The 72,089-nt window shown below is 46.2% G+C and overlaps 1 protein-coding gene across 1 annotated transcript; it reads right to left on the minus strand.

Annotated features, from left to right (window-relative positions):
• Window positions 1–25,732: 25,732 nt before the first annotated feature.
• Window positions 25,733–55,253, minus strand: LOC141197747 (uncharacterized). The gene is made up of 7 exons (XM_073662833.1): window positions 55,201–55,253; window positions 34,950–35,099; window positions 34,641–34,820; window positions 34,434–34,557; window positions 34,253–34,350; window positions 33,964–34,054; window positions 25,733–27,327 (listed from the first exon to the last, which is right to left on the minus strand). The coding sequence occupies exons 2-7, from the start codon at window positions 35,040–35,042 to the stop codon at window positions 26,138–26,140; spliced, it is 1,776 nt and encodes a 591-aa protein (XP_073518934.1). The 5' UTR covers window positions 35,043–35,099; window positions 55,201–55,253; the 3' UTR covers window positions 25,733–26,137.
• Window positions 55,254–72,089: the final 16,836 nt, after the last annotated feature.

Raw genomic sequence — 72,089 nt, forward strand, 5'->3', positions numbered from 1 at the left:
GTGCATTATATTGTGTGGAGGACCATGGGGGTGCATTATACTGTATGCAGGATCATGGTGGGCGCATTATATTGTGTGGGGGACCATGGGGGTGCATTAAACTATATGGAGGTCTATGGGGGTACATTATGCTTGTATAGAGGACCATGGGGGGTGCATTATATTGTGTGGAGGACCATGGGGAGTGCATTATACTTGTATAGAGGACCATGGGGGATGCATTATATTGTGTGGAGGACCATGGGGAGTACATTATACTGGGTGGAGGATCATGGTGGGCGCATTATATTGTGTGGGGGACCATGGCGGTGCATTATACTGTATAGAGGATCTTGGGGGTCACATTATACTGGTATAGGGGACCATAAAGGGGTGCATTATATTGTGAGGAGGACCATAGGGAGGTAGGTTTTTTTGGGGTGCGGCGGCCCAATTAGAACTTTTGTTATTGGGCCACATGATTTCTATGTACGCCCTTGCATACACATTATTGGTGGCCCCTCCTCCACCAATGTATTCCCCACGGTCTGCATCACCTGTCCGCCATAATAAGGAGGTCCCACAATGATCTCCAACTCTGTTACCTCCGGGTGGTGTGGTGAGCGGTGACATGAGTAATGCAACTGCTCACCACGCCAGCTGGAACACAATGAGAGTACCATGAGAACCCGGCTGCAGTGCCGAGCGGTGACGTCATCAAGGTCACCGCCAGGCACAGGCATCGGTTCCCACGGTAACCTCTGTTTGAGTCAGCCTATGAACTGCGGTAATCTTACTGACGTCACCGCTCACAGTGAGGCAGGTGAATATAACTTTGGGCCCTCTTTATTATGGAAATAAGGTGGACAAGTGAGCATATCTTTCATTTCTATGGTACTAAATAGGAAAATGAGGGGAATTGTAGGGGATTTTTTTTTCAATTAAAGGACTTTTCTCTGTGTGTTTATTTGTGTTTGTATTTTAACTACGGGGTTAGTAATAGGGGTGGCTAATAGACACCTCTCCATTACTAACCCCTGGGCTTGATGTCAGCAGACAGTAAACAGCTGACATCAACCCCAAAACTATTACCCCACTTGCCAACACACCAGGTCAAGTGTGAAGAGCCGCAGCTAAGCGTCAGAATTGGTGCATCTAATGGATGCGCTTTTTCTGGGGTGGCTGAGGGCTGATGTTATTAGTCTGGGAGGGGGCCAATATCCATTACCCCTTCCCAGCCTATTAATATAAGCCCACAGCTGTCTGTTTTAGCCTTTGGTGATTATTAAAATTAGGGGGAGCCCAAGTCTTTTTTTGGGTGGTACCCCCTTTTTAATAACCAGTAAAGGCTAAACAGACAGCTGTGAGCTGTTATTAATAGTCTGGAAACCTTTAATGCTATTGGCCTTTAACCAGAATAATAACACCAGCCCCCGTCTGTAGGCTTTCTCTCAGCTGGTTGGCATCTGGTTTCAGCTGGTTTTGGCAGTGTGGACAGGTGCCAAGTTTGCTGGAGAAAGAAATTTCCATTTCCAAAAAGCTTGTCGGCAGAGGGAAGCATGAAGTGCTCTAAAATGTCCTGGTAGACGGCTGCGCTGACTTTGGTCTTGATAAAACACAGTGGACCTCCACCAGCAGATGACATGGCTCCCCAAACCATCACTGATTGTGGAAACTTTACACTAGACCTCAAGCAGCTTGGATTGTGGCCTCTCCATTCTTCCTCCAGACTCTGGGACCTTGATTTCCAAATGAAATGCAGAATTTACTTTCATCTGAAAACAACACTTTGGACCACTGAGCATCAGTCCAGGTCTTTTACTCCTTGGCCCAGGTAAGATGCTTCTGGCGTTGTCTATTAGTCATGATTGGCTTGACACAAGGAATGTGACACTTGTAACCCATGTCCTGGATACGTCTGTGTGTGGTGGCTCTTGAAGCAATGACTCCAGCAGCAGTCCATTCCTTGTGAATCTCCCCCAAATTTTTGAATGGCGTTTTGTTAACAATCCTTTCAAAGCTGCGGTTATCCCTGTTGCTTGTGCACCTTTTTCTACCACACTTTTTTCTTCCACTCAACTTTCCATTAATATTCTTGGATACAGCACTCTGTGAACAGCTGCTTCTTTAGCAATGACCTTTTGTGGCTTACCCTCCTTGTGGAGTGTGTCAATGACTGCCTTCTGGACATCTGTCAAGTCAGCAGTCTTCCCCATGATTGTTAAGCCTACTGAAACAGACTAAGGGACCTTTTTAAACGCTTAGGAAGCCTTTGCAGGTATTTTTTGTTAATTATTCTAATTTACTGAGATAATGACTTTTGTGTTTTCATTGGCTGTAAGCCATAATCATCAACATTAACAGAAATAAACACTTGAAATAGATCACTCTGTTTGTAATAACTCTATATAATATGAGTTTCACTTTTTGTATTGAAGAACTGAAATAAATGAACTTTTTGATGATATTCTAATTTAGTGAGATGCACCTGTATGTCCCGCTGTACACAAATTGCTGCTGCCCTCTGTGTGCATGCTATAGTCAGCACAAAGTATAATAGTCAGCGGGCGGTTATAGGCCACGTTACAAAGAAGCTGAGGGACAATGGGGGGATTACTAGAAATTAATAGGATATTATTGATGCTCCCACTAATCTTTAGTATGAACCAGTTTTGCTATCAGTAAAAGTGGCGCCCCTGAGGGTTCAGTCGCCACAGAGGTACTGCATCTCACCCAGAGGTGTGGTATCTCACTCTCGGGTAAGGATAGATTGCTGCCCGGGACACTAACACCTGCATCCAACATGTCCACTTCAGTAGGGCAGGGCGAGATTGCTCCTACGGGAGAGCACAGTCCCTGGTCCCTGGCTGGAGTGGAGGGGAATCTAGTGAGGGGGAACCATGTAGTGGGTGTGGGTGGAGGACGTAGATCAGGGGAGCACATGAAAGGAAGCTGTATAAAAAGGGGAGCCATCTTAGAAGGACAAGCCAGTCAGAGGAGGAAAGTGAGGGGAGCAGAGGCTCTGCAGGAGCTCTGCTCGGGAGGCGGGCCTAGCCAGAGAGGCCCAGGACTGAGAGAGGAGCGGGAGCAGGAGAAAGGCTCCAGGAACAGAAGGGATCCCAGGGGTGCGGGCAGTGCTGGAGGCCACCCGTACGCCCGAATCTGCCAGGCAGTGGAGGAATCGAGCCGCAGAGGGGACCGGCCTCTAAACTAGTGGAGAACTACAAGGCTCAGCTTGGAACCGGAGGCTGCTGTACTTGCAAGGTGCAGTGGCCACATCTGCAACTATATCTCCGAAAAGGCGGCCACAGAGGGTCCAGGGGACTGCAGGTCGCCCGACAAGACCCGAGGCTACAGGATTGGGACACTGGTTGCGAGGCGCAGGGCAGGAGGGCGAGAGCCAGCGCAGGAAGACGACTGAGGAAGGCACATAGAAAGGGGTCCTGTCAGGCACTCTTGAATTACCTGAGGGATTGCTGAACCCCTGCCTGGTGAACGCAGCACGACGTGGGAGGTTGTGGTCTGGACCCTGTAACCTGAGGAATTTATCAACTGTGAGTAAACTCAGAAGACTGCACCCCACTGTCTCTGTGATTATTGCTGCGCCATCAACCCCTGCACTACAACGCCCAGCATAACCTATAACATCTACACTGCCCTGGAGCTAAGCTCTACCTGTGGAGAGCCACACCAGCTTTGTTGCACTAACATCAGCTCCAGAGGACCTGCTCCGCAGCGGCGGCTCCATATAGCCGCATACCACAGGTGGCGTCACGAACTTTGTACATAAATCCCCTGTAAATATTCTCCTTTTTACTGACCGCCCTGGGTCACGGACCGGGTCACCGCCACTGTGACATCTCCCTTAGCAACGACCGGCCCGGCACCGAGTACCCCACGACCCAGGGGGCGCGTCATAAACATGAGGCAGAACTTTCCAGAACTTCTTTATTTCAAGGACTGCTGAAGACGCCATGACTTGTTACCTCTTCTCAATCACGGTTTCCCCATTTTAAATTGCCAACAGTTTTACTCACCGCCGATGCTGTTCCAGCGGTGTCAGCACTGTCTCTTCCCACGATCACGTCACAGCCAGGAGAGACATGAACCTCTTGGGATAGTTTTCACATGTACAGCACCACTGAACCAATGGGGCTCTAAAAATAAATATTAAATACTCTTCCACGTGATCTGACGTCGGCTGTGGAGGGATTCAGGTGCATGGACAGTACAGTTCTCCAGGCAACTATAGCACGCTCAGCAAGTATTCTGCACGGCTCCTAATAATTCACAATAGGACCCATGCATGATATAACTCTACTGCCCAGGCTGCTGTTGCGTCTGTGCAACCACAATGTCCAATCAAGCAGGAGAAGATCCCTTAATTATGCACAAATTGCAATGTCCAGGAATCTTTAGCATGGATGAAAGCCCACAAAGATCAAGTCCACAACAAAGCGCTTTCTGAAGACAATAAAATCAATATAATATCTCACAACTCAACACCCATTACTGGCAGATCACAGGGTCAAGTATGTGAAATGCACTTTTCTTTCATCTAAAGTAGACATCAAAAACGTAAATTTCTTCACACAAGGCAAGGCTGGTTACATGGTCAATAGTGACTTGTAGGATCGCGCCGCTTCCAACAAGTGACGCTACTGAGGTCTAGCCCTTTCCTTCTCAATTTTCTTTGCATGTTTAATTTCCCAGAGGAGCATTGCATGGCGAATAAGCCTCCTAACCTTAGCATGCCAGAGCCGGTATGTCACTCTCCACAAGGAGAAACATTACCCATTAGACCTCAGTCCAGAGCCTCTCACCTAGTCATATCAGTTCTCATACTTTGCACTGACAAGGAGCAATACCCCGAAACACCGGGTCTGCAAATTGAGGTTCTGATTTGGCTTTTATCCTAAGTAATATTACAAGGCTCGTTAAAGGGTCGATAGTGACTTGTAGGATTGCTGTTTCCAACAGGTGGCGCTATAGAGTTCAAGTCCTCTTCCTCTCTGAAGAGGCATTTGCCTATTTGATTTCTTCACCCGTAATTGATAAGTGGAGTTCCAACTTACATAACACTATCAGGTTTGCTAACCGTCCAGAAATTCCTAGATAGTCTGTAAAATAGGGCATTTATTTTCCCTGTCAATAAAAAAAGAATGGAAACATGGGTGACTTTTTTTGAAGCTGGAGAAACTTGTACAAATTATTGCGACTGTAATTATTAATTTACAGTGAAAACAGTTTTCTGTCTTATTTGTGGGTTGTAAACATATATCACTTAATGGGAACCTGCCACTATATTCATGCTGCACAAAGCACAGGCAGCATATATCAGAGTCTGGCTGCGCAATGTTTTACTGTGAAATGATGCAGCGTTCTAGAGAAAACCTAGATCAAAAAGTCAGCTGGGGACTATAGGGACAGATGTAACTAATCCAGTATGGCTCCCGACCAGCTTCTGTTGATTGACAGGTCTCTCCCATGTGTGCATATAGGGAGAGAGATGTCAATCACACAGGGAGAAGCTGGGAGCCATGCTGGACTAGTCGTGCCTCTTGGTATATTCCCCAGCTGACTTTTCTATGTTTTCTCGAAGAAAAAAAACCCAGCATTTCACATTAAGACATATTTGGCTGCAACAGTGCAGCCAGGCTCTGATTCATACTGCCCTAGGTTTTTGAAGAATGGAAAAAGATAGATGATGCAATATATCGCCAACTTGTTCATTCCACGCCTAGAGGACTTGGTGCTGCGCATAAAATTCATGGAGGTCATACTAAATACTAGATGTAGTAGTTTTTGATGTGGGGTGTACTCATTTCTGCATCAACTAATATGAGTAAATCTGATTTTGCAATGAAAGTTATATTACTAGCCATACTTATATGTTATGGGTCAAAAAAATGTTCTATGAAACTAAGTCTTTGTTATTGCGTTTAGTGAGATATTGACTAAAGCACCACGCCAGCAATTTTGTTTTTATTTCAGTGCTAGAGTGGTATTGATAATGTAAGTTCCCTCACCCTAGTTATATCCTTACCAGCCACCGTCTTCTGCTCCTTCTGGCGACGCTCCAGTCCCACGCCGCCTTCTTTTGACTGCAGCTCCCAACTGACCAGAAGTCAGAGGTAACGATCACAAGCTCTCAGTTTAAGTCTATGAGACCCTCGTTCTGACTCTCATGGACTTATATTGAGTAGTGACCTCACTGGAAAACACTGGAGCGATCCGGCAGGTCCCAATCGGCAGAAGACGACCAGAGCGGTGCTGATAACAGAAGAAGATGGAGCCTGCCCTAGTAAATTACTAGGGAAGGAAATTTACATTAGTGACGCCACTCTAGCGGTGAAATAGAAAAACCACTGGTGTGGCATCTTAACATCTTACTTTTTAAAAGGGGTGTACCCATTTATACTGAGCACTGTACATGTGATGGGCACTATTGAACGAGCCATTTAGAGGGTTAAACAACCACGATTGATGCGGGCACCGACCCTGGCTGATGCTACAGAAGCTCGAATGTTATTTAAAGAGGTTGTCTGGACTAAAATGACAAGTTTGCAGTACACAATGCGATGCGAGGATTCGCCAGTGCCTGTGCTGGCAATGGCGGTCAAGTATGCAATATGCTAACTCCCAAACAGAATTCGTCTAGCAGTGATCTTGCGGGCACTGCTCCTGTGCCCACATGTTCACCATGAGATAAGTGAGTCACAGTGTGTGTATTCCTTCCTGATTATTACATTATTACATACATGTACTTCAAATGTTGGGAAGAGGTTAATGATATACAATTGGTCCACATATATCCAATATATCTTTCCAAAAGATGTTCATGAATGGACATGCCCATAACATATACATTAAATTACCCAACTAGTTACCATACTTTTTTTTTTATATTTTAGCCAATCTACCCAAAGTCAAAATAAGCTGGATTTTAACATATCCTGGGGTCCAAAACAATATTATATCCATAAAGGTTTAGGTTTACCCTCTGTATAAAGCTACTAATTATCTCTTTACTTTTACACAGTGGACCTACACCAGCAGATGACATGGCTCCCCAAACCATCATTGATTGTGGAAACTTCACACTAGACCTCAAGCAGCTTGGATTGTGGCCTCTCCACTCTTCCTCCAGACTCTGGGACCTTGATTTCCAAATGAAAATTGAAATTCTTGAACCTTGTGGAGTGTGTCCATGACTGCATTCTGGACATTTGTCAAGTCAGCAGTCTTCCCCATGATTGTGGAGCCTACTGAAACCGACTAAGGGACCTTTTTAAATGCTTAGGAAGCCTTTGCAGGTGTTTTTTGTTAATTATTTTAATTTATTGAGATAATGACTTTTGTGTTTTTATTGGTTATAAGCCATAATCATCAACATTAACAGCCATGCGTGGTCTCTAAATGAAGATCATATCATAACGGAAAATATGGCGTCGTTTGCAAGCTTCTGCGATCAATGAGCGAAAAGTTATCGCTGAAATTAGCGTTATTAATAAAAGCTTGACTGGTGGAGCCCTGCTCCTGTGATGTCGGCCCAGGGGGGTGTGGGTAGGTCTCTCCCTTCAGCATAAAATAGTCTGCTGAGGTTGGCATAGCATTCATTGCGGGAGTATATAGTTATTATAAGCAACGGATCCTGTTCGATAACAGTCAAATCAGAGGAGAGCTCCCCTCCAGCTATATTGAATCGTCTCAGCGATCGTATAGTAAGTTTCTGCTTTAATCCTTATTATTTTGTGTAACTGCTTATGTATTGTATTGTCCCCTTTGTAAAACCCTTGTATATTTTTCTAAACACTGCCTCCCTTTTGGATTAAATATAAAATTTAATAGTTTCTTTTTTCCTGTAATCGTTCCCTTCCCCGAAGCCATACGCTATCAGAATGCAGGAGTTCGGCTAGGCCTGTAATATATTTCAAACTCGGCCGGTGGTGAGAGCAAATAATATTTATAATCGGGCTATCGTGAATCTGACAGTGACGGTACAGAGGGCGTAAACACATATTCCATGCGTTGGAATCCAGAGGTGTGATGCCATACGCTACGAGTAGTGGGGACCGTATGCTCGCGGGTCCCTGACGAAATCCTGACAGCGTGACGGCAACACCGAGATATTGCGTGATCCCCCCCGGTATCGTCGCTGTGGAATACCCTGACACTCTTGTTCTGGAAACAACAACCCTCAAGCCATATGCTACCTATATATATACACTGCTCAAAAAAAATAAAGGGAACACTTAAACAATAGAATGTAACTCCAAGTAAATCAAACTTCTGTGAAATCAAACTGTCCACTTAGGAAGCAACACTGATTGACAATCAATTTCACATGCTGTTGTGCAAATGGAATAGATAATAGATGGAAATTATTGGCAATTATCAAGACACACTCAATAAAGGAGTGGTTCTGCAGGTGAGGACCACAGACCACATCTCAGTACCACTTTTGAATGTTGGCTGTGCTTTCACACTCGTGGTAGCATGAGATGGACTCTACAACCCACAGAAGTTGCTCAGGTAATGCAGCTCATCCAGGATGGCACATCAATGCGAGCTGTGGCAAGAAGGTTTGCTGTGTCTGTCAGCGTAGTGTCCAGAGGCTGGAGGCGCTACCGGGAGACAGGCCAGTACACCAGGAGACGTGGAGGGGGCCGTAGGAGGGCAACAACCCAGTTGCAGGACTGCTACCTCTGCCGTTGTGCAAGGAGGAACAGGAGGAGCACTGCCAGAGCCCTGCAAAATGACCTCCAGCAGGCCACAAATGTGCATGTGTGTAACATACCTGGCGGCGTACTTGCATAGTGCACCATCTCCCACTATGCAAGATCGCAATCTTAGCCTTCAGTCCAGTTTGTAAGTCGTGCTCCTGTTCTTACTGTGTTCATGCTCTGGTCTGACTGCTTAGGGCGGCGGCCCGGTTACTTCCTGCTTCTTATAGCTGCTGTGGGCGGACCCCTAATGCGTCTCCAGCCTATTGCTGTGAGTCCCTGGATATTTAAACCCCCTCCACCCAGTAGGAGGCGCCTGAGCAACATCTTCACTCAGTTTGTCTTTCCATTCTGTATTGCCAGGTCCTGCCCTGTTACCTCTGTCTTCTAGTCTTTTTGCCACTCTGGGGACTGTATCCCCAGACTGGTTCATGTATCTCTTGCAGTAGCAGTTCCTGTCTGAACTGTACCCTAGCCTGTCAGTCCGCCATTCTGGGGCCGTATACCCAGACTCGCTCCTGTATTTCTTGCAGTAGCTGTTCCTGTCTGAACTATACCCTAGCCTGTCAGTCCGCCATTCTGGGGGCCGTATACCCAGACTCGCTCCTGTATTTCTTGCAGTAGCAGTTCCTGTCTGAACTGTACCTTAGCCTGTTACCTGTTTTGTTTCTATGTCCGTACCCTCCCTTCCTGCATTGTCTGAACCTGCACCTAGCTGCAATTCGTTGTCTCTGTACTTCTGTTTGTGAGTTTTGTGTCCACTCGCTACTTCATTGTAAGGACCTTGTGTGTATCCTTTCTGCTTGTACTGTCAGTCCCGTTCTGCTCTATTTTGTCCACCGCGCTTGCTGTTCTGCTCTGCTCTGCATGTTCTCCACACCTGTGGTTTTGCTCCGCTCTGCTTGTTCTCCGCGCCTGTGGTTTTGCTCTGCTCTGCTTGTTCTCCGCGCTTGCGGTTTTGCTTCGCTCTGCTTGTTCTCCGCACCTGCGGTTTTGCTCTGCTCAGCTAGTCTACCGCGTCTGCGGTTTTGCTCTGCTCAGCTTGTCTACCTCATCTGCGGGTTTTGCTCTGCTCAGCCTGTCTACCACATCTGCGGGTTTTGCTCTGCTCAGCTTGTCTACCGCATCTGCGGGTTTTGCTTTGCTCAAGTTTGTCTACCGCATCTGCGGGTTTTGCTTTGCTCAAGTTTGTCTACCGCATCTGCGGATTTTGCTTTGCTCAGCTTGTTACCGCTCCAGCGGTTCCTTTCTGCTCTGCCTTGTTCGCCGCATCTGCGGTTTAGTCCTGCTCTGCTTGCTCACCGCTTCGGCGGTTCCCCTTTGCTCTGTCTAGTCCACCGCTCCGGCGGTTCCTTTCTGCTTTGCTGTCTACCACTAATGCGGCTTTGTTCCTGTCTCCCAGTCTGTACTGGCCTCTATCCAGTCTGCGCTCCAATCTGCTAGTGCCTCCCTGTTGGCACTCCAGCCGTGCCGGCCAGTACCCCCTCCTGCCTACATACCAGCCGTGCTTGCCAGTGCCCACCTGCCAGCATACCAGCCGTACTTGCCAATACCCACCTGCCTGTGTGCCAGCCTACCTGCCTGTTCCTGCATTCCCCGGTGTGGGTCAACAACTGTGACCGGGGTCTGACCTGGATTCGCACTTGGTCCCTCTGCTCGGTTCCTCCCTGGTTCACGGAGTCGTTAGCTGCCGTGTGACCTTGGTCGGATCGGGTAGATACTTAGTTACGCCCCTCCAGGTACTCCCCGGTTCATGGTACAGTGGAATCACTAATCACGCACACGCCAGTCTGTCCGGGCGTGTGCATAACAGTTTGCTCAGGCCATAGTTCCCGTTGAGCCCCACGGCCTTTCGCTCTCAGAGACATTTTGAATCCTTGTCTGGCGAATACGTGCATCAAGAAAAAAAAAAAAAATTTCTCTAGCTATGGCCCAGGCGATTTATGCACCAGCCCAAATGGATCTATCAGCACTCGTTCCTGCAGATCCACCACGGTACTATGGGGATCCAAAACGAAGCCGTGCATTTGTGGAGCAATGCATGCTGCATTTCAAGTTCTATGCTCACTATTTTCCTACCGATCAGGTTAAAGTGGCATTTATGATGTCCTACCTAGCGGGTGATGCCTTGAAATGGATCACCCCCCTATGGGAAGCATGGGATCCTATCGTCTTTGACCTGCAGGCCTTCCTGGTGGCCTTTCTAATGGTCTTCGATGACCCTAACCCTGAAGCCTCTGCTAAAGCTTCCCAATATCCCGGAGCAGCCCCGATGGGTAATGTGTGTAGGCAGCCTACCAGTCCTCCTGCTCGAAAAGACTGCTGCCCACCCAGAATCCACACAGGATGACTATGCTGCACAGAATACTTCTCTTCCCAACCTCAAGAGGCAGTCCAGACGTGCAAGGCGTAGAGGTAAACCGTCATGCCAGGTTCTGTCCTCCCAAAGACCTCCTGTTTCCCAGCCTGTAGAGGCAGCTTTCCGCACAGAATCCATGAAGGATGACTACGTTCGTCAGGCAAAGCAGAAGCCAGAACTCAGTCACAAAATCGGATTGCGGTCCCGCTGCGGTGGTTTGGGACCCCCTGATGGTCTTTGTCCAGCGAAGGTTGAGGAATCCCAAGACATTAGGCCTGTAGGAGAGGCTGCCCTTGGCGTTAGTGTTTCCTCTCCACAGATGACCATGACTGTCTCCGTGGCAAGTGAAGGCCTCGGATTAACCGGAAGTTTTGGGCTTAAAACCTTGAAGAGTCGGTGTCTGATTCCCGTCCGACAACTTCAGAAGCCGGTTTGGGCATTGTCAGTTGAAGGACGAGCCCTACTCAAAAACAGTCAAAATATGTCTGTACAAATTAAGCTCCAGATTGGAGCATTACTCATGAAGAAGTTCACATTCCAGGTGCTGACTGGCTTACCCACAGGTCGTCCGGAGCTGAGACATCTAGTACCCGCTCGGGTCTGGAGATCCTGCATGGTGTATCCTGGGGGACTGCTAAGGTACAAGGGGTGTCCAGTCCCCATATCTTCAGGACAGTCAGCAGTTTCTTCTTCTTCTTCACCAGATCTGCTAGTCGCTGACTCGCTGTGCGCTGAAGTCTCTGAAGGAAGAGAAGCGGAGGCGATGTCCCCACACAGTCTCGACGATTGTACCAATGATCTGGCTTCAGGTACCACCCCGTCTCACAGACATGTCATCCCTGAAACCAGATTGAAGATCGTCCCAAAGCCAGGACCCTCCATCTCTAATAAATCTGGTCTCAAGTCCATAAAGGCGGTACCTACCTCCAAGTCTCTGCCGCCCTCCAACCAGGCGGAGGAACTCCAGTTGCCTCCTGAATCCTCCGGGGTGCTATTTGATAATAAATGGAGAGAGACTTTTCTGCACCCTGTACCTGGTTCCTCGCCCACTTCATCCAGTAAGCCTGGCAAAGTGAACTCTGAAACAGTGATTACCCCCGAGTCTCTGCATCCCTCCAACCAGGTGGAGGACCTCCAGTTGTGTCCTGAATTCCCCGGGGTGCTACCTGATAAACGGAGAGAGACTTCTCTACACCCGGTACCTGGTACGCCGCCCACCTCTTCCAGTAAGCTTGGCAAAGTGTACGTCATGGCGGTGGCAACCCCCGAGTCTCTGCACCCCTCCAACCAGGCGGAGGACCTCCAGTTGTCTCCTGAATCCACCAGGGTGCTTCCTGATAACAAATGGAGAGAGACTTTCCTGTGTGCTGTTCCTGGTACTTCTCCCACTTCATCTGTTACTGAGGATGGCTCGATGGGAGGAAGCATCCTGGTCACCAAGATGATGAGACCAGTTTCGTTTCCTCTAGTGGACAGAAGAAGCAATCCTCTTGAAGAGAAGGATTGGCCTCCTAATTCTCTACAGATGACACTTGCAGGCTTGAAGAAGAGGGGGCTTAAGGGGCGGGGTACTGTAACATACCTGGCGGCGTACTTGCATAGTGCACCATCTCCCACTATGCAAGATCGCAATCTTAGCCTTCAGTCCAGTTTGTAAGTCGTGCTCCTGTTCTTACTGTGTTCATGCTCTGGTCTGAGTGCTTAGGGCGGCGGCCCGGTTGCTTCCTGTTTTAGGCTTTCTCAGGTACGTTTTGGCAAACTCCAGCCTGGCTTTTTTATGTCTCGGGGTAAGAAGTGGGGTCTTCTTGGGTATCCTCCCATACAGTCCCTTTTCATTCAGACGCCGACGGATAGTACGGGTTGACACTGTTGTACCCTCGGACTGCAGGGCAGCTTGAACTTGTTTGGATGTTAGTCGAGGTTCTTTATCCACTATCCGCACAATCTTGCGTTGAAATCTCTCGTCAATTTTTCTTTTCCGTCCACATCTAGGGAGGTTAGCCACAGTGCCATGGGCTTTACACTTCTTGATGACACTGCGCACGGAAGACACAGAAACATTCAGGTCTTTGGAGATGGACTTGTAGCCTTGAGATTGCTCATGCTTCCTCACAATTTGGTTTCTCAAGTCCTCAGACAGTTCTTTGGTCTTCTTTCTTTTCTCCATGCTCAATGTGGTACACACAAGGACACAGGACAGAGGTTGAGTCAACTTAAATCCATGTTAACTGGCTGCAAGTGTGATTTAGTTATTGCCAACACCTGTTAGGTGCCACAGGTAAGTTACAGGTGCTGTTAATTACACGAATTAGAGAAGCATCACATGATTTTTCAAACAGTGCCAATACTTTTGTCCACCCCCTTTCTTAGGTTTGGTGTGGAATTATATCCAATTTGGCTTTAGGACAATTCTTTTTGTGTTTTTTTCATTGAAGACAAATTAAATGTAGATAATAATACCAAAGAATTTGTGATTGCAGTCATTTTCAGGAAGAAACTGAGTATTATCTGACAGAATTGCAGGGGTGCCAATACTTTTGGCCACAACTGTATACACACACACTGACACTATATACAGAGCTCCTGTCCATAATGTCACTGGTGATCACTGTATTACCTGTACACTATATACTATATACAGAGCTCCTATGTATAATGTCACTGGTGATCCCTGTATTACCTGTATACTGACACTATATACAGAGCTTCTGTGTATAATGTCACTGGTGATCCCTGTATTACCTGTACACTGACACTATATACAGAGCTCCTGTGTATAATGTCACTGGTGATCACTGTATTACCTGTACACTTACACTATATACAGAGCTCCTGTGTATAATGTCACTGGTGATCACTGTATTACCTCTACACTGACACTATATACAGAGCTCCTGTGTATAATGTCACTGATAATCTCTACATTATCTGTACACTGACTCTATATACAGAGCTTTTTTACATTTTCATTATCAGTCACTATCTGGTGCCATTATGTGCCATGGTCATGGCGTAGCTATATTTGTCCCTTGTATGTGGTATTATTCAGACAGTCACTATGTGGTGGTAATATGTGGTCTTCTCATGGTATGGCAGTATATATACCTTGCACTTGGTAGTATTTGATCACTATGTGGTGGTATGTGTTCTGGTCATGGTGTGGCGGTATTTCTATCTTGTATGTGGTATTATTAGTCTAGGTATAGTGGATGGTTGTCAGTCATTTGTTTTTTTCGGATATTAAGAATGGGAACATTCTTTATTTGCAATACATATTAAATACTTGGATGTTTAACCTCTCCCTGTGTTGTGACTACTACACAGCAGCAGAGATGCATGTCAGCTCAAGACACAAAAAATAAGCCGTCACACAGCCCCAGATCCAAAAAAATGAGAACACTACAGTGCGCAGAAAATGGAGCAAAAAGTGTGATTTTTTTTTTCAAACTTGTGAATTTGTTTTCACCACTTAGATACCAGTAAAGGTATACATGTTTGGTATCTACGAACTCGTACTGACCCGAGGCATCACACTGTCACATAGGTTTTACCATATAGTGAACATGGTGACTAAAAAAAAAACAATAAACAAACGTGTTATTGCACTTTTTTTCAATTTTACTGCACTTGGAATTTTTGTTGCCATTTCCCTGTACACTATATGGTAAAATAAATGATTGCATATGAAAGTACAACTCGTCCCGCAAAAAAACACTCTTTCCTGCTGCTACAGACTTTTATATGACTACAATTTACATTCTGCTGCTTACACAAACATTTTTGCAGTTTACAAGACAATTCTTACACTTGCTTGCACCCAGGTTTCATGTGAAAGAGCGTTCTCAAAGCTGAAAATTGTAAAAAATCGTCTGAGGTCGTCGATTGGACAGGAGCTTTTAGAGTCACTCCTTCTGTTGAACATTGAGTATGACATTTCAAGGAACTTAGACTATGATGACATTATTAATAAGTATGCAATGTCATCTTCTGTTCTGAAAAAAAAACTTTTGTAATTTTGCTGCTGATTGACTGTTAGTGTGTGTTTATTTGTTGTTTTGGGCCTTTCGCTAACAATTGAATGGTATTGTATTATAGAAGAGAGGAAAACGTGCAATACAAACTTCCAAAATGCTTACAGAATTCTTTAAGTTTTTCCCAGTGGGCCAAGTTTGGTGCTGCTACAATGATGCCGGCTGCTGGGATGCCAGATGGATGCAGGTTCAATTTGTGCCACTTATACTTTAAGAGAATGTACCTTGAAAGTATTTCTTGTTATTGTTCTGTTATGGCACTTTATCACACACTGGTGTGAATAAGATAACAGTGTTCCTCTTTTGCCAGGAGTGTTTCTTTAGTTTGTTATTTATTCATTATATTGGTTATTTATTGGTTTATAAAGTTGATTCATTTTGAAACAGTTTGTGGACTTATGTTATTCCTATATACTGTAACTGCATGGTGCTGGTGGGCCCCAAGATTGATTTTTTCCTGGTGGGCCCCAGGTACTCCAGTCCGGCGCTGTTTCCACACATTTCCTAAGAGAACACAATGGTGACTTAGAGAACTTTCAGTTTTGTGGCAGTGAAAGGGTAAATCGTTCAGGTGGAGGGAAGATGGCAGAGGAGCATTGCTGAACCGTGAAGCTTCGTGGACACTGAGGGTAAATCCATCGTACGGGAGGGTATAAAGAGAAGGAATGATCTGATCTTACATTACCAGACAGGTGAAGGGGCCATATTGTGATGACTGTAAGATGATTGTGTTTCTTGTCTTTCTTTGTATCACATCTATTACATCTATTAATGCCGCCATTCATCCTGTGCACAGGAGCGGCTGCTCCAGAGACATTTATATCCTGCTCGGGTTTCATTCTTACCTTCGGTTCTGGGTAAGAAGTATCACTCCGAAACGCGTCACCTCCACCTTAATCCTCTCTGGATTCTTTCCTCCAATGTTCTGATGACGTCCCATCATTATTGCGACATAAGGTTATAAAATGAAGGAATAAAAGTTTTATGTTATTTGAGGTCCTGGATCGTCCTCTATGTGTGGACGGTTATCACTACTATCTACATTACTGTGCTGGAGCTAGGAGAGGAATAATGGCGCTGTGTGAGGACTTCTCTGGGCTTCTGTCCTTCATCCTGCAGTCGTCTGAATGGATCTAATGTGGACGGGAACCAGCTAAGCCGCATTCTGTCCACAGCTGTTACCTCACTGTTCACACCACACAGAGACCCCAAAAGAGTCTCCGTGCTGAAGGGGTTAATGCCCCCTGCGCCCAGTAATGGGGGTCTCCACATACCTCCACCTGCAGAGCCGCCACCACATATATGGCTGCTCTGTGCGCACAGGAGCTGTGATGAGGTCACAGGAGGGGAGGAGTCAGGGGTCACATGATCAGGGGCCTCAGTGAATGCACAGTGTGAACAGTGCGGCTCCTGTACAGTGATATCCGGAGTGAAGACTCTACATGGAGACGTCTCCGCAGTCAGTGACATTTCCGGCATTATTTGCCCCTCACTACTGGCACAATTACCCCGCGCCGCCTTTTCTACAGTTTTATGTGTGAATGTAATGTGGGATTTTCTCTGCTTGGAGACAAATAGACGACACATGAGGTGATTATCACCAGTTACCAGACGTCTACTATATGGCGGCATATGATTGTGCTATCCACTTCATACCAGGAGCTAAAAGGCCGAAATCTCGTATGTTTAACCCCTTCCATGGAGGGAGGCCTTGATAGACTATATTCAGAGTCCGGCTACGACCATGTTCACATCAGCGGATTATAAATCGCTCCAATGTTCATCTCGAATAGTTAGACAAGTGTCATGCGAGTGTGCGATGTTTTTCTCGCCTGCATCCATATACAATGCGTTACTAACATCGTCTTTTACTGACTATAATCCTCTATGTTACTTAATGCTGGTTTACAAAAAGAAGAAAACAATCTTATATACAGATATCGATAGAAAGAAGTTAGAGATATGATAGATGTCCTGCAGGTATATAATTTCACAACCCCCTATATATTATAAATTTACGCCCTTTAGAGCCTTTCATGAGGAACTAAAGGGTGTTGAGCCTTGTTTATCCTAATAAATAATGCAAAAAAAACGACATTGGGTCCCCCTATTTTTTTGTAACCAGCAAAGGTAAAGCAGACAGCTGAGAGCTGATGTTATCAAGTTGGGAAGGTCCCTGGTTATTGGGCCCTCCCCAGCCTAAAAATACCAGCTCGTAGCCGCCCCAGAAGTGGCGCATTACATGAGATGCACCAATTATGGCTTTTTGCCTTTGCTCTTCCCAATTGCCCAGATGCATTGACAATTGGTGTAAAGTATCTTGGGGTTAATGTCAGCTGTGGTTTGTCAAAAATCACAGCTGGCATCAAACCCCGGTGATAGTAATGGAGAGGCGTCTATCAGACAAACCCATTACTGACCCAGTAATCAAAAATAAAAACACCCACGAAAAAAATGCTTAATTTGAATAAACACTCCCCGACACTTTTCCTGGTTCACAAATTTATTAACCCCCCCCCCCCCAAAAAAAAGCATGCAGGTTCAACGTAGTCCACCGAATCCGACGATGATGGGCATTCCCACCATATATGTAACACAGACCCGTCTGCACCACACCGCCAGCACAAGTCCGAAGATGCTACATAGCATAGTGCGACAATGGTGCCATCTAGATAAAATATTATCGTTTTTCTCCTGGGCACGGCAAGTAATAGATAATTTGTGGGAGAGTATGAATGTTTTTTGCCTATCCTTCACTGAAATTTGACTACCCAATTCCTTCTCCCAAACCCAGTAAAGGGTAGAGGGTCATTGCTGGTGTCCATTTGTTTTGCTTTGTGTATATACGCAAGATAGAAGTTTAGTACAAGGACCTACTTGAGCGATTATGGGTTCAAACGGAGTGAGTTCATCCTTTATACTAGTAACATGTGAGAATTTATAAATGACCTGAGCTGAAAATAAGCCAGGCAGGATAGACTCCTAATTGGAAAGGAGACACGAAGTTCTATAAAGGAAGGAAAAGAGCCTGATCCCATGAGAACATGTCTCAATCTAACCCCATCAGATCAGTCCCAGATTAGAAATGAGCCCGTACCTGAAGCAGAGGGAAAATCTGGGTTGCCAAACAAGGGCGTTAATGGATCCAACCTACGTGGCATAGATGAAGAGATTAAGACTTGATCCCATGTTTTCAAAATGTGTTGAATGGGTATTGGTAATTGTTTAGTTTGTACATGTATTTAGTCAATCCAAGGTAGAGATGTGAGTATCCAGGGATAGAGGTCCCCTTCCAGTTTCACCCATTACTTATGTTCCACAGACATGAACCAGTCCACTGCTCTCATAAGAATCAAAGATTGATGGTAATTTTTTTAGATCAGGAATACTAGTACCCCACTTTATTTTTGTAACATCACAATATTTTAAAACGTATTCTAGACCTCGACGTTCCCCATACTACCTAATAGCGTTGTCGAAATGGGAGAAAAAGGTCTGAGGAACGCAGACAGGAACGATCTGGAATATATAAAGAAGTTTTGGCAAAATGTCCATTTTATCACATAAATACAACCAAACCAGGACAAGGGTTTGAAGTTATAATTCATTAAATTTTGAAGAGTTTGTTCAAGGACAGTGATATAATTTAAACTATACAGATCATCCAGGTTCCCTGGAATTTGTGTACCAAGGTACTTAGGTGTGTCTTTCTGCCACTTAAAGGGAAAGTTAAAAATTAGCTGTTGTCTTATATTATTGCTTCTGATTTAGAGTAGTTGACTTTAAAATCGTTTACTTGGCCAAATTCTTTAAATTCCTTTAGTATAGAAGGAAATTAGATAATTGGGTTTGAAAATAGAGCAACAAGTCATCTGCGTATAGAGCTAGTTTATAGTGATGTGAACCTATAGTAACCCCACTAATATCTGGATTTTTTTGTAATACTACCGAGAAATGTTCCATCACCAATGTGTATAGGAGAGGTGATAAGGGACACTCTTGCTTTGTCTCATTTTTAATAGAAAATGTGTCAGATAGAAGGCCGTTTACCCTATAGCTTTAGGGTCAGTGTAGAAGGATAGAATTTTAGATAACAAGAAAGAGCCTAACCCAATTTTTCGTAAGGTGCTCTTCAAGAAAGTCCAGTGCATTGTGTTAAACACTTTTTCAGCGTCCACAGAAACAAGGCACATTGGGATCCCCTGTTTTTTTGCACGTGAAACTAACAATGTTTTATTTGTAATATCACGCACTTCTCTACCCTTAACGAAGCCAACCTGATCGTTGCTAACAATTGAGGGTAGGTAGTGGGAGAGCCATGGTGCAATTATATTAGAGAATATTTTGATGTCTACATTAATTAATGAAATTGGATGAACATTAGGGCAGGCATTTAGTTCTTTTCCAGGCTTTGATAAAACTGTTATGTGAGCCTCAAGTGATTGGGGGCAAAGGCGGAGTCTGCTAAGATATTATTGAACACTAATGGTAATAACAGAGGTGTAAACATGTTATAAAATCTATTATTGAATCCATCTGGCCCAGGGCTCTTCCTGATAGGGAATGATTTATTGGCCTCTCCTATCTGTTGTTCAGTGAAATCTTTGTCTAGTATCTCCTGCTCAGGTGTCTGTAAGGAAGGAAGGGCAGTGCCCTTAATATACTTGTCAATTTTTGTTTCAAGAAAATGTATATATTTTCCATGAATATTATGAAGTGAGCTATAACAGCAATGAAATGCGTCAGCTATATCAGTGGGGTTATGAATTTATAGCAGTGGGGCTCCTTTTGTTTTGGATACATACAGCTCTGGCAAAAATTAAGAGACCACTGCAAAATTTTCAGTTTCTCTGATTTTTCTCTTTATACAGTTAGGTCCATATATATTTGGGCAGAGACAACATTTTTCTAATTTTGGTTCTAGGAATTACCACAATGAATTTTAAACAAAACAATTCAGATGCAGTTGAAGTTCAGACTTTCAGCTTTCATTTGAGGGTATCCACATTCAAATTGGATGAAGGGTTTAGGAGTTTCAGCTCCTTAACATGTGCCACCCTGTTTTTAAAGGGACAAAAAGTAATTGGACAGATTAAATAATTGTAAATAAAATGTTCATTTCTAGTACTTGGTTGAAAACCCTTTTTGGCAATGACTGCCTAAAGTCTTGAACTCATGGACATCACCAGACGCTGTGTTTCCTCCTTTTTGATGCTCTGCCAGGCCTTCACTGAGGTGGTTTTCAGTTGCTGTTTGTTTGTGGGCCTTTCTGTCTGAAGTTTAGTCTTTAACAAGTGAAATGCATGATCAATTGGGTTGAGATCAGGTGACTGACTTGGCCATTCAAGAATATTCCACTTCTTTGCTTTAATAAACTCCTGGGTTGCTTTGGCTTTATGTTTTGGGTCATTGTCCATCTGTAGTATGAAACGACGACCAATCAGTTTGGCTGCATTTGGCTGGATCTGAGCACACAGTATGGCTCTGAATATATCAGAATTCATTCGGCTGCTTCTGTCCTGTGTCACATCATCAATAAACACTAGTGACCCAGTGCCACTGGCAGCCATGCATGCCCAAGCCATCACACTGCCTCCGCCGTGTTTTACAGATGATGTGGTATGCTTTGGATCATGAGCTGTACCATGCCTTCGCCATACTTTTCTCTTTCCATCATTCTGGTAGAGGTTGATCTTGGTTTCATCTGTCCAAAGAATGTTCTTCCAGAACTGAGCTGGCTTTCTTAGATGTTTTTTTAGCAAAGTCCAGTCTAGCCTTTTTATTCTTGATGCTTATGAGTGGCTTGCACCGTGCAGTGAACCCTCTGTATTTACTTTCATGCAGTCTTCTCTTTATGGTAGATTTGGTTATTGATACGCCTACCTCCTGGAGAGTGTTGTTCACTTGGTTGGCTGTTGTGAAGGGTTTTCTCTTCACCATGGAGATTATTCTGCGATCATCCACCACTGTTGTCTTCCGTGGGCGCCCAGGTCTTTTTGCATTGATGAGTTCACCAGTGCTTTCTTTCTTTCTCAGGATGTACCAAACTGTAGATTTTGCCACTCCTAATATTGTAGCAATTTCTCGGATGGGTTTTTTCTGTTTTTGCAGCTTAAGGATGGCTTGTTTCACCTGCATGGAGAGCTCCTTTGACCACATGTTTACTTCACAGCAAAACTTTCCAAATGCAAGCACCACACCGCAAATCAACTCCAGGCCTTTTATCTGCTTAATTGAGAATGACATAACGAAGGGATTGCCCACACCTGTCCAAGAAATAGCCTTGGAGTCAATTGTCCAATTACTTTTGGTCCCTTTAAAAACAGGGTGGCACATGTTAAGGAGCTGAAACTCCTAAACCCTTCATCCAATTTGAATGTGGATACCCTCAAATGAAAGCTGAAAGTCTGAACTTCAACTGCATCTGAATTGTTTTGTTTAAAATTCATTGTGGTAATGTCTAGAACCAAAATTAGAAAAATATTGTCTCTGTCCAAATATATATGGACCTAACTGTAGGTATATTTTTGAGTAAAATGTACATTGTTGTTTTAGTCTATAAACTACTGACAACAGGTCTCCGAAATTCAAAGCTAAAAATTTTGAATTTATTTGCAGCAAATAATAAAGTGTCAAAATACTAAAAAAAGAAACACAGTGCTTTCAGACCTCAAATTACTCATGTTTTAAATGTGAAATCAATATTTGGTGGACTAACCATGATTTTTAATCACAGCTTTCATTCCTCTTGCCATGCTTTCCACCAGTCTTTCCATGCTTTCCAATAGAAAACTGTTCAGTGGTCTCTTAATTGTTGCCTGAGCCGTATGTCCTTTGCATCCGTGGATGTAACTTCCTTGTCAACGAGCAACCACATTTATCTGTGAATTCATACGAGTACCTTCACATATGATCTTGATATTTTGTATACGTTTGATCTATTAAAGACCTTCCGTCCTTTCTTTTTTTCAATCAGATCATTTTTATTTAACAAAAGAAAAACCAACATTTTGTTTTTCTTATACAAACTTTGTGACAAAAAAAATAAAAAGAAAGAAAAACCAGTAAACAATACAAGAACCGGTTTACAATGATATAAATCCCAATATCCCTGTACAGTACAAGGTTTTGGAATAGTAATTTTACATTTGTACTGTAATGCAGCGGCTTGCTTGGCATTACTGTAATGATCCAGGATGTGTTTTGGGCTGACCATGTACCTTCCCCCTCAGGTGACTGGTCACATGACTGTGACATAGTGCAGGTCCTGTGCACACAGAATGTCTGATCACAAGAGCCTGAAAGGCAAAGGCTGGATGTTGACTGTGTAAGCATACCAGTAGCCTTGGATGGTACGAGGGCTGGAGACCCCCATCTGGGAAGCCACAAAGCCACAGTGGTGGCAGAATAAACCTGAAGCAGCTAAGAACCCGCCAAAGGTAAAAACACTGCGTTATATGGACCTTTATGTTGTTGCCTAGCTGAGGGCTGTAACTGGAGCCAAGTGGACGTGTCTGTCGCTGGAAAGGCTCCCGAATGTTATGTGTGTAATATGCCGGTGAGCCACTAAGATGGACTGTGTGATAAGCAGTTATGAAGTGCAATAAACTGCTGGAGTGTGAAAACTGAAAAATGTGGCTGGTGTGCTTTAATTGACCCGGTGCAGCGAGTATCCCCCAGTATGATGACTAGCGCTGCCTTACAGTACATAAATATCTGAATACTTCCTGGTGGCTTTTTTTCCCTATTGGGACATCAAAAGAAAAAGAATATATCTAAGAAGGGGCAATTGTGTGGGCTGAGACAATTATTATTTGCTGACACCTTAGGTATAAGGATATAAATTCCTGGTTTACTGCAGGGATATGTACAAATGGTCCAGTATAGTATTTCTGAAGCAATACCTGGGGTAATTAACCATTGCTCCAATATGTATATGGATTTCTTGAGAGTGTTCCTTTTTATATAAGCTCCACTTTCCAAGCATAGAGTGTTATTTATCCTGGATTACAGTTCTGTTATCGTTGGGGGAGAATTGTCTATCCAATGTAGTGCCAACAAGTTTCTGGCTTGGAATCATATGGAGTCTGGGTCTACGTCCTCTTCCAGGAGTCCTAGGATACAGATTTTAGGTTCCAACTGAAGTTGTATCCCAAATACAGATAGTACAAGAGCGATCGCTACGTTCCATTAGTTGCCAATATTTACACATTCCCACGACATATGCATCAAGTGGGCGTCATTTTGACCACATCTAGGACATGTGTCATCTGTTTGTATTTCAATTTTAAATAAAATACTTGGGGATCTATATACCCTATGAATGAGAAGAATTCGGGACAGTCTTTGTGACTCTGACAACGAAAGTTTCGGTGTCAAATCCAGTATTTCCCCCATTGCTCCTCAGATAAGGGACCCACATCCTCCTCCCATTCTGTCTTAACTATCAAAGGATATTTATCCAAATGTAGGGCCAGTAACTGCCTAAAAATAAGGGATATTAGACCTTTTGTATCCAACGATATAGTAATGGTATCAATTGGGTGATGTCAATCAGTAAGGCGTTTATTCTAGTTGTGAACTACAGTACAGACCAAAAGTTTGGACACACCTTCTCATTTGAAGATTTTTCTGTATTTTCATGACTATGAAAATTGTACATTCACACTGAAGGCATCAAAACTATGAATTAACACATGTGGAATTATATGCTTAACAAAAAAGTGTGAAACAACTGAAAATATGTCTTATATTCTAGGTTCTTCAAAGTAGCCACCTTTTGCTTTGATGACTGCTTTGCACACTCTTGGCATTCTCTTGATGAGCTTCAAGAGGTAGTCACCGGAAATGGTTTTCACTTCACAGGTGTGCCCTGTCAGGTTTAATAAGTGGGATTTCTTGCCTTATAAATGGGGTTGGGACCATCAGTTGTGTTGAGCAGAAGTCAGGTGGATACACAGCTGATAGTCCTACTGAATAGACTGTTAGAATTTGTATTATGGCAAGAAAAAAGCAGCTAAGTAAAGAAAAACGAGTGCCCATCAATAATTTAAGAAATGAAGGTCAGTCAGTCCGAAAAATTGGGCAAACTTTGAATGTGTCCCCAAGTGCAGTTGCAAAAACCATCAAGCGCTACAAAGAAACTGGCTCACATGAGGACCGCCCCAGGAAAGGAAGACCAAGAGTCACCTCTGCTTCTGAGGATAAGTTTATCCGAGTCACCAGCCTCAGAAATCGCAGGTTAGCAGCAGCTCAGATTAGAGACCAGGTCAATGCCACACAGAGTTCTAGCAGCAGACACATCTCTACAATAACTGTTAAGAGGAGACTTTGTGCAGCAAGCCTTCGTGGTAAAATAGCTGCTAGGAAACCACTGCTAAGGACAGGCAACAAGCAGAAGAGACTTGTTTGGGTTAAAGAACACAAGGAATGGACATTAGACCAGTGGAAATCTGTGCTTTTGTCTAATGAGTCCAAATTTGAGATCTTTGGTTCCAACCACCGTGTCTTTGTGCGACGCATAAAAGGTGAACAGATGGACTCTACATGCCTGGTTCCCACCGTGAAGCATGGAGGAGGAGGTGTGATGGTGTGGGGGTGCTTTGCTGGTGACACTGTTGGGGATTTATTCAAAATTGAAGGCATACTGAACCAGCATGGCTACCACAGCATCTTGCAGCGGCATGCTATTCCATCCGGTTTGCGTTTAGTTAGACCATCATTTAGTTTTCAACAAGACAATGACCCCAAACACACCTCCAGGCTGTGTAAGGGATATATGACCAAGAAAGAGAGCGATGGGGTGCTACGCCAGATGACCTGGCCTCCACAGTCACCAGACCTGAACCCAATCGAGATGGTTTGGGGTGAGCTGGACCGCAGAGTGAAGGCAAAAGGGCCAACAAGTGCTAAGCATCTCTGGGAACTCCTTCAAGATTGTTGGAAGACTATTTCCGGTGACTACCTCTTGAAGCTCATCAAGAGAATGCCAAGAGTGTGCAAAGCAGTCATCAAAGCAAAAGGTGGCTACTTTGAAGAACCTAGAATATAAGACATATTTTCAGTTGTTTCACACTTTTTTGTTAAGTATATAATTCCACATGTGTTAATTCATAGTTTTTATGCCTTCAGTGTGAATGTACAATTTTCATAGCCATGAAAATACAGAAAAATCTTTAAATGAGAAGGTGTGTCCAAACTTTTGGTCTGTACTGTACATTTTTTCAATGTAAAAGAGGCCATTGTGAGGAAAGCAGAGGAGTTGGGTCCTGGTGATTTCAATGGAAAACGCATATAATTGCTCACATATCTATCCTGAATGACACTTGCTAAAAGAAGGGTATTGAAACCACTACTTGATGCCATCTGGGAAAATGGCCTGATGTACTCCTGGGGGTACCCATTACAGCTGTATATTTTCAAAGATCCAAGCAACATGAGACCTATTTGTGATGCCCTGGACATTCCATATATCTGGCACCATGAGGGTTAAGACTGCTTCTTTTTCGACACTGAGGTGAGGCAGTAATAGCTCTGAAGCAAGAAGATAAGACCTTCCATAAGAAACACTGCATACCAGACATGCTGACAGAGGTGGAGGACCTCAGATTAACCTCTGATCTCTTCTTTCTTTCCCATATCGAAAGTCATGTTTGAGGCTGTAAATTGCTTATAATTCCCTGTAGAGAGTGCTTTCAGTGTGTGCATTCTCTTGGTGCTATGTCCAGGCCATGTCCTTCCTGTTGATGTACAATACAACTGAAGGTGGCGATGATTGGGAGCAGGATTGTGTGATGTAACAACCTTGGGTGATGTAACATCCTTACGGAAACGAGACAATGGAACGGCGCCACAACAGGAAGTGCGTATGAGTGTTTTTATTTTAACAAGGCCAAACATGAGGAATGAGAAGGAGTTGTCCTAGTAGTGGACAACCCCTTTAAGAAGATACAATTTTCGGTTAAAAATGAAAAAGGCTTTTCTCCTGTGTGACTTCTCTAAAGTTTATTAAGAGTTGATTTCCGTGTAAACCATTTCCCATATTAAGAACATGAAAATGTCTTCTCGTCTGTGTGAATACTTTGGTGACTAAGAAGTGATAATTTCTTCACAAAACATTTCCCACATTCTGAACAGGAAAAAGGCTTCTCCCCTGTGTGAGTTCTTTGGTGCTTAATAAAATCTGATTTATCGTTAAAACATTTCCCACATTCTGAACAGGAAAAAGGCTTCTCCCCTGTGTGAGTTCTCTTGTGCTTAACCAAATCTGATTTCTGGATGAAACATTTCCCACATTCTGAACAGGAAAAAGGCTTCTCCCCTGTGTGAGTTCTCTGGTGATTAACCAAATCTGATTTCTGGTTAAAACATTTCCCACATTCTAAACAGCAAAAAGGCTTTTCCCCTGTGTGAGTTCTCTGGTGATTAACCAAATTTGATTTCTGGCTAAAATATTTCCCACATTCTGAACAGGAAAAAGGCTTCTCTCCTGTGTGAATTCTCTGGTGATTAATCAAAACTGATTTCTGGCTAAAACATTTCCCACATTCTGAACAGGAAAAAGGCTTCTCCCCTGTGTGATTTCTCTGGTGATTAACCAAAGTTGATTTCTGGTTAAAACATTTTCCACATTCTGTACAGGAAAAAGGCTTCTCCCCTGTGTGAGTTCTCTGATGTCTGATAAAACTTGATTTCAATGTAAAACCTTTCCCACATTCTGAGCATGAAAATGGCTTCTCCCCTGTGTGAGTTCTCTGATGACTGATTAAAATAGATTTTTCTGTAAAACATTTACCACATTCTGAACAAGAAAATGGCTTGTCCTCTGTGTGACTTCTCTGGTGATTAACAAGATTTGATTTCTGATTAAAACATTTCCCACACTTGGAACAAGGAAATCTATTCTCTGCTGTGTGAATGCTTTGATGTTTAAGAAAAGACTTTTCGAAGGAAAAACTATTTCCATATTCTGAACATGAAAATGGCTTCTTTGCTTTAGGAGTAATTCGTTTTTTAATGCTTATTTTGTGACTTTGATTTTCCTTAGTAGTCGGTAATAAATCAGAAGACAGGACGTGTTTCAAAGGATCAGATGACAGATCTTTGCTGTGAAGGGATGATGGTATATCTGGAGTAATGGCATTCACTTCAATTGTATCTTGTGGATTCTCAAGATCATCTGATTTAAAAATTGAAGACGTCAGCTGTCCCTCTGGTCTCCTGGTACAGTCATCTGTCAAGAATAAAACCAATTATTATTTATGAATAACATATCCTTAAAATTTATATTGATGAACATTTCTACTTAAACTCTCCGTAAAAATGTACTTTATGTAAAAGTATCATTATTTACCAAGAAAACATCACAGAAAAAAATCAGCCTTACCAACACCAAATCAGATAACAAATGCACTAGCATTTTAATGTTGGTTGGGTGTACTGGGGTGTCTGTCCATGTGGGGTGCACTTACATAGTAATATATGATGTAATAGTATGGGCATCACCAATAGGCAGCTAGCCAGACACTGTGCATCACATCTACCTGTGTGACTGGCGTCCTATGCAAGCTTCATCTGTGTGCATCTTTAATACTAGGCAACCACCCCCTCCATGAATTTGTAGGTTTGTGAGTGGTCGCTCCATCAGTATTTTGCACCTGCGCTGCGCCCCCCCCTCCCTTTATCATGGGGGTCTGCGGCATCCTGCTAGTGCATTTGTTACATGATTTGGTGTTAGTAAGGCTGTATTATTTTCTGTGATTTTTTTTTTTAAGTTTGCCTTATGTTAGTCGTCATTATTCACCAAGACAATAACAGTTCACAGTCTAATAGAAAACCTCATAAGATGAACCAGTGGAGCGTGGTGTTCAACTGTTTGTTAATTCTGCCTCCCAAATATGGAATAAAAAGCCATCAAACAATGTTATGTAGGTGAAATGATGCCAATAAAAACTTCTACTCATCTCACAAAAAACAAGTCCCCACTCAGGTCCATCATCTGTCAATGGAAAAACAGAGGTTTCCACATTATTAGTGGCTCAAAGGCTCTTGAGAATCAACATGGCTTCCATAAACCAATCCAGCAATATCCGCTCTCCCAAAGTCAGATCTCCCCCTCACTTCTGAGCCTTGCAGTGCGCCCAAACCACATTTATCATCCATGAATTTGGCATTACTATAGTGAGAAGAACCCACTTAATTTACGTTGTGTGTCTCCTGGAGCACAATCTGGGCACTATGTGTTGGGTAATGAAATTATATATTTGTAATTTTCAATCTCCAACATTTCCGGAAAGTGCCTGTGGAGTCAAAATAGTCACTACTCCTATAGATTATTTCACTGAGGGTTATAATTTCCAAAATAGTGTCACTTTATGGTGATTTCTACTGCTCTGGTTTTCAGCAATTTGGTCACATTAGGGCTTGTGCAAATGGTGTGTCCCATCTCCTCTGGGATCTGCTCCTGCGACGTCGGCTTCTGTCACCTTATTCATCCTGCAGGCGGTGCTGGTGATGGAGGAGATGTCGGAACTAGAAGCTCTGGGCGGCGCAGGCTCTGTCCAGCCACTAAGATTAGAGTGCCTGGGACCAGTAGTACCATCCAGTCTGGCAGTATGGGTGTGTGCTGTCCAGCTGGAGTAATCTGCTCTCTGCTTCAGCCAATTGGAAAGCACCACACCCTATTAAAGCTGGAAGCATATTGCCGGAAGCTGCCAGATCCAGCCTTGTTCTCCTCTGGTTCAGTCCTCTGTGCTCAGCTCCCGGCTTGTGTATTTGATTCCTGTTGTGACCTCGGCCCGTTTACTGACTACTTTTGTGTGATTTTGTATTTTCTCTGCCCTCATGGTTCTAACCCGGCTATCTGACTATTCTTCTTGCCATCTCACACCACAGAACAGCAGGTAACACTGTGGCCCAAGCTTAGGGGTCTCTGTGTAAGTCCAAATCCATGTAGAGGGTTAAAGTGTGATGAGCAAGGCAAACCCTGGGATCTGGAAAATGGAGTAGATAGCGCCAAGCCTGTTCGTGGTAACCATCTTTTCAGCTGCCAAGTGACAACGAACAGAGCCCCCAATACATTGTGTCTGCAATCTATTAGCTAAGGGTCGCTCCTCCCCTTCTTAACCTGCCATGTTCCCAGACAGTAGTGTACAACCATATTTGGGGTATCGTCGGATTCAAGAGAAGTTTGAATATAATTTGTAAGGTCCATTTGTTACTATTATCCTTTGTGAAGAATTCCAAAGCTATCACCACATAAAGTGACACACGTCAGATTTGAAAAATGGGCCCTGATAGGAACACAAACTGTCTGCAGGAAGGGGTTAAATCAGAGTATTTTGGGCACCAAAACTGTGAGTATAGACAATAACACATCTACTGAAATGATCAAACTCAACATTCTCCATCAGTAAGTAGTGAGTAACTAGTGGTGAAACCTCTCTGGGGTAATTAGAGTATGGGGCTCGGTGGCTCTTGGGAATCTAAACAATCTTAAGGGACAATATTTTCTATCAGATGAGTTTGAAGAAAAAATATTAGACATTCATAGAGAACTTTTTATAATAGTGAAGAGCTGAGGTGTCTTAAATTTAGCGTAGAGATATATCATGGCACAGGTGTAATGTTTTTTTGTATGGTTTATCGCGATCCTCTTTGAAGTTAATCAGTTTTAAAAGAAATTGAAAACTCAGGATAAAGGGAAACTCTGTTGTTATTGTACAGAAATTCACACTTGGCCCTCACTGCACATTTAATCGCTTCCCGACCGACCACTGTATATAAACGTCGGCGCTGCCTGGGCTCTGTGCAGCGCCGACGTTTATAAACGGTCGGTGGTCCCGCAGCGCTCAGGACCCCCAGGGTCCTGCAGGCGCTGCGGTTCAGATGAGTAGCAGTGACGGGACATCAACGGGACCTGATTGGATCAGGTCCCAATGATGTTAAACCTTTGCTATCTTCTAGATGCCGCAATCTATAGCGATCGCGGCATTTAGAAGATAGTGAGAGGAGAGGGGGTCGCCCACTTACCTCTCCGACGGCCCCCTGATGTCTGAGAGGACCTGCCGTTGTCATTGCAGCCGTTGGTCACATGACCGCCTCCGGGTCTGCCATGTACGGTGTCCTGCTAGACTCAGCCTGCAGCTGAAGTCTAGCAGGAGACACTGACAAGTGTGATACTGTCAGCAAAGCTCTCATGCAATGCAATACATGTCTATTGCATTGCATGAGAACAGTGATTAGAAAACTAAAAATTAATGTCCCATACAGGGACTAAATAAAAATGTAACAAAAAGTCTAAAAAATGCTTTCAAACTGTTTAAAAAAATCACAAAATAAATAAAAATAAATAATAAAATATTAAACCAATAAATCCGTATATTTATGCAAAAAACTAAAAAGTACACATATTTGGTATTGCCGCGTCCGAAACAACCCAATCTATAAAACTGTCACACTAATTAACTCCTTCTGTGTACACCGTAATAAAAATAAATAAAAAACGGAGCAAAAAACTATGGTTTTTCATCATATCGCCAAACAAAAAGTGGAAAAAAAATGCAATCAAAAAGCAAAATGGAAATAAAAATGGTACCGCTGAAAACGTCATCTTGTTCTGCAAAAAAAAAGCCGCCATACAGGTCCATCAGCCAAAAAATAAAAAAGTTATAGCTCTCAGAATAAAGCGTTGCAAAAAAAATATTTTTTCTATAAAAGTTTCATTGTGTAAAAGCGCCAAAACATAAAAAAAATATACGGTAAGTGTAGTATCGCTGTAAATGTACTGACCCGAAGAATAATGCTGCCTTATCACTTTTACCACACGCAGAACGGCATAAAAAAAAACCTGAAAAAATAATTCCTGAATTGTTGGTTTTTGTTAATTTTACCTCCCAAAAAACGGAATAGAAAGCGATCAAAAAATGTCACGTACCCAAAAATGGTACCAATAAAAATGTCAACTCATCCCTCAAAAAACAAGCCATCAAATGACTCTGCCGGCCGAAATATGGAAAAATTATAGCTCTCAAAATATGGCGATGCAAAAACTAGATTTTGCAAAAAAAGCGTCTTTTAGTGTGTGACAGCTGTCAGTCATAAAAACTTGATATAAATCTGGTATCTGTAATCGCACCGAGCCGAAGAATAAAGTAATCTAATCAGTTATATCACACGAGGAACGGCGTAAAAAATAAATAAAACCAATTCTTCACCTGCTACTGATTTGTTTATTATGTCTCCCAAAGATCGCAGTAAGGCTCTGCCCACATTTATCCTGCGCTCTGCGCTGAGCACTTACACCAGAGTTTCCATGTAAATCTCTGAAATACGTGATTCAGACAGAACCCATGACGGAATATTCCCTGTAATGAGGCAGATATAGGCCACTGTGGATGCCGTCTGGCCTGTGATCCCACGGTGTCAGTTTTTTTAGGCGTGCATAAAAGTGCGGTTGGCCACAGTTTTGTGCACTTCTGAAAAAAAGGACACCGCTAAACAGAGGCCAGACGGAGTCCAGAGTAACTCTGCTGCCTCATTACAGTGAATGGATCCTGCAGGGGTTTCATCTGAATTACATCACTTGGAAATTTAGATGGAAACCCCGATGTAAGTGCTCAGCATAGAGCGCCGGATAAACAATATGTAAAATGTTCCCAATAAAAGCTTCAACTCAGTCCTCAAAAAAAGCTAGTCCCCACTCAGGTCAGTTATCTGTTAAAAATATAAGGGACTTCCAAGTTACTGGTAGCAGAAAGGCTCTGGAAAAGCGAAATGGCCCTTGCCCCCCAAAACAAATTCAGAAAATTTTGTGCTCCCAAATCCAAATGCCTATTCTACAATAATTTGTTCTCCAATTGTCAAATAATGCTCCGTCCCTCCCAGATCTCGCTGTATGGCTAAGCAGTACGATACAGCCACATATGGGGTATTGCCACTATTAGAAGAAATTGTGACACATTTCAGCACCATTTTTACTCATTGCCCTGTGTGAAAATGTAAAATCTGAGGGTAAAACATTTTGTTGTGATAAAAATATAATTTTGGTATAAATTAAAAAATTCTCACTACTTCCCTAGATGAATTCCTTGAGAGGTGTAGTTTACAAAATGAGTCACTTGTGGGGGTTTCTGCTGTTTCGGCATGTCAGCGACTCTTCAAATGTGACATGGTGTCTGCAACCTATCCCAGCCAACATAGTGCTCCTTTCTCTTCCGAACCCTGCCGTACACCAAAGCAGTGGTTTTCCCCCACATATGTGGTATCGGCGTACTCAGGAGAAATTGCACAACAAATTTCATGGTGCAATTTCTCCTATTACCTTTATGATAATGCAAAATTAAGGGATGAAAAACGTTTTTGTGGAAAAAATGTGAACATTTTATTTTTGCAGCTCAATATTATAAACTTCTGTGAAGCACCTTGGGGTTCAAGGTGCTCACCACACATCTAGATAAGTTCCCTAAGGGGTCTAGTTTCCAAAATGGTGTCACTTGTGGGGGTTTTCCACTGTTTAGGCACATCAGGAGCTCTCCAAACGTAACATGGCGTCCGCTAATTATTCAAGCAAATTTTACATTCAAAAAGTCTAATGGCGCTCCTTCCCTTCCGAACCCTGCCGTGAGTCCAAACAGTGGTTTTTCCTCACATATGGGGTATCAGCGCGCTCATGAGAAATTGCACTACAAATTGTGTAGTCCATTTTTTCCTGTTACCCTTGTGAAAATAAAAAAATTGGGTCTAAAGTAACATTTTTGTGAAAAAAAGTTAAATGTTCATTGTTTTCTTCCACATTCCAAAAATTCCCGTGAAACACCTGAAGGGTTAATAAACTTCTTGAATGTGGTTTTGAGCACCTTGAGGGGTGCAGTTTTTAGAATGGTGTCACTTTTGGGTATTTTCTGTCATATAGGCCCCTCAAAGTCACTTCAAATAAGATGTGGTCCCTAAAAAAATGTTTTTGTAAATTTTGTTGGAAAAATGAGAAATCGCTGGTCAACTTTTAACCCTTATAGCTTCTTAACAAAAAAAAATTTTGGTTCCAAAATTGTGCTGATGTAAAGTAGACATGTGGGAAATGTTATTTATTAACTATTTTGTGTGACATATCTCTCTGATTTAAGGGCATGAAAATTCAAAGTTTGAAAATTGAAAATTTTTTGCCAAATTTCCGATTTTTTCACAAATAAACGCAAGTGATAGCGAAGAAATTTTACCAATATCATGAAGTACAATATGTCACGAAAAAACAGTCTCAGAATCAGGGGAATCCGTTGAAGCGTTCCAGAATAATTACTTCATAAAGTGACAGTGGTCAGAATTGAAAAAATTGGCCTGGTCACGAAGGCAAAAACAGGCTCTGGCGCGAAATGGTTAATGTAGATCATAAAAGTAAAGTTAGAAAGACTGGACCTGGTCTTGTAAGGACCATATGAGCACATTCAGCAGCACAGAGGGGAGAGAAGGTGGATTCATCCAATAAGATATCAGGGTTCTAGGAAGCCAACAGCATCATTACCCTCCGCTTTCTCTTACAGACACAATATTTTTCTTCAAGGGATTTTGTAACTTGTCAGCACTTTCTATGTACGCTGTCATTAGGCTTTGTGGTTTACAGATCTGGGCAGGTAACGGTCAGCATCTCCTAATCCCAGGGGGTAGGTGGATCCTCCAGGTTGTAAGTTCTATGGAAAAGGGCTTTCAAGGCCCAAAATCATTTGAACAGTTTTGGGTGGAGAATGTTTTGGTCTAGTGGCAAAATGGTGATCACACGATTGTGATATAGCCGGACTACACCACTGATAAAGAAGCCACAGCCGCTGACTGAGAAGAATCTGTGACTTCTCCTTATTTAGTGGTTACTACTCACCTGGGTAGTCATATGTAGGAATCTCCTCTTTACACCGCTCATCACTCCTCACATATGCCTCTGTAGTATTAATATGGGTCAGATCTTCACCCTGAAACAAATATTATAAAAGTCACAGACAGATGAAGAAGCCACATCTATGATCAGCTCTAATCCTGCCATCTCCACCGTTCTCATTACACAAGTATAAAACATATAATACTGGTGGATAAATCACCACCGAACACAAGACCTTCACAGCCGTCTACACATCATAGGGGAGATCTCATGACTCCTTCTCTCCATCTACCTGATGAGCCTGAGGAACATTGGGATCTTCTTGTTTACAGTCCTGTGGAAGAAGAGGACGGGGACATCTGTCTGGTGTTGTCCTCTTACTGGATAGATCTGGAGGAAACACATACAGGGACTGAATTCATTCTTTACATACAGATAATTATAGGCCGTGTGTATTTAGTCCTGTCTATTACCTGGTGATGTGAGGGACTGGGGAACCTCCATCATGCCGTCTTTGTACACATCTTTGTGTCCTTCTAAATACTCCCACTCCTCCATGGAGAAATAGACAGCGACATCCTGACATCTTATAGGAACCTGACACATACAATGATACCGTCATCCCCCCGATCCTTTCATAGTGTTACTGTATAATGTCCCAGTATTCCCAGCAGTGTCACCTCTCCAGTCAGCAGCTCAATCATCTTGTAGGTGAGTTCTAGGATCTTCTGGTCATTGATGTCCTCATGTATCAAGGGGTGAGATGGAGTCCCTGTGATTGGGCTCAGGGGTCTTTCCCATCCCTCAGACACAGGGGCCTGACAGTGCACAATAGAGGTCTTCTTCATTAATATGTAATCCTGGTTATGGAGAGACACATTATTAAATCTCACTACAGACATTTCCAGAGTCCTCACCTTACCAGTTCTGGCCATCTGTTATTCCCATAGATAAGAATGATGTAATGTGACATCATCAGAATCTCTTACCTCTCCAGTAAGCCGGAAGAGGATCTCTAGGGTGAGGTGTAATATCCTCTCCGCCATCTTGTCTCTGTCCATATCCATCTTTGATGGGTCCATAAGGAAAATTCTCTTAAATAGAAGATCTTCACTGAAAGGATCTGATATTTTAGGGACCTGAATGAGAAGATGATGAGCCTATGTAACATCATAAAAATCTTGTGTAATAATACAATTACTGGAGATAATAAAAGCAAACATATGAGGAGATATATTATTTTACAGTATTTAGTTTTCTTCTTTACATCTAGTAATAAAACCTATATATTTTAGGCCACAGACAACAAGCAGTTTCTTCCTTGGAGTCTGTAGCTGAACACGTTTCTCAAAGACTCATCTTCCATAAAGCTAATTATCGCCTCATTTACCGACACTGGAATCGGCATTAGCAATACTGCAGGAGATATTCATTACAATAATATAAGAAATAACTACTTCATGATGAGGACGACATATTCATCTTCTACTACGGCTCTAGAAACATATTTAGCCAGAGTGCTTCACTGACTACATCTCCGCCTGTTGTCTATATGAATGTTTCCCGTCTTCCCCGGACTGTAATTTTCTATCACGTTAGATCTCATGTCTGATTCACACACAGAAGTTTGAGGCTGACACATGGTAAGGTTTTTAATGTTATACATAGTAGGGCTATCCCAAATGGGTTCACCTTGCCATGGTGGGATAGCTTTCATGCTAGTTTTGATCAAAAACAGTGTTGCACTTTTGCTTCTAATTTATTTATTTACAGCAGGGTTTATGACCATTTTTCTTCTTATAGGTTTTTTTCTGATTAACGGCCCTAGTAAACATACATTTATGTGCTGCATGGATAATAACTAAAACCAAGCTCAAATTCTGTGTTTTTTCATGGACACCAGAGTGGCTGTGTGGGCTGCTACTATGGATGGTACGACCCTAACTATCCAACTATCATGTGGTAAAAATCTCATAGGTCCGGGATTCATTAGTATCTGCACGAAGAATGGGGCTTAGTGAGTATTTATTAAAGGGAATCCACTCCACCAACTACCCCACGGCTGATTAAAGGGAATCTGTCACCCGCTGGGACTTATCTAACCTCTAATATGGGGATACAGGTGATAGAAATGTGAATCTATACTTACCTGTATGCCTCATATTAGAGGTCTGTTTGCTGTGAAATGACTTTTTATTTAGTGAAGATTCCGATGCTTGCGGGCCGGTGGACGGGAAGAAATGCCCTGTGACGTGCAGTTACCATGTCCAGGTCCCGCGCACTTCACTTTTTACGGAAGACGCAGCTGTACTGTGTACTATCCAGTCATAGTACTGCAGGGATCTTGTGCGCAGGTGCCGATGAGTCACGGTGACTTCCCGGCGCCTGGGCACAAGATCCCTTCAGTACTATGGCTGCATAGTACACAGTACAAGTGCGTCACTACCGTAAAAAGCGCGCAGGCCGTGGGATCTGGACATGGGGACTGCACATCACAGGGCACTGTGACATGCAGAGAAGGGGGAAAATACTTTAATCAACACAGTAGGCAGGGATTTCTTCCCGTCCCCTAGCCAGCAAGCATTGGAATCTTCACTGAATAAAAAGCCATTTCACAGCAAACAGATCTCTAATATGAGGCATACAGGTATGTATAGATTCACATTTCTATCACCTGTATGTCCATATTAGAAGTCAGATAAGTCCGAGAGGGTGACAGATTCCCTTTAATCAGCCGTGGAGAAGTCATAAAACCAGATATGTATCAAGGTATTGTAAAGTGGCTAATGGTCGCATAGTCGATGGGAGGTATGTGTCACAGAGATGGCTGGTCTCTGTGATGTAACCCGGAGTGTTTCTCTAGGGCACATAAGCACTAAGAGGATCGTTTGGTGCACCTGGGAGCCGGGTTACAGGTAGCTAGGAGAGAATGGGTGGGTCCAGCTACCCACATACCTCACCTCTGGGTGTGGTTATCAGCCTATAAAATGGAGGCTGCTGTTTGGCACATGATCTGTGTGTTTGGAGGGAGAAGTTACATAGTTTATAAAGCTGAAAACAGACAAGCGTCCATCCAGTTCAGCCTATTTCTTGTGCACTGCAGCTATTCCGCAGCTTTGATCCAGGGGAAGGCAAAAAAAACCCATGCGGTATAGGTCAATTTACATCATTGAGGAAAAATTCACTTCCCGACTCCAATCTGGCAGTCAGATTAAATCCCTGGATTAATTAACTATCACTAAGCATAAAATGTAATTTTATTGTTCTCAAGAAAGGCATCCAGGCCTCTCTTGAACTCATTACTTGAACTCAGACCTCCTGTGTATGTTTGTCTTCGGACCAAGCCAGGACACTGGACGCTACCCCAGCTTGTGTGCCACACAGGCCTGACTGAGCAGAGACCTGCTAAGGACATTTAGGCTGTGTGCCCACGATGCGTTTTTTAAGCGTTTCCGCAGCGGCAAAAACGCTGTGGAAACGCATTAAAAATGCTTGGTAGAAGGGCTGCAATGTTCCCGAATGATAATCCGCATGTGCTGTGTCCATGCTGCGGACATTTCCACTGTGGATTATCATTGCGGAAAAAAATGCAGCACTACCAATTATTTTGCGGAAGCGCTGCGTTTTCGCCGCCATAGACTTGCATTGAGCCGCTTCAAATCCGCAAATACGTAAAACTACTTGCGGAATTGAAGCGCATTTGCTGCGATTTTGGAACACAAGACCGCAGCAAATGGGAAGTGACCTCATGTGGGGGCGTTCCAGCCATCCCAGACCATCCCATAAATCCAGGAAGACGAGAATCCCATACCATTACCGTCTTCCTGGATCATGGCTGAGCATCCGGGGTGGTACAAAAGGATGGACCTGAATGTCCCGGTCATGATTAGTGTGGCAAGTGTCTGCGTGCAGGCAGACATAGGCCGATGTGACACTACTACTCCCATCGGCCTATGTCTGTCCCCCGTCCACTAGTGCCAGCAGGATCAGCTCGATGGGAGCAGTAGTTCCCATCAGCCTGATCCTGGTGTTAAAATTGCCCTAATATGTCCTTTAAACTGCCCCCATATGTTTATATTTTGCCCCAATACCTTTTTTATTTTTTTTTATGCCCCCATATTTTTTTGATTTTACTTATTTATTTTTTTAAATTTACAGTCCCCATTTTTTTTTGTCCCTAATAAATTTTAAAAATACATTGGTGGCCAGTGGTTGCCTAAAAGAAATTTAGTTTATACATTACCTGTCCCCGCCGATCGCCACCTAAAATAAAGTAAAATATAAAAAACTACACCTATATTCACCTAGACACCTAATTCCCCGAAGCCATCGATCTCCTGTAATAAAATATAAAATAATAAACCACAACCTTATCCTTACCCCTCCGTAGTAGTCCACGAGTGTCCCACGCACGAAGATCTCCAGTTTAGAGCAGCCACATAAAATGTGACCGCTCTAAAAGAGCGCCGCCAATAAAATGAAGGAGCCATAAAGCGTCCCTGTCTTTGCATAAGCAAGTTCACCGGAGTTCAGCTAGCGCTGCTCCGGTGAGCTCCTTTACGTCCCCGCTGACCGTTAGAAATTCCCACAGTACAGCAGGGCCATAACGGAGGTCACCGGAGCTGCGCTGACTGAATGCTTCCCGGTGACCTCAGTCAGGGGCTCACGCTGCCGGAAGCGGACGTGTTCCCGGCAGTGTGAGCATACAGCAGCCATTCAGAGCTGTCACATCTCCAGATGTGACAGCTGTGCATGGGAGATCATTGCAGGAACGTGGACAGGTAATTATTTTTTTTTAGTAAATTAATAATTAAATAAAATTGTGTCGTTTATTTCAAATAAATTATTTTTTTCTGGGTGTAGTGTGTGTTTTTTCTTTCTAACACTTTGTAGGTTAGTAATGGGGGTGTCTTATAGACGCCCCTCATTACTAACCTGGGCTTCATGGCAGCTGGCGCTGACATGAACCCCACCACTATTACCCCCTGCCACCGCATCAGGGCAGCGTGTAAGAGTGAGGCTAAGTGCCAGATTTGGCCCACAAATATGATGCGCCAAATCTGGGGCGGCTGAGGGCTGATATTATAGCCTGGGAGGGGGCCTATAACCATGGCCCCTTTCTAGGGTATTAATATCAGGTCGCAGCTGTCCGCCTAGCCTTTGCTGGCTCCAATTTATAGGGGGACCCTATATTTTTTTGGGGGTCCCCCTGTAGAATGGGCAGTAAAGGCTAAGCTAACTGCTGCGGCCTGATATTAATAGCCTAGAGAGGGGCCATGATCCTTGGCTACTTCCCAGACTATAACATCAGCCCTCATCCGTCTGCTTTCCCTCTCCTGGTTATTAAAAATACGTGTGAGCCCACCCTATTTTTTTTATTTTTAAATACATTGAAATGTAAGATTATTATACAGCGTATGCGTGACCAAGCATACATTGAAATGGGTCTGTGTGTGTCTCCGGTATGTGTGGAAAAAGTCATCACCACTAATACCGGAGATTCTGATGTGTGAAAGAGCCTCAATTGGATATTGGGGGGTTGACTAGGAAATGACATCAAATTGACCCTTCTTTTTTTTCCCACTAACTTTATTTGGCTTCAAAAATGCTTCAAAAACGTTTACAAAATGCATGAAAAAACGCATCAAAAACGCACATAGAATTCGCATGCATTTTTCTGGCAAGGAGATGCAGAAATGGTCAGGAAAATTTCTGCTTCATTTCTGCATCGTGGGCGCATAGCCTTACTTTGTTTGCCTGATGTAAAAACTATTTGCTTTTCTGTTTGGCTTCTGGGTTTACGAAGCAATAAACCCACATGAACTTTTAAAGGAACATGCCTCACGTTTTCCTCCTGTCGCATCCAAGTGAGTAAAACCTCTACAATTGGTGTTAGACCTGCGGGCAGTGTTCCCAGCAAAGACGTGTGACTGCTACAGGAAAGACTGCATGTCCTGGGTGAAGCCTGTTGCAAGCCAGCAAGCATCGCCAGACAAAATGGAGGACCTGCTGAAACACCTGGTACAGTCGTAGCAACAGCAGAAGACCAACAGGCTGTTGTTACAGCAGATCCAGCAGCACCAGCAGGAACAATGGCAGCAGATGCAGCTTCTGGCAACCGCCATCCAGGGCAGGAAGAATGGCCCAACCCCAGGTCCGGCTGATGACTCCCACGTCCCGAAGGCAGTAAGATGGGCTTTGCAGAAAATGACCTCTGGGGATGACATTGAAGGTCGTTGAGAGGGAGAAACTTCTGCCAGAGCAGTGGGCAGAGGTACTGGCGCCATACTTGACGGGAGAGCCCCAGAAGGTGTACTATGATTTAGCTTTGCAGGATGCCAAAGAGTATGGCAAGCTAAAAACTGAGATTTTCTTGCACTTGGGGTTGACAATGACTATCAGGGCACAGCGGGTTCACTGCTGGGCGTATCACCGGGACAAACCACCTTGCTCCCAAATGTTTGAACTGTTGCACCTGGTCCAGAAGTGGCAAAAGCCGGAGTCCTCTACGCCTGCGCAGATGGTAGAGCGGATGATGATGGACCGGTTTGTGAACTCCCTGCCGAGGCCCATACAGACTTGGGTTTCCCAGGGTGATTCCCAGAATGCGGATGAACTGGTCAGACAGGTCGAGAGATACCAGGGAGTTGAAGATTCCTTGGGAAGGCAGCCCACTCCATACTGCGGATCCAAGGTCCCTACGGGTGACGTTGTTTGCTGGAGGTGCCGCGGCCTAGGCCATATAGCCGCCCGTTGTCCCCTGACCCCTGAGCCGATGGATTGCAGCATAGGATGCCGTTGTTCATATTATGCTTATCTGGCCTGCAGTGTAAACTGTTCACCCAACGAGGGGCCACAAGCATATCATGTGAAGGTGAACAGAAGGGAGTTAATGGCACTGCTAGATTCCGAGAGTCTGGTGACCCTTATGAGGACCACCCTTCCTCACCAAATGATCCCGGGGAAAAAAGCTGGCGTTCACTGCATTCATGGTGAGGCTAAGGACTACCCCATGGCCAGAGTGGACATTAAAACGGCCCACAGTACTGAGTCCCACAAGGTTGGCGTCGTTCAGAATTTATTGCACCCTATTATTATAGGCTGGGACTTTTGTTTGTTTTGGGATCTGTGGGGGAAGGGTTCCGGGTTTGGGGGCTCAGATAAGAAACCAGTTAACCATGATGAGGTATCACCACATCCAGAGTCTGACAGGTTTCCCTTTTGTGTCCTTGTGGAGGATAAGGAGGTAGTGCCCCCTCAGTCTGCCATTCCAGAGTTAGGAGTGACCAGCGAGAATTTGGGGTCTGCCCAGCATAGGGACCTAACTCTGAAGGAAGCCTTTAATAATGTCACTGTTATAAATTGGGTTGCAGAGGAGCCGGGGGCTGACACAAGATTTCCCCATTTTATGATGAGTGGGGAGTTGTTGTACCGGGTCAAGAAAGTGAGGGAGGAGCGTGTGGAGCAGTTAATAGTGCCGGGCCCCTTTAGACGGAAGGTGTTGGACATGGCCCATTAACATGTCTTGAGGGAAACAGCTGGGAGTGAAAAAAAACGCAGGAACGGATCGTGCAGAAGTTCTATTGTCCCGGATGTCCCCGTGAAATATTTAAGTATTGCAAGTCTTGCCCTACGTACCAGTTAACCACCCCCACCTCTTACTTTCAAAGTTCCATTGTGCCATTTGTCCATTATTGAAGTGCCGTTCGAGAGAATTGATATAGACTTGGTCGGTCCCCTGGTTGAATCTGCTCGTGGGCATCAATATATATTGGTTATCCTGGACTATGCCACACGCTATCCTAAAGAGATTTCACTGAGAAACTCCTCCGCAAAGAGTATAGCCCGCAAGTTGGTCCACGTGTTTTCCCAAACAGGCTTACCAAAGGGAGATACTCACCGATCAGGTAACTCCCTTTATGAGTAAGGTGATGAGGGAGTTATGCAAAGTCCTGCAAATCTCCCAACTGAGGATTTCAGTATACCATCCTCAGACAGATGGCCTTGTTGAAATATTTAACAAGACTCTGAAGAGTATGCTGAGGAAGGTCATAGAAAGGGATGGTAGAAACTGCGACTGTCTCCTACCGTATCTGTTGTTCTCCATCCAAGAGGTTCCACAGGCCTTACGGGGTTCTCGCCATTCGAACTCCTGCATGGCTGACATCCGCTGGATCTCCTGGATGTCGCAAAGGAAACCTGGGAAGCAGAGGTCACACCCCACAGGAGCATCTTCGAGCACATCGCTCTGATGTAGGAGATGATTGCGAAGGTGATGCCCATCGTAAAAGAACATCTCCTCCAGGCACAAGAAGTTCATGCCAGAGTCTACAACCGGTAAGCCAGAGTGAGGGAACTCAATCTGGGAGACCAGGTACTCGTGCTAATTCCTACGGTGGAAAGTAAGTTCTTGGCTAAGTGGCAAGGGCCATATGAGATGTTGGAAAAAGTGGGTGAAGTGAACTACAAGGTTCATCAACCGGGACGACGTAAGCCATACCAGATATACCACGTCAACCTCATCAAGCCGTGGCAAGACAGAGAAGCTGTGGAAGCTCCATGCTTGCTGGGCAGGCCAGAAGGTGACGTTGGAGGAGTCGCAATAGCGGAAACGCTAATGAAGTCTGAGAAACAGCAGTGTCGGGAGTTGCTGCAGAAGAACCAGGATCTGTTCTCGGAATTGCCGGGCTGCACAAGGGTCACGGAACACGAGATTCTGACGGAGCCACATGTGCGGGTGAACTTGAAGCCCTATTGGATACCTGAGGCGCAACGAGAGTTGATCTCCAAAAGAGGTGGCTCGTATGCTGAAGCTCGGTGTCATTGAAGAATCCAAGAGCGGTTGGTCGAGCCCGATCGTCTTGGTCCCAAAGCCCAATGGTGAGTGGAGATTCTGCAACGACTATCGGAAGTTGAAAGAGGGCTCCAAATTTGATGCATATCCCATGCCATGAGTCAATGAGCTGATCGAGAGGCTTGGGCCAGCAAGGTAAATAACCACCTTGGATCTGACGAAGGGATATTTGCAGATCGCCATGGCACAGGGAGCCAAAGAGAAGTCTGCGTTTTCTACGCCGGACGGATGCTTCCAGTATATTCGGATGCCGTTTGGACTGCAGGGGGCCACTGCAACCTTCCAGAGAGCCATGGATTGCATCCTTGCATCCCATAAGAAATATGCCGCAGCATACCTGGACGATATTATTATCTTTAGACCAGACTGGGAGAGTCAACTGGAAGAAGTCCAGGTTGTGTTTGATGCTCTGAGGAAGGCAGGGTTTTCAATAAACCCGAAGAAATGTGCCATGGGGAAATAAGAAACCAAGTATCTCGGATATGTAGTGGGTAGAGGTAAGATAAAACCCCAAATTACTAAAGTGGACCGCTGTAGAAAAAGCAAGTCAGAGCCTTCCTGGGAATCGTGGGATACTACAGAAAATTCATCCCAAACTTCGCCATGATGGCCGCACCCCTGACTGACCTCCTTTAAAGGGACAAAATCAGCCATGGCCAAGTAGACTGCAGAGGCGGAGACGGCCTTTCAAGAGATGAAACTGGCTCTGTGTAGGCAACCGGTCCTGGTTGCCCCGGACTTCAAGAAAGAGTTTATAGTCCAGACAGATGCCTCAGATGTCGGTTAAGGAGCAGTCCTTTCCCAGGAGATACACAGGAAGGAGCACCCTGTCCTCTACCTGAGTAGAAAGCTGTCCTCCTGCGAGAAAAATTATTCAGTCATAGAGGAGTGCTTGGCTATAAAGTGGGCAGTGCACACCTTACGGTACTATTTGTTAGGTCGAAAATTTAAATTAGTATCGAACTATGCCCCACTCAGATGGATAAGGGAAACAAAGGGAAAAATGCCCGGGTCACCCGCTGGTTTTTAGGCCTACAGGACTTCCACTTCCATGTAGAACATAGAGCAGGGAAGCTACATGGTAAAGCCGATGACCTCTCCAGAATCCCTTGTTTGGTAGTAGAAGGTCCCAAGCCCCACGGCTTAAAGCAGAGGGGGTATGTACAGTACAGACCAAAAGTTTGGACACACCTTCTCATTTAAAGATTTTTCTGTATTTTCATGACTATGAAAATAGTACATTCACACTGAAGGCATCAAAACTGTGAATTAACACATGTGAAATTATATACTTAACAAAAAAGTGTGAAACAACTGAAAATATGTCTTATATTCTAGGGTCTTCAAAGTAGCCACCTTTTGCTTTGATGACTGCTTTGCACACTCTTGGCATTCTCTTGATGAGCTTCAAGAGGTAGACACCGGAAATGGTCTTCCAACAATCTTGAAGGAGTTCCCAGAGATGCTTAGCACTTGTTGGCCCTTTTGCCTTCACTCTGCGGTCCAGCTCACCCCAAACCATCTCGATTGGGTTCAGGTCTGGTGACTGTGGAGGCCAGGTCATCTGGCGTAGCACCCCATCACTCTCCTTCTTGGTCAAATAGCCCTTACACAGCCTGGAGGTGTGTTTGGGGTCACTGTCCTGTTGAAATATAAATGATGGTCCAACTAAACGCAAACCGGATGGAATAGCATGCCGCTGCAAGATGCTGTGGTAGCCATGCTGATTCAGTATGCCTTCAATTTTGAATAAATCCCTAACATTGTCACCAGCAAAGCACCCCCACACCATCACACCTCCTTCTCCATGCTTCACGGTGGGAACCAGGCATGTAGAGTCCATCCGTTCACCTTTTCTGCATTGCACAAAGACACCGTGGTTGGAACCAAAGTTCTCAAATTTGGACTCATCAGACCAAAGCACAGATTTCCACTGGTCTAATGTCCATTCCTTGTGTTCTTTAGCCCAAACAAGTCTCTTCTGCTTGTTGCCTGTCCTTAGCAGCGGATTCCTAGCAGCTATTTTACCATGAAGGCCTGCTGCACAAAGTCTCCTCTTAACAGTTGTTGAAGAGATGTGTCTGCTGCTAGAACTCTGTGTGGCATTGACCTGGTCTCTAATCTGAGCTACTGTTAACCTGCAATTTCTGAGGCTGGTGACTCGGATAAACTTATCCTCAGAAGCAGAGGTGACTCTTGGTCTTCCTTTCCTGGGGCGGTCCTCATGTGAGCCAGTTTCTTTGTAGCGCTTGATGATTTTTGCAACTGCACTTGGGGACACATTCAAAGTTTGCCCAATTTTTCGGACTGACTAACCTTCATTTCTTAAAGTAATGATGGCCACTCGTTTTTCTTTACTTAGAATTTGTATTATGGCAAGAAAAAAGAACCTAACAGTTTATTCAGTAGGACTATCAGCTGTGTATTCACCTGACTTCTGCACAACACAACTGATGGTCCCAACCCCATTTATAAGGCAAGAAATCCCACTTATTAAACCTGACAGGGCACACCTGTGAAGTGAAAACCATTTCCGGTGACTACCTCTTGAAGCTCATCAAGAGAATGCCAAGAGTGTGCAAAGCAGTCATCAAAACAAAAGGTGGCTACTTTGAAGAACCTAGAATATAAGACATATCTTCAGTTGTTTCACACTTTTTTGTTAAGTATATAATTCCACATGTGTTAATTCATAGTTTTGATGCCCTCAGTGTGAATGTACAATTTTCAAAGTCATGAAAATACAGAAAAATCTTTAAATGAGAAGGTGTGTCCAAACTTTTGGTCTGTACTGTATGTGTGGTGGCTAATAGTCGCGTAGTCGATGGGAGTTATCACAGAGAAGGCTGGTCTCTGATGTAACCCAGAGTGTTTCTCTACGGCACGTAAGCACTAAGAGGATCGTTTGGTGCACCTGGGAGTCGGGGTACGGGTAGCTAAAAGAGAATGGGCGGGTCCAGCTACCCACATACCTCACCTCTGGGTGTGGTTAACAGCCTATAAAACAGAGGCAGTGTTTTGGCACATGGTCTGTGTGTTTGGAGGGAGAAGACCTCCTGTGTATGTTTGTCTTCAGACCAAGCCAGGACACTGGACGCTACCCCAGCTTGTGTGCCACACAGGCCTGGCTGAGCAGAGACCTGCTAAGGACATTTACTTTGTTTGCCTGAGCTATTTGCTTTTCTGTTTGGCTTCTGGGTTTATGAAGCAATAAACCCACATGAACTTTTAGGCTGAGTTCACACGATGCGATTTCATGCGTTTCCGCGGCGTTTTTGCAGTTGCGTAAATGCCGCGGAAACGCATGAAAAACGCATGGTAGAAGGGAAGCAATGTTCCCCAATTGAAATCCGCATGTGCTGTGCCCATGATGCGGATTTTTCCGCAGCGTAAACGCTGCGCTCAAAAATCCGCAGCATGTCATTTAATTTTGCGGAAACGCGTCGTTTTCGCCGCCATTGACTTGCATTAGAACGCGCCAATTCCGCAAGACTGCATCTGTACTTGCGTAATTGGTGCGTTCTAATGTGCGGATGGTACCCGGGTGTGGAGGAGAGGAGAGTCTCATCCACACCCAGGTACCATTAAAAAAGCTGTAAAAACAAGAATAAAATAAAATATATATATATACTTACCATCTGTCGGCCCGCGCTGCACTCCTGCTTGCTTCCCGGCACTTGCAGTGAGTTGTAGGACCTGCGGTGACGTCAGAGTCATGTGACGGGTCACGTGACGCTGACGTCGGCAGGTCTTTCAATTCAAAGTTGCCGGCAGCCGGGAGAACGGAGTGAGCAGGACAGCGCGGGCCATCGGAGGTAAGTATATACACTCTCTCGGGTCACACTATATAAATCCATGCTGTTTGCATGGATTTATATAGTGTGACCTAGTTGTCAAGCACTTTCCAGGTGATGCTAAAATCGCCTGGAAAGCGCTTGTCAATCTGCATGCGGAAACGCATGTGAATCTGCATGTGGATCCGCATGTATTCTGCAGGAAAAACGCATGTGTAGCACCCTGAGGACTCCGCTGCTACAGGGGTATTACACCTCAAGCCAGAGGTGTGGTATTCCACTCCCGGGTAAGGATGGAGTGTGGTACTGAGCTCAGTTAGCTGCATGCACTACATACATCCCATTTCCGGGGGACAGAACTACGGTACTCCCACCAGTATATGTGCAGGTACGACAGCGTCTGTCCCTGGCTGGAGTGGGAGGGGGGTGGAACATCCCAGTAGTGTAGGGGCAGATAGGGGGAGTAGTCTGGGTAAATGTAGGAGCTCATTGGGTGCTGGTCACCTGAGCTCACACATAGAGGGAGTATATAAGGTGGGCACCATCTTAGGACAGGGTCAGTCAGTCAGTCAGTCAGTGAGTCAGCAGTAACTCCAGGAGAGGAGAAGGAAGAGGGACCCAGAGGCACAGGACGAGAGGGGACCCCAAGATCCCAGAATAAGGACAAAAGGGTGAAGGGTCGGCAAAAGGGTACCGGATCCCAAGCTGGCGGAGGCCAAAGCAAACCTTAGCCAGGAAACGGAGGTCGTGGGCAGGATCTGCCACGACCCTCACCAAATCCACTAGAAAGGCACACCGAGCATAGGGTCAGGGAGCCCAGAGGAGGCTTGACCACCAAGAGACCCGAGGGAGCCGGACATAGGTGGATCCCTGGTGGGAACGGCCAGAGAGAGAGAGAGAAGAAGGGAGCTCAGGACCATACTCAGGAATTGCCCGGGAGTTGACCGAGTCCCGCACCTGGTGGACGCAGCACGGCTTGGGTGGTCACTGCTGTACAGAGTGACCCGAGCAACACCAGTGAGTAAAAACCCTGAAACTGCATTTCATGCCTCTGAGTCTCCTTGCTGCACCTTCACAACCACCATCCTCCACGTCTGACCCCCTGAGGCTATACCCCTCCCGTTGGGGGTTATACTACCACAGCTGCACACACACCACCAGCCTCAGCGGACCATCCTGCAGCGGCGGCCTTTTGACCGCAAATCAACGGGTGGCGTAGTCGACACTAAGAACATCTGCAAGGACTGCCGCACACTGAGTTTGACACCCTGGGCACGGACCGGGTCACAGCCACTCGGAGACTACAACCCCCATCTGATCCGGCTCCGGGTATCCCTAACAACATGGCCCAGGGGGCGCGTCAACTTTGGCGTAGTCGGCAGGATCACGTGCCCGCAACCACCGGGTACTGCGTGCCTGAAGAAAAGTTCACATTTACCTCAAAAGGAAGTCTCCCGCCAATTCCAGAGGGTCCCCGCCATCGGACGCCATCTCGGATCAGTTCCCGCCATTTGCCCGTCATCTGCAGTCTTTTCCCGCCATCTGCAGTGTTTCCCGCCACTGGGAAGCGGTTCCCGCCATCTGAGAAGATTTCCCGCCTTGGCAGAGCGGACGCCATTATGGGCGTGCCAGAGGATGGCAAGAGGCCACCTCCCATCGTGGGCCAGGATCGGAAATGGCGCCAAAAGTGGAAACCGCCCCCACCAGCAGAGACTGTGATGATTGATATGTCCATCAGCGTGAGGGAACTGCCCCTGGAACTGGCAATCACAAAGTTGCCCCGGGACCACCCTCAATGTGGGCGGATACAGAACAAAAGAGCGAAGATGGGTGCAGCCTGGAGGAGTCTGGAGAGGAGTCTGGAGAGGAGTCTGGAGAGGAGTCTGGAGAGGAGTCTGGAGAGGAGTCTGGAGAGGAGTCCAGAGAGAACACACCCGGAGATGGAGGGAGAGTCAGGCAGCACCGACCCTGTGGTCAGGAGCCTGTTGCAGGCCGCCACTCCAGCAGGCCTGCTGGAGATCCTGGCGCAGCTCCCCGGAGATCGGGAGCGTGCACAGACCGCGCTGGAGGGCCTCGCACGAAGGATGGCCCGGGTGCAGCGAGAAACACTGGCGGAGTGGACCCGAGAGATGGCCCTGCAGGCTGGAGCCTGCCAGCGAAGCATGCCACCCGCAGCGAGGAGCAAGTCCACCTCTGAGGACGGCGAAGGAGGGACGACGGCCGGAGACGACGCCGCGGAGGGAGCCGAAGAGATGAAGGCAGGTAATGGGGACGACAATATCCCGTGCCCAGAAGCCGTAAACCTGCCCCAGCTCCCCGTCGCAGAGCCCGAAGCCCCACTCACCGTTCCCGTAGCCGCTGCGTCATCGCTCCAAGCTAGGCCTCAAGCGGCCGGAGCCGCGGCCACGCCCCCTGTGACGTCACGCGCCTCGATCCAGAGCACGGCCAAGCAGGAGACGCCACCGGCCTGGTCGCAAGGCCGAGTGGCCCCGGGCGCCGCAGTGCCAACAGCGCCCTCTACCTCCACTGAGCCACCGGCCTGGTCACTGGGCCAGGTAACCCCGGGCGCCGCCGTCTTCACGGTGCCCTTTACATTCAGGGTGCCCCAGGCCTGGTCGCAAGGCCTGGTGAACCCGGGCGCCGCCACCACAACAGCGCCCTCAACGTCCACAGCGCCACACCTGGGTGAAGACCTATTTGCCCAGCACACATGCCCGGATGGGCAGCCCTTTGTGTGGCCACCGGAGTATTACCATCCCCGACTCCGGAAGGAAAGACCCCTGGATGAGCCCCTGATCCCGGCTCCGGCGCCCGCCAAGATCACCCCACTCTCGTTGGAGGAAGCACAGTTTGCGTGGGATCCCACCGGAGAAGACCTCATCGGGTTCACCGAGGAGACCCGGGCAGCCGCAGCCCAGCGTGCGGAGTGCTGCCAGCAACAATTGGAGGTTTTTGCTAGAGAGCGACGAGAGAGGCGGGTCCGCGAGGAGCGGCTCCAAGTGAAGAGCGCCGAGCAGAAGAGCCGAGCCCGCAGAAACCCCCGTGCTGCCCACGGTCCCCGTGCCAGCGGGACTGTAATAAAATTCCAGTTGGAGCACGGGTGGGGTTTCATCCGGGACCACAAGACCCCCGGCGACGTCTTTGTCACCCGCAGAGACGTTGAAAGTCATCTGCCGGAGGGACACAGAGGTCGTGACCTATACCTGGGTGATGAGGTCACCTTCACCCGGCATCAGTGCGCCAAGGGCCCATATGCCCTGCACGTGCATAGACTTACTGAGAAGGAGCTACGTGGTGAGGAGGATCAAGAGGACCCGGACGGGTCTAAAGATTACCCTCAGCCAAGAGCACACCGCCACTGATGAACTGTAAATAGAACATGTAAATAATTACCCGTGTGGGTACAAAAACTGTTGCTACAAAAGTATAGTCCCCGTTGGGACCAGTGAACTGTTACAGTGTGTCCCATCTCCCCACTGAGGACTGTGAGCAGCCATCCCTAATCCCACTGGCCGAGGACTGAGAGCGGCCATACCTTCCCTTGTATATAGTTGCGCTTCCTAAGGCGCCCCCTACCGGTTTTGTAGGAAACTGTTGTTTTTACTACAAGAGACTGTTGCACTTTACCCGGTCACAAGTTGCACCGTGGCCGGAGAAACAAGAATGTTTAATATGAAAAGTTTTATGCTGATGATATATATAATGTTTTATATGTTTATGATGTTTTTGAAAAAAATTGTATGTTTGTGGATGTTTTTATTCTTTTACAGCCCGAGGACGTGCTGTGATTTACCAGGGGGGAATGTAGCACCCTGAGGACTCGGCTGCTACAGGGGTATTACACCTCAAGCCAGAGGTGTGGTATTCCACTCCCGGGTAAGGATGGAGTGTGGTACTGAGCTCAGTTAGCTGCATGCACTACATACATCCCATTTCCGGGGGACAGAACTACGGTACTCCCACCAGTATATGTGCAGGTACGACAGCGTCTGTCCCTGGCTGGAGTGGGAGGGGGGTGGAACATCCCAGTAGTGTAGGGGCAGATAGGGGGAGTAGTCTGGGTAAATGTAGGAGCTCATTGGGTGCTGGTCACCTGAGCTCACACATAGAGGGAGTATATAAGGTGGGCACCATCTTAGGACAGGGTCAGTCAGTCAGTCAGTCAGTGAGTCAGCAGTAACTCCAGGAGAGGAGAAGGAAGAGCGACCCAGAGGCGCAGGACGAGAGGGGACCCCAAGATCCCAGAATAAGGACAAAAGGGTGAAGGGTCGGCAAAAGGGTACCGGATCCCAAGCTGGCGGAGGCCAAAGCAAACCTTAGCCAGGAACCGGAGGTCGTGGGCAGGATCTGCCACGACCCTCACCAAATCCACTAGAAAGGCACACCGAGCATAGGGTCAGGGAGCCCAGAGGAGGCTTGACCACCAAGAGACCCGAGGGAGCCGGACATAGGTGGATCCCTGGTGGGAACGGCCAGAGAGAGAGAGAGAAGAAGGGAGCTCAGGACCATACTCAGGAATTGCCCGGGAGTTGACCGAGTCCCGCACCTGGTGGACGCAGCACGGCTTGGGTGGTCACTGCTGTACAGAGTGACCCGAGCAACACCAGTGAGTAAAAACCCTGAAACTGCATTTCATGCCTCTGAGTCTCCTTGCTGCACCTTCACAACCACCATCCTCCACGTCTGACCCCCTGAGGCTATACCCCTCCCGTTGGGGGTTATACTACCACAGCTGCACACACACCACCAGCCTCAGCGGACCATCCTGCAGCGGCGGCCTTTTGACCGCAAATCAACGGGTGGCGTAGTCGACACTAAGAACATCTGCAAGGACTGCCGCACACTGAGTTTGACACCCTGGGCACGGACCGGGTCACAGCCACTCGGAGACTACAACCCCCATCTGATCCGGCTCCGGGTATCCCTAACAACATGGCCCAGGGGGCGCGTCACATGCACAATCTGCATGCGTTTTTTCTGCCAGGGAGATGCAGAAATGATGCAGAAATTTTCTGCTTCATTTCTGCATCGTGTGCACATAGCCTTAAAGGAACATGCCTCATGTTTTCCTCCCGTCACACCCAAGTGAGTAAATCCCCTACAATATGTATAAAGGAAAGGGTATGGTACTCAGAGAATGTTTCAATAATCCGCCTCAACGCGTTTCCCCAATAGGTTCATCAGGAGGCTTGATACAAGGGTGATAATTCATGATGTTCAGCATAGTGTGCCTAACAGCCAGGTGTCCATGTTTAAATAGCCCAATTCATCCAAAACCCCTCCCAGACTAGGAGGCCAATTCCCATTCCTAGAGGTGAATTGTCACAGGATATACAGAATGGAGTCTTTCTACAATAATGTACTGCGCCTACGCTACTTCTCATGAGTTAGAGGTCCGATAATGTCCATCCCCTAGTGTGCATGTCGGGAAGTGACGTGCTTTACACTGAAACGTCAGATAAACTGATTGCTGCCGCGCCACTCGTACCTGTGACTGCGAATGCCCATAGTTATCATTCCACGCAGGAGCGCATCTAGGATCATTGTCCACGATTGCGCATGCCCAGATGTCTCCATTCCACGCCGGAGCGCACATGGTATTGGATTGCATTCCATCAAATGAAAAATCCTCTCTCTGAGATCATCGTCATGGGAGACTAAAAACAAGTATTGCACATCCTCCCATCATACAATAGGCATGTAGATCTACTTTATCACTACAGAAAATATGGGATGGTGGCCCACAGTATGTTCCTAAATGGTCATATTTGACCCCTATTGCATAATTAGAAATACACAAGGATCACCACACTTGTTAATTACTAAATAGTATGTGGGATATAACTGATAAATAATTCTGATAATAGAAGCTCAGATCTCTTGATAAAGTAAAACAATATGTGAACCTCATTAACAGGGAACTGAGTAGCAATGGGTAGAGTATAAAATCCAAAAATGTAATCCAGAATGGGGCTGTATTCATACAAAACAGGCATAGAAAACTTGCTTATTCAGTCCCTTAGGGGTTCGTGAATCCAGTTTGGAAATCCACTCAATTTCCTTTTTGAGGATACATCTATTGAGATCACCCCCTCTCACACTGGGTTTAACCACCTCAATGATACAAAAGGAGAGGTCTCCGGTTTCACCTCAATGTGCACTGTTCACGTGTCTCACTAATGGGGTGTCCTGACCAAGGCGTATTTCGCCCAAATGCTCCTCCACCCGCCATATAGACTCCCTCTTGGTCGTGCATACATAATCTAGGAGGCAGGTGCATGTGGCCGCAAATACAAGTCCTGAAGTTTTACAGTTGGAATAATCCCTCTGGAAAAAGGTTTCACCTGTAGAGGAACTCGAGAAAGATTTACATGGTCTCATCCAATTACATGTACAACTTTCTCCACATCTAAAGAAACCACAGATTCTTCTATCTAGCCAAGTCCCCTTGGGTGCAGGTTTTTGTAGAAACTATGCAGTAAACGGTCCCTAATTGACCAACACTTTCTGAAAGTTATTGTGGGATTAGATCCCACAGCATCCTCAGGTCCGGGTCGACCACAAGTACATCCTAGTGTTTTCTGAGGATATTAAAGATACGGTCACTCTGATTGTCACAAGTTCCTATTACTTGTGTTATCCCCATATTTTTCTTGGTGTCTTGGTTAGGTATGGAGGAGTGTCTGTCTCTCCTGTTTTTCTGCAAACAATCGCGCAGAATCCAAAATGTACTGTGGGTACCTTTTTGGTGTTGATGTTTATTGCCTGTATATTAATATCTGTGACATTAGAGCAGTTTCTTCTAAACTGTAAAAATTGGCCCTTGGATATTGCTTTTTTTTTATTTTTATTTTTAAGAAGGATGGGGTGGTGGCTATCCCACTTTAATAGTTTATTAGTGCTTGTAGGTTTATGGTAGATGAGTGTCCCTAGAGTCCCATCTCGTACTTTCTTGATTGGTACATCCAGGAAAGGCAACTGGTAATAATTAAACTCTGATATAAATCTAAGGCCCACTCTATGGATATTGAGTTCCCTGACAAATTCAAGAAATTATTCACTCGTCCCTGACCTGATGATAAAAATAGTGTCAATATATCTATACTATACCCTAATATATGGTTGCCACCATCATCCCCGAGTATTGTGGTTTCCTCCCACGAGCCTAGGAATAGGTTAGCAGACGAGGGTCACAGGAGCTCCCCAACGCAGTACCCCTGAGCTCGGGTAAGTACTTACTGTCAAAAAGAAAGAAGTTATGAGTAAGAGTGAATTTTAGAAGATCCTCCATGAAGTCATTATGTCTGCTACACTCTATTGATCTCGATTTCAAGAAATGTCTTACTCCTCTGATACCTTCCTCATGTGGTATATTACTGGACAAAGCCTCGATATCTAGTAAGGCCTGCTCCCCTACATGCCTGTATACATGCTCGAGGGTATACATGTAGGGGAGCAGGGAAAGGGAAACCAACTCCAGAGGGATTATTACAACTGTAAAACCTCAGGCGGTACTGGGGGAGCATTATACTCTGTGGGGGGGCATCATACCTCCTGCATAAGGGGCATAATGGGGGCATTACACTGTGTGGGGCATCATACATACTGCATAAGGGGCATAATGGGGGGATTACACTGTGTGGGGGCATCATACATACTGCATAAGGGGTATAATGGGGGCATTACACTGTGTGGGGCATCATACATACTGCATAAGGGGCATAATGAGGGCATTACACTGTGTGGGGGCATCATATATCCTGCATAAGGGGCATAATGGGGGCATTACACTGTGGGGGCATCATACATTCTGCATAAGGGGCATAATGGGGGCATTACACTGTGTGGGGGCATCATACATCCTGCATAAGGGGCATAATGGGGGCATTACACTGTGTGGGGGCATCATACATCCTGTATAAGGGGCATAATGGGGGCATTACATTGTGTGGGGGCATCATACATCCTGCATAAGGGGCATAATGGGGGCATTACACTGTGGGGGGCATCATACATCCTGCATAAGGGGAATAATGGGGGCATTACACTGTGTGGGGGCATCATATATCCTACATAAGGGGCATTACACTGTGTGGGGGCATCATACATTCTGCATAAGGGGCATAATGGGGGCATTACACTGTGTGGGGGCATCATATATCCTACATAAGGGGCATTACACTGTGTGGGGGCATCATACATTCTGCATAAGGGGCATAATGGGGGCATTACACTGTGTGGGGGCATCATACATCCTGCATAAGGGGCATAATGGGGGCATTACACTGTGGGGGCATCATACATCCTGCATAAGGGGCATAATGGGGGCATTACACTGTGTGGGGGCATCATACATCCTGCATAAGGGGCATAATGGGGGCATTACACTGTGGGGGCAGTAAAGGGGTCCTATACTATGAGAACAATACGTTTCCTCCCTTCCTGTCTCCATAGTTGGGTCGTATGTATCTATTACAGGAAACAGAACAAAAACCTTATGATTCTTATAAAGGGGCAACACAAGACCCCAAAAGAGTCTCCGTGCTGAAGGGGTTAATGCCCCCTGCGCCCAGTAATGGGATCTCCACATACCTCCACCTGCAGAGCCGCCACCACATATATTGCTGCTCTGTGCGCACAGGAGCTGTGATGAGGTCACAGGAGGGGAGGAGTCAGGGGTCACATGATCAGGGGCCTCAGTGGATGCAGGACTCTGCTGTGCTGGTTGTCATGGTGCTGGATGAGCTGAAGTTTATGTGTGGGGTCAGGAGGGGTTTACAGTGTGGATGTAGCAGAGCCGCGTGTGTACGAGGTGTACGGAGCAGAGCAGTGTGTGTACGAGGTGTACGGAGCAGAGCCGCGTGTGTACGAGGTGTACGGAGCAGAGCCGTGTGTGTACGAGGTGTACGGAGCAGAGCCGCGTGTGTACGAGGTGTACGGAGCAGAGCCGCGTGTGTACGAGGTGTACGGAGCGGAGCCGCGTGTGTACGAGGTGTACGGAGCGGAGCCGCGTGTGTACGAGGTGTACGGAGCAGAGCCGCGTGTGTACGAGGTGTACGGAGCAGAGCCGCGTGTGTACGAGGTGTACGGAGCAGAGCCGCGTGTGTACGAGGTGTACGGAGCAGAGCCGCGTGTGTACGAGATGTACGGAGCAGAGCCGCGTGTGTACGAGGTGTACGGAGCAGAGCCGTGTGTGTACGAGGTGTACGGAGCAGAGCAGCGTGTGTACGAGGTGTACGGAGCGGAGCCGCGTGTGTACGAGGTGTACGGAGCGGAGCCGCGTGTGTACGAGGTGTACGGAGCAGAGCCGCATGTGTACGAGGTGTACAGAGCAGAGCCGCGTGTGTACGAGGTGTACGGAGCGGAGCCGCGTGTGTACGAGGTGTACGGAGCAGAGCGGTGTGTGTACGGAGCAGAGCCGCGTGTGTACGAGGTGTATGGAGCGGAGCCGCGTGTGTACGAGGTGTACGGAGCAGAGCGGTGTGTGTACGGAGCAGAGCCGCGTGTGTACGAGGTGTACGGAGCAGAGCCGCGTGTGTACGAGGTGTACGGAGCAGAGCCGCGTGTGTACGAGGTGTACGGAGCAGAGCCGCGTGTGTACTAGGCGTACAGAGCGGAGCCAAGAGTGTACGAGGCGTACGGAGCGGATTCTCGCGTGTACGAGGCGTACGGAGCGGATTCTCGCGTGTACGAGGCGTACGGAGCGGAGCCGCGCGTGTACGAGGCGTACGGAGCGGAGCCGCGCGTGTACGAGGCGTACGCAGCGGAGCCGCGCGTGTACGAGGCGTACGGAGCGGAGCCAAGAGTGTACGAGGCGTACGGAGCGGAGCCAAGAGTGTACGAGGCGTACGGAGCGGAGCCAAGAGTGTACGAGGTGTACGGAGCGGATTCACGCGTGTACGAGGTGTACGGAGCGGATTCACGCGTGTACGAGGTGTACGGAGCGGAGCCGCGCGTGTACGAGGTGTACGGAGCGGAGCCAAGTGTGTACGAGGCTTACTTAGCAGAGACGCGTGTGTACGAGGTGTACGGAGCGGAGCCGCCTGTGTACGAGCTGTACGGAGCGGAGCCGCGTGTGTGAGAGGTGTACGGAGCGGAACCGCGTGTGTGCGAGGTGTACGGAGCGGAGCCGCGTGTGTACGAGGTGTACGGAGCGGAGCCGCGTGTGTACGAGGCGTACGGAGCGGAGAAGCGTGTGTACGAGGCGTACGGAGCGGAGCCGCGTGTGTACGAGGCGTACGGAGCGGAGCCAAGAGTGTACGAGGCGTACGGAGCGGAGCTGCGTTTTTACGAGGCGTAGGGAGCGGAGCCGCGTGTGTACGAGGCGTACGGAGCGGAGCCGTGTGTGTACGAGGCGTACGGAGCGGAGCCAAGAGTGTACGAGGCGTACGGAGCGGAGCTGCGTTTTTACGAGGCGTAGGGAGCGGAGCCGCGTGTGTACGAGGCGTACGGAGCGGAGCCGCGTGTGTACGAGGCGTACGGAGCGGAGCCGCGTGTGTACGAGGTGTACGGAGCGGAGCCGCGTGTGTACGAGGTGTACGGAGCAGAGCCGCGTGTGTACGAGGTGTACGGAGCAGAGCCGCGTGTGTACGAGGTGTACGGAGCGGAGCCGCGTGTGTACGAGGTGTACGGAGCGGAGCCGCGTGTGTACGAGGTGTACGGAGCAGAGCCGCGTGTGTACGAGGTGTACGGAGCAGAGCCGCGTGTGTACGAGGTGTACGGAGCAGAGCCGCGTGTGTACGAGATGTACGGAGCAGAGCCGCGTGTGTACGAGGTGTACGGAGCAGAGCCGCGTGTGTACGAGGTGTACGGAGCAGAGCAGCGTGTGTACGAGGTGTACGGAGCGGAGCCGCGTGTGTACGAGGTGTACGGAGCGGAGCCGCGTGTGTACGAGGTGTACGGAGCAGAGCCGCATGTGTACGAGGTGTACAGAGCAGAGCCGCGTGTGTACGAGGTGTACGGAGCGGAGCCGCGTGTGTACGAGGTGTACGGAGCAGAGCGGTGTGTGTACGGAGCAGAGCCGCGTGTGTACGAGGTGTATGGAGCGGAGCCGCGTGTGTACGAGGTGTACGGAGCAGAGCGGTGTGTGTACGGAGCAGAGCCGCGTGTGTACGAGGTGTACGGAGCAGAGCCGCGTGTGTACGAGGTGTACGGAGCAGAGCCGCGTGTGTACGAGGTGTACGGAGCAGAGCCGCGTGTGTACTAGGCGTACAGAGCGGAGCCAAGAGTGTACGAGGCGTACGGAGCGGATTCTCGCGTGTACGAGGCGTACGGAGCGGATTCTCGCATGTACGAGGCGTACGGAGCGGAGCCGCGCGTGTACGAGGCGTACGGAGCGGAGCCGCGCGTGTACGAGGCGTACGGAGCGGAGCCGCGCGTGTACGAGGCGTACGCAGCGGAGCCGCGCGTGTACGAGGCGTACGGAGCGGAGCCAAGAGTGTACGAGGCGTACGGAGCGGAGCCAAGAGTGTACGAGGCGTACGGAGCGGAGCCAAGAGTGTACGAGGTGTACGGAGCGGATTCACGCGTGTACGAGGTGTACGGAGCGGATTCACGCGTGTACGAGGTGTACGGAGTGGAGCCGCGCGTGTACGAGGTGTACGGAGCGGAGCCAAGAGTGTACGAGGCTTACTTAGCAGAGACGCGTGTGTACGAGGTGTACGGAGCGGAGCCGCCTGTGTACGAGCTGTACGGAGCGGAACCGCGTGTGTGCGAGGTGTACGGAGCGGAGCCGCGTGTGTACGGAGCGGAGCCGCGTGTGTACGAGGCGTACGGAGCGGAGAAGCGTGTGTACGAGGCGTACGGAGCGGAGCCGCGTGTGTACGAGGCGTACGGAGCGGAGCCGCGTGTGTACGAGGCGTACGGAGCGGAGCCAAGAGTGTACGAGGCGTACGGAGCGGAGCTGCGTTTTTACGAGGCGTAGGGAGCGGAGCCGCATGTGTACGAGGCGTACGGAGCGGAGCCGCGTGTGTACGAGGCGTACGGAGCGGAGCCGCGTGTGTACGAGGCGTACGGAGCGGAGCCACGCGTGTACGAGGCGTACGGAGCGGAGCCCCATGTGTACGAGGTGTACGGAGCTGAGCCCCATGTGTACAAGGTGTGCGTCGCCGTGCGTGTACAAGACATACATAGCAGAGCCTTGCGTGTACGAGGTGTGTATGATGTGTACGGCGCGGAGCCCTGCGTGTACGAGGTGTGCATAGCCGTTCGTGTACAAGGCGTACGTAGTAGAGCTTTACGTGTACGAGGTGTACAAAGCGGAGCCGTGTGTTGTGTTTACAAGGCATTCTTTATACTCCATTTAAAGTCTGGCAGTTGTGTCTTGTTCCAAACTATTCACACTTGGTCGCGTACCAATACCATACTACAAGGCCAGTATCTAAAACCGTGGTCGTCATATGTATCAGATATTACTGCGGTACTAATCCAGAAATTTTTAGGGAAAGTGTCAAATATTCCCTCACCTACTGTAATCACCCATCCCTTGTAGATTGTGAGCCCTCGCCGGCAGGGTTCTCTCTCCTCCTGTACCAGTCGGTGACTCATTTTTGTTCCAATTATTGTACTCGTTGTTTGCTATGTATATCCTTTTCACATGTAAAGCGCCATGGAATTAGTGGTACTATAATAATAATAATAATAATTATACTCCATTTAACCCCTTAGGGACTGAGCCACTTTGTAGGTTAGTGACCAGGCCAATTTTTTTCAATTCTGACATCTGTCACTTTATGAGGTAACTCTTGAACGCTTCAACGGATCCCCCTGATTCTGAGATTTTTTTTGTGACATATTCTACTTCATGACATTGGTAACATTTCTTTGACATGACTTGCGTTTATTTGTGGAAAAAAATTTAAATTTGGTGAAAATTTTGAAAATGTCACAATTTTCATACTTTGAACTCCTATGCCTTTAAATCAGAGAGAGATTTTACACAAAATAGTTAATAAATAACATTTCCCACATGTCTACTTTACATCAGCACAATTTCGGAACCAATTTTATTTTAATTAGGGAGCTATAAGGGTTAAAAGTTGACCATTGATTTCTCATTTTTCCAACTAAAGTTAAAAAAAACATTTTTTTAGGGACCACATCACATTTGAAGTGACTTTGAGGGGTCTATATGACAGAAAATACCCAAAAGTGAAACCATTCTAAAAACTGCACCCCTCAAGGTGCACAAAACCACATTCATGAAATTTATTAGCCCTTCAGGGGCTTCACAGGAACTAATGGAATGTGAAAGGAAAAAAATGACCATTTTACTTTTTCCCACAAAAATTTTACTTTTGTCCAAAATTTTGCATTTTCGCAAAGATAACTTGAGAAAATGGACCATACAATTTGTTGTGCAATTTCTCCTGAATACGCTGGTATCCCACATGTGGTGGAAAACTAGTGTTTGGGGCACGGCAGGGCTCGGAAGGAAAGAAACACCATTCGACTTTTGCAACACAGAATTGGTTGGAATCGGTAGCAGATGCCATGTTGCGTTTGAAGAGACCCTGATGTGCCTTAGCAGTGGAAACTCCCTTACAATTGACCCCATTTTGGAAACTAGACACCTCAAAGAATTTATCTAGATGTGTGGTGAGCACCTTGAACCCCAAGGTGCTTCACAGAAGTTTATAACGTTGAGTCGAGAAAATAAAAAAATCATATTTTTACCACAAAACTTCTGTTTTATGCCCAAATTTAGCATTTTTAGAATAGTAAAAAGAGAAAATTCACCATACCATTTGTTGTGCAATTTCTCCTGAATACACCACCCATATGTGGTGTAAAACTAGTGTTTGGGGGCAGGCAGGGCTTCGAAGGAAAGGAGCCCCATTTGAATTTTGCAATGCAAAATTGTCTGGAATCGTGAGCAGACGCCATGTCATATTTGGAGAGCCCCTTATGTGCCTAAATAGTGGAAACTCCCCATAAGTGATACCATTTTTATCCAGGGGTATAGGGAGGATTTTAAATCCACAGGTACTGCACACAATGTGATATTAGATCATCATATAGAAATATTTCAATTTTTTCACAAAAATGTTTTGTTAGCCCCAGTTTTTTCACTTTTGCAAGAGGTAACATGAAAAAAATAGACCACTTAGTTTGTTACCCATCTTTCTTCTGAGTGTGGCAATACTCCACATGTGGTCAAAACACACTGTTTGGACAAACGGCAGGGCTGCGAACGGAAGAAGCACTATTTGAATTTTAGAACACAAATTTGGCTGAAATAGAGGTTTTTACATGCAAAGACTCCACAATTGACCCCATTTTCTGAACTGCACCACCTTATGAATTCATTGGATGTAATAAGTGTTTTGAGCCCACGTTTTGTTAAAGGATTTACTTCAAAAACTGTGAAAAAAAATATTTTTTTTTTTTCACAAAGTGTAATTTTTTAGGACAAATTTTCAATACATAGTAGTCAGAGGTGAGAAAGTGGACCCCAAAATTCATATTCCTCTTGTGCTCAAACGTAACCCCATTAGCATAGATTGACTGAATGATCGGACCCAAAAGGGATGGAGCACCCAGTCTTTTAAGGTCATAAATTCATATATATGGGGTACAATATCCCCAGCATCACATTTGCCAGTAAATACGACTATACTCACAGAGCATACCACAGTTATTTCATTGGTGCTGGAAAAAATTGCATTGAAATGAAAGGCAACATGTTTCAAAATGGAGTGTAACAATGTTACACGTGAGCACATTCACTGGATAAAAGAACATCCAGGGCTACTGCCACTCTCGTAACAAAAGGGACTAGTTGTACATCAATCCCTATATGAGGGACGGATGTGCCATGTGACGCTGATACACTAAGGTTAAGTGCACACGTAGCATTTTAATGCGTTTTTGCGGCGTTTTTTTAGTGCGAAAACGCATCAAAAACGCTCTGCCAGCAATTGCAATGGTAATCCTGATATGCTGTGCACATGATGCGGAAATATCCGCTCAGGATTACCATTGCGTAAAAAAACACAGCATGACCATTATGCCCGGAGTTTCCGAATCATTTCGCGCCCATTGACTTTAATTGAAACGCAGCAAATCCGCACGTATGCTATTTATACTTGCAGATTTGCTGCATTTCAATTAAAGCCAATGGGCGGAAAACGCTCCGGAAACGCGCTGCGAGTGGTACCCAGGTTGGCTGGGGAGGACTACTACTCCTCTCATCCGACCGCCGTTCACGCTCATAACAGTGTCAGCGGTGCAGCTGAGGAGAGCAGTAGTTCTCAGCCGAGCGGGGAACCACCAGCAGTTAAAAAAAAAACACTATACTCCCCTGTCCCGCGCCCCCGATGTCCTCCCAATGTCCCCCAGCGACGTTCTCCTCCCGGCGGCTGGTGGTACACTGCAGGGAGCGCGCTCGCTCCCAGTAGTGTACTGCGCTGCCAGGATCTGTGGTCTCGTGAGCGATCAGCTGATCGCTCATGTGACTTCACCGTGGGAACATTCTCTAGAATGTTCCCATGGTGGTGAGCTCACTGGGGCTGATCAGCTGATCTTCAGCTAATGAACCCCAGTGACCTCCTGCAGCAGCAATGTACACTGACAGGAGTGATTTTACACCCCTGTCAGTATACATTGCTGTCTTCTACAGCAGTGACATCAGTGATTGCTGATGTCACTGCTGTAGAAGTAAATAAACTATCGCACCCCTGGTATAGGTTGGTGCACGGGTAAGGTACCAAGCCAAATATCAATATATAACAAAGCCCGGCACTCGAAGACTCAAATATTTTTTCTTGATTTTAATGAAGTAATATAGTACAAAACACAAACGTGTCGGTCGCATATGACCTTCATCAGTGTACAGTACTCAGTTTCTTGTGGTGTTGGTGCAGTGTGTCGGCCATTGTTGCTGTGGTTTTGTGCTTGTGGGGCGGCGTGGCCTGGCGTCATGGGGACTCGGTCTTGCAGTATGGGTGCTGTGAGGCACCAGGCCGTCCGCCCTGCTGGTGCATGGTCGCTGTGGCGGTTGTTGGCACTCGGCTCCGCTCCCGTTCAGGCAGGAAATGTTAGGACCCACTACGAGGTTTGACGTGACGTGGCAGTGGGCTTCATACAGTCTGATCAGAATGTTAAACTAAGAACCTAATGTTCAGCTTTATATATTTTTGCCGAGAGGCATTAGATCAACGTACAGTTATATGAAAAAGTTTGGGCACCCCTATTAATCTTAAGCTTAATGTTTTATAAAAATTGGTGTTTTTGCAACAGCTATTTCAGTTTGATGTATGTAATAACTGTTTGACACAGTAATGTTTCTGCCTTGAAATGAGGTTTATTGTACTTACAGAAAATGTGCAATCTGCATTCAAACAAAATTTGACAGGTGCATAAGTATGGGCACCCTTATCATTTTCTTGTTTTAAATACTCCTACCTACTTTTTACTGACTTACTAAAGCAGTTTTTTTGGTTTTGTAACCTCATTGAGCTTTGAACTTCATAGCCATTTGTATGCAATCATGAGAAAAGCTACTTAAAGTGGCCACTTGCAAGTTGTTCTCCTGTTTGAATCTCCTCTGAAGAGTGGCATCATGGGCTCCTCAAAACAACTGTCAAATGATCTGAAAACAAAGATTATTCAACATAGTTGTTCAGGGGAAGGATACAAAAAGCTGTCTCAGAGATTTAACATGTCAGTTTCCACTGTGAGGAACATAGTAAGGAAATGGAAGAACACAGGGACAGTTCTTGTTAAGGCCAGAAGTGGCAGGCCAAGAAAAACATCACAAAGGCAGAGAAGAAGAATGGTGAGATCAGTCAAGGACAATCCTCACACCACCTCCAGAGAGCTGTAGCATCAACTTGCTGCAGATGGTGTCACTGTGCATCGGTCAACTATATAACGCACTTTGCACAAGGAGAAGCTGTATGGGAGAGTGATGCGAAAGAAGCCGTTTCTGCAAGCATGCCACAAACAGAGTCGGCTGAGGTATGCAAAAGCTCATTTGGAGAAGCCAATTTCTTTTTGGAAGAAGGTCCTGTGTACTGATGAAACCAAGATTGAGTTGTTTGGTCATGCAAAAAGGCGTTATGCATGGCGGCAAAATAACACAGCATTCCAAGAAAAACACTTGCTACCCACAGTAAAATTAGGTGGAGGTTCCATCATGCTTTGGGGCTGTGTGGCCAATGCCGGCACCGGGAATCTTGTTAAAGTTGAGGGACGCATGGATTCCACTCAGTATCAGCAGATTCTTGACAATAATATTCAAGAGTCAGTGACAAAGTTGAAGTTACGCAGTGGATGGATCTTTCAGCAAGACAATGATCCAAAACACCGCTCCAAATCTACTCAGGCATTCATGCAGAGGAACAATTACAATGTTCTGGAATGGCCATCCCAGTCCCCAGACCTGAATATCATTGAACATCTGTGGGATCATTTGAAGAGGGCTGTCTATGCTCGGCGACCATCAAACTTAACTAAACTGGAATTGTTTTGTAAAGAGGAATGGTCAAAAATACCTTCATCCAGGATCCAGGAAATCATTAAAAGCTACAGGAAGCGACTAGAGGCTGTTATTTTTGCAAAAGGAGGATCTACTAAATATTAATGTCACTTTTCTGGTGAGGTGCCCATACTTATGCACCTGTTAAATTTTGTTTGAATGCAGATTGCACATTTTCGGTTAGTACAATAAACCTCATTTCAAGGCAGAAACATTACTGTGTCCAACAGTTATTACATATATGAAACTGAAATAGCTGTTGCAAAAACACCAATTTTTATAAAACATTAAGCTTAAGATTAATAGGGGTGCCCAAACTTTTTCATATAACTGTATGTTTTTGGAGGTGCTGTCCATTCTCTTTTTTTTGGCTCAGTGCATGATCTGTCCTTTTTTTTCGGATGTGCACTCCTCCCATTTGGCACAGGCGATTTTAATTAGCAGGAGACTGCAAAGAGGGTCTAGCCTATTTTTGCTCTCACTTGAGAGCTTGTGGAAGGTGAGTCACAATGCTCCTTTCATGTGGTGTTGGTGCAGTGTGTCGTCCATTGTTGCTGTGGCTTTGTGCTCGTGGGGCGGCGCGGCCTGGAGTCATGGGGACTCGGTCTTGCAGTATGGGTGCTGTGAGGCACCAGGCCGCCCGCCCTGCTGGTGAATGGTCGCTGTGGCGGTGGTTGGCACACGGCTCCACTCCCGTTCAGGCAGGAAATGTTAGGACCCACTGCGCGGTTTGCCGTGACGTGGCAGTGGGCTTCATACAGTCTGATCAGAATGTTAAACTAAGAACCTCATATTCAGTTTCATATATTTTTGCCGAGAGGCATTAGATCAACGTATGTTTTTGGAGGTGCTGTCCATTCTCTTTTTTTGGCTCATTAACTTTTTCATTTTTTTTTTTTTTTTTTTTGTACTCCAATTTATTAATGGGCGATGAAGAAATAAAAAGTGAATTGAGGGAAAATGACAGAAGGTGGCAAGGGTAAAAACAAAAAAATAAATCCACTTATTCTAGGGATGTTTGATAGCGAAGGAAATATTCCCTAATGCAGAGGTCAGGCTTATCAGGACAAGTGTCACACTGGTAAATGGTTTCCCTTTTAACTCCATCTTTATAAACACACCCTGCATCTCTTTTTAAGTCGGCCTTATTTGGTTGTTGGTGGCACTTGTGAGGGAAAATGCTGACTGGGAATTATTCTGCTGGCCTCGCTAGATGTTTCTCCCCCCAGCCTCCCTTGGTCTCGAACTATCAAATGTTTTCTCACTTTTTCCTGGAACTCAAGGTAAGATCCTTGGTTCCCAGTTTTTCGGTATAGTACAAAAGAATTACAGTATATAGAGCCACTTGGACAAGGCGTACCACAAGTTTTTTTTTACCATAAGGGAGATTTGCGAACAGCCCTGTAGAGCTGCTGCATCAGGGCCACAAGGTCCACACCACCCATGAACTTATTGTAGTCCTGTATGCAGACGGGCTTCCGGATAGTATAACTTACCCCGCGTACAGAGACAGGCCTGCTTCTGTCAGCATGTATTGATAACAGCATGAGGACATCTTTTTTTAACATGAAATTTGACAAGCAGCATGTCCTCATTACAGAGTGCCTTAATTTCATTTGCCTTTAATTTTTGGGTGACAAGAGTCTTGGGCAACGCTCTTTGGTTCCGGCGTAAGGTTCCACAAGCCACTTTTTTTGGCAGACCGGCACCTGAACAGGGGTACACTTGTATAGTAGTTATCTACGTACAAGTTGTAGCCCTTATCTAAAAGGGGATGGACCAGGTCCCAGACAATTTTCCCAGCTACGTTTAGGGGGGAAGGCATTCGAGAGGAACAATCTGGGTGTCTTTTCCCTCATACACCCAGAATTTGTATGTGTAGCCATTGTCGCTTTCACACAGCTTTTATATTATCAGTCTGAATTGGGACCTTTTATTCGGCAAGTACTTCTTGAAATGCAGCCTGCCCTTGAAAAGGACCAGAGACTCGTCCATAAAGATATTTTTTTCAGGGGTATATGTCTGGGAAAATTTATTGTTAACATAATTCATCAGGGGCCTGATTTTGTAAAGTCGGTCATAGCTGGGGTCATTGGGAGGGGGGCAATTTGCGTTTTCTGCGAAATGTAGAAATCACAGAATGTTCTCAAGTCATCGCCGGGCCATTACCTCTCTGTACATATGGGTGTTGTACAGGACATCAGTTGACCAATATCATCTGATGGTGGGGTTTTTTATCAGACCCATATTGAGAAGAAGGCCAAAAATTGTTAAATTATCCGCCACATCAACAGTAGGCATGAGCGAACATTTCAATGTTTGGTTCAGAAAAGTTCCCTGAACACATTGATATTCACCGAATGTATTCACCGAATGTTTGTCGAATATTTCCGAATCCCATAGGAGTCAATGGGGGGGGACCAAAAAAATGCATATACAACACCTAGAAAAGGGACCAAAAGCTGCCAAAACACATCAAATTAGGTGTAGACACCAGGGAAGTGCCATCAATTGACCCAGAGTACAAGTACTACAATTATTATTACTGTGACAGCGACATTTATTCAGTTGCACTTTACATGTTAAAACGGGTCACCGACTGGTACAACAGGAGAGAGGACCCTGCCTGCGAGGGCGCACTGTCACGGACGTGGTTTGTGGAACCACTGTGCCACGGACCCGGAGAGCCTGGAGGGGCGTGACTAAGCGAGCGCCGGACTGTTCACTAGAGCATCTGATGGTGAGGTTAGACTTGGCTCCCGATGAACGCCAGGTGCCACTCCAAGGAAAGACCAACGGACACGCAGCAGCTGGACCCAATAGGACAGACTTGATGGTGCAGCAGGCAGAGTCTGTATCAGGGGTGCAGCAGGCAGAGTCTGTATCAGGGGTGGAGCAGGCAGAGTCTGGATCAGGAGTGCAGCAGGCAGAGTCTATATCAAGAGTGCAGCAGGCAGAGTCTGTATCAGGAGTGCAGCAGGCAGAGTCTGTATCAGGAGTGCAGCAGGCAGAGTCTGTATCAGGAGAGCAGCAAGCAGAGTCTGTATCAGGAGTGCAGCAGGCAGAGTCTGTATCAGGAGTGCAGCAGGCAGAGTCTGTATCAGGAGAGCAGCAAGCAGAGTCTGTATCAGGAGTGCAGCAGGCAGAGTCTGTATCAGGGGTGCAGCAGGCAGAGTCTGTATCAGGAGTGCAGCAGGCAGAGTCTGTATCAGGAGTGCAGCAGGCAGAGTCTGTATCAGGGGTGCAGCAGGCAGAGTCTGTATCAGGAGTGCAGCAGGCAGAGTCTGTATCAGGAGTGCAGCAGGCAGAGTCTGTATCAGGAGTGCAGCAAGGACTGGTACGCAACCTTACACAACTTACACTACAGAACAGGAAGGTTCCACTACAGCCAACCCAATAGATGGAGACCCAATCAGGATTCCCCACATTTAAATAAATTAGTGGCAGACGCCTGGAAAGTGGCATCAATTTCACTACTGTAGAAATAGTGTAAATAAGACCCACACCTCTTCCAGTACAGCCAACCACGGAGATGAAGACCTAACCAGGAGTGTTCGCATTGCCCTAACTAAGGGCCTAACACCACCGAAGTGGCAATAATGTCATCAGACTACAAGTAGTTTAACACAGACCCATACTTGTCCCACTACAGCCAACCCAGGAGATGCAGACTCAATCGGAAGTATTTACATCTAAAAAATAGGGTCTAAGACCAACATTTCCGTGGCCAACAGATTGGAGATGGTGGAGTTCAACCTCTTAGCTTTGTCATGTGTACAATGAAACAATCTCTTACGTGACCACAACAGCGGGATTGAGGGCTGGCTGCAGTGCTGAGAGATGGCAGAGTACGGTGAAACGGACAAACCAATAGACCGTGAGTGAGGTGCATGCGGAGATGTTACGGTGGATTGAGAAACGTGTGGTGTGCTCAGAGAAACAAACACAGCAGGCATGTCCGCTTCACTTACAGCTGACGGGCTGTTACTCAGCCTAACTGCAGCGGGTATACAGCTGGTTGTGTCGGACACAACTTGGCACGGTAACAGAGGAGGAGGAAGAAGCAGCAGAGGTGTTTGATGGTTGTTTATTGAAAATCAATTTAGAGTTTATCATGTTTGTGTACCAGTTTGAGGAGAGTAATATCTGCACCAAATGCTCAATTTCACTACAGTATAACTATAGAAATGCATGGAGATCAAAACCTCTTCCACTACAGTCAACCCAATGGATGGAGACCCATTCAGGATTCCCCACATTTCCAAAAATTAGCGGCAGATGCCAGCAAAGTGTAATCAATTTCACTACAGTAGAAACAGTGTAAATGAGACCCAGATCTCTTCCAGTACAGACAACCCAAGAGATGGAGACTTAACCAGGAGTATTCACATAGCCCTAAATGAGGGCCTAAGAAACACCACCGAAGTGGCATCAATTTCACTAGAGTATAAGTATTGCAAAGGAGGCCAAAACCAGTTCCTCTACAGCCAACCCAATAGATGGAGACCCAATCATGATTCTCCACATTTCAAAAAATTAGTGGCATACACTAGCAATGTCTAATCAATTCCACTACAGTAGAAATAGTGTAAATAAGACCCACACCTGTTCCAGTACAGCCAATCCAGGAGATGGAGACCTAACCAGGAGTATTAACATTGCCCTAAATGAGGGCCTAACACCACCGAAGTGGCATCAATTTCACTAGAGTACAAGTATTGCAAAGGAGGCCTAAACCAGTTCCACTACAGCCAACCCAATAGATGGAGACCCAATCAGGATTCCCCACATTTAAAAAAAATTGTGGCAGACGCCAGCAAAGTGTCATCAATTTCACTACTGTACAAATAGTGTAAATAAGACCCACCAGGAGTGTTCACATTGCCCTAAATGAGGGCCTAACACCACCGAAGTGGCATCAATGTCATCAGACTACATGCTGCTGGCACAGTCGCTGCAACATGTAGTTTAACATCAGACCCAAACATGTCCTACTACAGCCAACCCAATGGATGAAGACACAATCAGAATTCTACACATTTCCCAAAATTAGGGCCTAAAACCTGCAGCAGCAGCAAGAGCAGGCACAGAAGTCATATCACAGACTGCAATTTCAAGAGATCAATGCAGCACACTCAAAACAACAACATCGCCTACTCTGTACAATCTGCAATTGGGGTGCAAAAGTCCTTGGAGATCCATGACTTGTTCATCGTGATGAAAGTTAGGCGATCTACACTTTCAGGGGACAGCCGGGTGCGCTTATCCATCAAGACACTACTAGCAGCGCTAAAGACACGTTCAGAGAGAACGCTGGCTGCCAGGCATGATAAAACCTCCAAGGTGTGAGAGGCGAGCTCAGGCCATTCATCCATTTTTGAAGACCAAAATGTAAAAGGGTCCAAACCCTCCTTGATGGTATTGATATTGAACTCTAGATACTCCTGCACCATCCTCTCCAGTCGTTCACCACGTGTCAGACTTGTACTCTGTTGTGCTGGTGCACCAGCTGGTGCAAAAAAAATATGTGAAAGGATTCACAGAAATTGCTTCTTTCATTTACTCTGCTGCTGCTAATGTTTTGGCGTTGACGAACTGACGTGCTGGAGGTTGAAAGACTACAGCTGCGATGCACACTGTGTTCCTCACTGTTATCTTGGAGAAAACCTCTATTAAGGCTGCTTAAAAGCTTGTTTCGATACTACAAAATAAGCGGGTCCCTTTCCAGAGCGGGAAGCATCTGGCAACGTGGATCTAACAGAGTGGCAACCAAGTAGTCAGCATTACTTCGAATCCTAACTATACGGGGATCATGTTGCAGATAGAGCATCAAAAAGGCACTCATATGTCGGGCTCTTCCAGAAAGTCCAAAGCCAGTCTGTATTGTGGGCTGCGTAACACTGATGCTTGTTTCCTCCACCCCCTCCTGCCAACCACATTCAAACGAGAGGGGATGATTATCCTCTTCATCCTCTGACAGGTGCTCACCCATCACCTCTTCCTCCTCCATTAGTTCCTCGGCTTTTGCACCTTCACTAACAGTTTGCATGGTATCACCAAACCCCCTTGATAGCTGTAATCCACCATCACTTGGCATCCACCTGTGTGACGACAGACTGGAAATTTGAGACATTGGTATCCCTTCCGCACCCTCCTCTTCTTCTGGGGCCACCACCTCCTGCCGCAGGTTATTCAAAGTTTGCTCCAGCATGTATATGACCGGAATAGTGATGCTGATGATGGCATCGTCAGCGCTAACCAGTTTAGTAGCCATTTCAAAACCATGCAGAAGGGTGCATAGATCCTTAATCTGTTCCCACTCCGCAAACGTGATATGCCCCAAGTCCGTACTGCGTTGCTTCAAGCTATACGTCATGACATACTGCGTTAGAGCTCGTTGCTGCTGGCACAGTCGCTGGAACATGTGCAGAGTGGAATTCCACTGTGTCGGCACATCGCAGATCAACCTGTTAACTGGCACAGACAAAGACCTCTGTATCGATGCAAGTCGATGACATGAGGGGTGCGAACGGTGGAAGTGAGCACACAGTTTCTGTACTTTGTGAAGCAGCTCATCCAGGCCAGGATAGTGGCGAGAAATCGCTGTACCACCAAGTTGAGGACGTCAGCCATGCAAGGCACGTGTGCGAGCTTGCCTCGGCCTTGGGCAGCTAACAGGTTCGCACCATTATTGCACATGGCCTTCCCTGGCTCTAGGTTCAGCGGAGACAGCCATTGCTCAAACTGAGCCTGGAGAGCTGCCCACAACTCTTCACCTGTATGACTGCAATTTCCAAGGCATATTAATTTGAAGACTGCCTGATTATGGTGAGCCCTGACTGCGCATTACGGAGGTGGTGTGTATTCGCTCCGCACCCTTGAAACGCGTGTCTCGTTAAGGCAGAGGTTGAGTGCGCAGGTGGAGGCCCTAGAGGAGGTGGAGGACACAGAAGCAGCGGAGGAAGTGGGAAATACAGAGGTTTCTTCTGCAATCCTTGAGGATTCCAAGATTTGTGGAGCAGACCCTTCCCCGCCTGCCCCCACAGCCACCAAAGTCACCCAGTGCCCAGTCAGCGAGATGTAACGCCCTTGGCTATGCTTACTCGTCCAGGTGTCTGTGGTGAAATGCACCCTGGCACACGTAGATTTAGACAAGGAACGGGTGATGTTGTCTGTGACATGCTGGTGTAGCGCAGGCACAGCTTTCTTAGAGAAGTAATGGAGACTGGGCAACTGGTACTTGGGGACTGCGACGGCCAATAGTTTTCGGAAACCGTCTGTATCTACCAGACGGAGAGGCAGCATTTCTGTGGCCAACAGATTAGAGATGGTGGAGTTCAACCTCTTAGCTTTGTCATGAGTAGGATGAAACAATCTTTTACGTGACCACAACTGCGGGACTGAGGGCTGGATAAGGTGCTGAGAGAGGGTGGAGTATGGTGAACCGGAAAAATTGGTGGAGCGTGAGTGAGATGCAGATGTTACGGTGGATTGAGAAACATGCAGTGTGCTCGGTGAAACAAACACAGCAGGCGTGTCAGCTTCCGTTACAGCTGACAAGCTGTCACTCAGCCTGACTGGAGCGGGTAAAGAACCGGAGTTTCTGCGATGGGAGATCTGCGTGACAGTACTTGGCACAGTAACAGAGGGAGGAGGAAGAAGCAGTGGATGTGTTTGATGGGGCAGCTGATGGTTGTTGAGGTGCGCTATTCCGCATTTCAGCGCAGTAAGATTCCCAGCGTAAAGAATGTTGTTTGAGCATGTGAACGTTCATGCATGTAATAGTCAAATTATTGCAGTTTTTCCCTCTACTGGGTTTTTTATCGCAATGTTTGCAGATAACGTGAGTTGGCTCATCCTTTGCAGTGACAAAAAAGGCCCATGCAAGGCAACCCTTGCTGCCCCTGCGAGCTGCAGACCGTGACCGCTGCTGGCCAAAGCCACAGTTGTGGCTGAGGATGCAGTGCTCCTCGTGCTTGCATCACTCCATGTCTGCGCCGTA

The sequence above is a fragment of the Phyllobates terribilis genome, unplaced genomic scaffold, assembly GCF_046119375.1.
Source record: "Phyllobates terribilis strain yellow unplaced genomic scaffold, ASM4611937v1 Scaffold_86__1_contigs__length_6382490, whole genome shotgun sequence".
NCBI classification, from domain to species: domain Eukaryota; kingdom Metazoa; phylum Chordata; class Amphibia; order Anura; family Dendrobatidae; genus Phyllobates; species Phyllobates terribilis.

What these genes read in the sequence shown, in the direction of transcription:
- LOC141197747 (XM_073662833.1), bottom strand. Translation starts at nt 35,042, where the DNA reads ATGGACCCATCAAAGATGGATATGGACAGAGACAAGATGGCGGAGAGG. An exon ending in TCTTCCGGCTTACTGGAGAG is followed by an intron (nt 34,821 to 34,949) that starts GTAAGAGATTCT and finishes CTCCATAACCAG; the next exon opens with GATTACATATTAATGAAGAA. An exon ending in CCAGTCCCTCACATCACCAG is followed by an intron (nt 34,351 to 34,433) that starts GTAATAGACAGG and finishes TGTTTCCTCCAG; the next exon opens with ATCTATCCAGTAAGAGGACA.